Source organism: Dermochelys coriacea, chromosome 1 (assembly GCF_009764565.3).
Source record: "Dermochelys coriacea isolate rDerCor1 chromosome 1, rDerCor1.pri.v4, whole genome shotgun sequence".
NCBI lineage: Eukaryota > Metazoa > Chordata > Testudines > Dermochelyidae > Dermochelys > Dermochelys coriacea.
In genome coordinates this window covers 275,108,880-275,173,062 of record NC_050068.2, presented here as the reverse complement: position 1 = coordinate 275,173,062, position 64,183 = coordinate 275,108,880, and the positions used below count along the sequence as shown (strand labels likewise).

The following is a 64,183-nucleotide window of genomic DNA, read 5'->3' as shown; positions in this document are numbered from 1 at the left end:
AGTACAGAGAAGCCAATAAGCTTAAACTGAATTAGTGCTCATTAACATATAGTACATCTTATTTATTAAGGTTCACCCCCAGGATGTTTACAGAAGAAAGGTTCTACAGATTAAAGAAAGATATGAACAGAATAGGTCATCATTATTTTAAAAATTATTACTTCTATTTCCAAGTTGATTGAATTAAAGTTAATATTTGTCCACTTTGAAGAAACAAAATCCGATGAAGTGAGCTGTAGCTCGCGAAAGCTTCTGCTCAAATAAATTTGTTAGTCTCGAAGGTGCCTCAAGTCCTCCTTTTCTTTTCTTTTTTTAAATGGAAAATGTATGTTTCTTTATGAGACCACATAGAGCTATGTTTGTGGTCAACAAAAATATTTTGAGCGATGTTGCCTAGCAACCTTCATGAGAGGAAAATTATATTCCTGAAACACAGTTTATAGCATATAAGCTTTAGGCCAGCTATAAAATGAATTGAGGTACAGTGTTGCTTCTGCAAAAGAAGCCTAACACTAACAAACACTTTTCTACCTATTTAATTAATGCTGTGAGTTTGAATTGGATTTCGTATAAGACAGAAGCATACCTAGATCTGAAAAAAGAATAAGTAATTTGGCAGAAATACTCCCATGTAAACAGCCATGTCATTACACACAAGAAAGTTTAGGCTGCAGTCATTAGTCATGCCCTAGTGGTAGAGCATGCATCCGTAGCCAGCAGTCAGAGCCCAAGATCAGAGCTGGAGTCAGAGGCCACACCCCAGAGACACAGGTGGCAGAGCCAACCTATCCATAGGATGGACCGAGGCAACCACCCTGGGCCCCATGCTTTTGGGGGCCCCACGCTTCAGTACGCGGGATCCAGCGTAGCCTGGGAGGCTAGAGGGGGGCCTGGCGCCAGCAGAAGCAAGCGACCCAGACCCAGACCCAGCCTGCCCTGCTCTGCTCCAGCTCCCGGCATCACTTGGGGGAGGGGGCAGAAGCCAGAAAGAGGAGGGGCGGGGGCTTAGGCGGAAGGGGTGGAGTGGGGGGCAGGGCTTGGGCTGGTGGGAGGGGGTTGTCCTGGGCCCCGCACTCCCCCTAGGGATGGCCCTGACAGGTGGAGACAGGAATCAGAGCCAAGGGTCAGAAGCAGGTTACCTGGAGTGAGACAAGACATGGGCAAGGCTGGGGCTGAGATAGGAGCAGAGCTGGGAACAAGCAGCCGCAGAAGACAAATGCTTTGTGCAGCCACTGACCTGCTGCTGCTTCTGGACTTAAGAGCCAGTCTGCTGAACCCTCCAACCAATTAGGGAGCTTATTAAAGGCCAGCCTGCTCATTAGGTTGCCTGGAGACTGACTCTGCTGGAGGCCCTGATTCCAGACTATTTTTACTGATGAGTTGCTACTCATCCCTCTCATTGTACAGTTAGTTTGAGATAACTGTTGCTGTCTCATAATAAAAGATCTCTCTACCAAACTCTGTGTAACAGTGGGTAAAGAAAACAGGTGTATGTAGCTTGGTAATTTAAGGCTGTTTGCTATGTCCTGTACCTTTAAAAATGGACTTTCAAGCCAGCTTGCAAGGGCACTCACTGAATTACTTCATGATGGCTGCTGTTACGAAGTGAATCACATTCACTGTATTAGCTCATGGAGACTTCAGATGTATATAGTTTCCTTTAATCTAAAATATAAAATAATTTGGACTGAAAGTGAATGTGAATTTATTCATGTTTGTGGTAATACATAAAAACAAAGAATAGATACTTTCATGTGTGAAAGAGTACAGATGTTGACTGCATCGGAAAATGTGGTCAGTTTATAGAAACATTGAAGTGAGCTCTCAGTGTCCATGTGAAGCTCATGAAAAGCGTAGCAGCAAGATTTTTTTCTATTAACTTTTTATCATTTTTTTAAAAATATATATACAGAAAAACAAGCATAACAAACTATACATAAACTTCTCATAAAACATAACATTTTTAAAGCATATTAATCATTTGCAACCTAACCTTAGCTTTACTTGAAAAATTATATATGAATGAATGGTTAAAATATAAATCAATTATAACCTTGGCTTTACTTGAAACATTATATATGAATGAATGGTTAAAATATAAAACAATTATTTGTATTATACAATTTACAAAGAAACATAATTTGTTTATAAAATCCAACTAGTGAAAGAATATTAAGTTAAGCTAAAGAATAGAAGCAAAATTCAAAGGAGGGTGATAGAGATTTATTCAGCTTCCAATTAGCATTTAATAGGTTTAAAATGATATATTTAGTTTATAACATGATTTTATTTGATAGGAAAAAAATACTTCAGCAATTAAGTTCTTCCCAAAACATATGGGGGCAGAAGCGTTCCCAGAACATATGGGTTAAGTTAGGACCTGCTGAATCATAGAGCCAACATTTGTGTGACTTAACAGAACCTCTTGGAGAGGGGGGGTCCAATGCATTCTCCACGTGCTTTTCTGCTAGATTAATCTTAAATAGATGTTCAAGGAACAGTTCTGAGCACTGGCTAAAATTTGGTTAGCAGAGAATGATTGGCCTAGTTCCTCCTTTCATTTCTTTTTTAGGGAATCTATGTTTAATTCAAATTTGCTGGCCAAGTTTGCATATAATGTTGCAGTAAGTCTTGGCAAACTGGGTAATATTTGGAGAAATGAAAGTAGTTCAATGGGTTCGGGTGAAGGCATCGAGGCCAAACAGATGTGAGATGGCATCTTTGAGTTGGATATACTGCAGTTCCTTCTTAGTCCCTACATTGAACCTTTCTTTTCATATTGTAAAAGGGAGGAAGGTATCATTTTCAATAAATTGACTCATGGTCAAAATTCCTTTCCTAATGCAATGGCCAAATGATGGGGTTGCCTGCTATACAGAGTTTTGAGTTATCTCCGATAGAGGCCTTTGTATGTAGAAGCAAGTGATTTTTAAATTTAGTGGACATGGTATGCCAAGTACTTCTAGCTGCCACAATAGTTGGTAATTGTTCTTTAGGGAATTGATAATAATCCAAGTGCAGCTCATTGAAAATGGGAAAAGGACCAACCAATTCTGTTTCCAGCTGGAGCTAATTTGGGGCTCTACAGCATGAGAGAATGAGCCACTATGCTGCTTAGCTAAGAATTATTGCCTGATGGTAACATTTAAAGTTGGAAAATCTAAAAGCACCTCTTTTGATTAGGAGCAGTAATCTTAGTAACAAAATTCTGGGTTTCTTACCAGCACCCCACAAGAAGGACCTGAACATGTTGTTGATTTTGGTAAATTATATGTAGGCATATGGATAGGGAGGGAATTCAGAATAAAAAAGATCTTGGGGAGGGCGTTCATTTTAATTGCTTATTTTTCCCCCAAAGAGAGGTAATGCCTGCCATCTATTTAAATCATTTGCTAACTGCATGATTATTGGGGCTGGGTTAATCTTGATTATGTTTTCTGTTTCCTTAGAGAACAGGATGCCGCGAAGTCTGAGGTATGACAGTTGCCATCTCAATGTCCCTATAGGAGAGCCACTTGCAACCAAATCCAATGAGCTCTTTTTTGCTTCTGAATTATCCCAATTTATCTTGGAGCCAGAGAATTTGCCAAAATCATGTAGTGTTTGCACGGTATTTAGAATAGATTGATCTGAATTTTTAATAAATAGGAGGATGTCATCTGCATGTAGAAGGATTTTGTCTCCTAAGACCCTGTTTTGATCCCTTGAATACTTGGTGTTCCCTAATTAGTAATGTAAGTGTTTCTAATGCTAAATTGAACAAGAAGGGTGAGTGAGGGCCTCTGATTAGTTCCCCAAAACAGATCAAAGGGAGAGGGGTTATTGTGCTATTGTTGGTAAGCAAGACTTGGGGTTGGACAATAACAGCTTTATCCATGGAATAAAGGTCCCAACCCAACTTTATGCAGGGTAAGAAACAGATATTTCCAGTTCACTCTGTCAAAAATTTTCTCTTCACTGAATGAAATGAGTTCATGGAAATTTCTAGAATGTTGGTGGAATGCCATAACGTTAATCAACTGACATGTTATTTGAACCATGCTTTTTAATAAATCCCATTGCTTGGGGTGAACCATATCATTTATTACTTTTCAAGCCTCTTAACCAATATTTTTGAAAGTATTTTATATCAGTATTGATTAAAGAGCTGGGTCTATGGCTGTAACATTTTTGCATATACTTGCTCAGTTTAAGTAGTATAGTAATTAGGGGTTTGTTCATAGTAGCAGGTAATATAACTTTCTTTAGGGCATCTTCATAAATGTGTAACAGTTTAGGAGGCAGAATTTCTTTAAGACTTGATAAAATTCTATGAGTAGGCCATCAGGAGAGGAGGTCTGACCCGGACTTATTTCCTCCATGGTCTTGATTATTTCTTCTGATTGCAAGGGAGAAGACATCCTGATCTGCTACTTTTCTGAGATTTGTGGGAGTTTTAACAAAATTATTCCATTCTTCTGAGGCAGGTGATGAATAATTATTGAAAGAACCTGCTGGAATTTTAAGCATTGATCACTGATCTCTTTTTGATAAGTAGTAATCTGCCCTTGTTCTGATGCTATTCAGGACTTCTGAGCTCTCTCTTTTAGATGTGTATGCAAGAATTTTCTCTGTTCACTCCCATGATGCTCAGTATGTTTGAGTCTAAAAAGAACATAAACTTGAGGTGAAGTCAATAAATTTACTTCATACTGTAGACTGATTACTTTTTTAAAGATTTCTTTGGAAGGGGTACTTTGCACACTTTAAATCCATAGTTTTAATTTGTACCAGAATTAGCCTGGCTAATCCTCTTTCTATCCATGGGTAAGAATTGACCCTGCTCCTAATAAAAACTTTTAGCGTATCCTGTAGGATGGGTTGGGATCTCTTTGGTGTCATTTGTTTTGAAGAAAAAACAAATTTCTTCTGTGACATAGTTTTGAAAATGTTTATCTTTCAAAGGAGAGGAGTTTAGTCTCCATATTTTACAAGTCCAATTTGTCTGAGGAGGGGGAAAATATATTATCACTGGTACATGATCAGAGATCATAATAGTGCTAAATAATTAAATCAAGTCTGAGTCCACCAGATTTGAAGAAATCTATTCATGAATGTGGGGAGGGAAAAAAAAGTAAAATCCTTCATTGTAGGGTTCTGCAACTGCCATAGATCTTTTAACCCTAATTCTTCCATATAATCTTTTATAATATTTCTAGCATGTGATTTTGTACACGTGGGGCCACACTAACTTGTCTAAAAAGGGTCCAACTCCTTATTAAAATCTCCTGTTATGATGATTGATTCTTGTGGTATATTACTTAATTTGGAAAAAAAAATTAAAAAACATGGATCATCTTTTCTGGGTCCATATATAATAATCAGAGTATACACAGAGTCAGAGATCTTAGTTTTCACCAGAAAAATCTACCTTCCTCATCTTTATTTACATCTAGAATTTGTAAATTGAGTTTTTTGTGAAACAATATTGCTATACCTTTGGCTGCAGAGAAGAGTTGTTTTCCCCCATCAACCCTCCTCCTACATTTCTTTGCCTTCAAGTCATTAAAACAGGTTTCTGGTAGGAAGATAATATCTGTTTTCAGTTATTTTAGTGTTAGTTTCAGTGGTTCAGTGGGTGATCATTCTTTTTTGTCGTGTCAGTCACCCCACTGATGTTCCAAGAAACACAATTTATGGAATGTTTAGGTCAAATAGAGGCCTGAATAGCATCATTGCTTGGGCTATTGTTAGATCCAGATCTGTGAGTGGTATGTCTGAGTCCTCCCACTCACTGCTTCTGGGGCATAAAAGGAGAGGGGAGAGGTTAAGGCAGACCAGGAAAGGTAAAAGATAGGTATGATGTGGGAAACAAATGAAAAAAAATGAGAAAAAGAAATGAAGTGGTCAAAACTGACCAAGATCACATAAAAATACATAACTCGTATCCAAATGGAAATAAGACCTAAGTGCCAGAAGTTTACAAGGGGATGACATCGTTACTCATCTCCCCCACCCCGCAATACACCCATTTGGGGTATAACTGGATTCATTCTAACTATTCACAACAATAACAAAGGGGGAAAAATGACTAGCGTCTAAAGTTACGAACAAGTCTATAAAAAGAAAAGGAGTACCGGTGGCACCTTAGAGACTAACAAATTTATTAGAGCATAAGCTTTCGTGAGCTACAGCTCACTTCATCGGATGCATTTGGTGGAAAAAACAGAGGAGAGATTTATATACACACACACAGAGAACATGAAACAATGGGTTTATCATACACACTGTAAGGAGAGTGATCACTTAAGATAAGCCATCACCAGCAGCGGGGGGGGGGGAAGGAGGAAAACCTTTCATGGTGACAAGCAAGGTAGGCTAATTCCAGCAGTTAACAAGAATATCAGAGGAACAATGGGGGGTGGGGTGGGAGGGAGAAATACCATGGGGAAATAGTTTTACTTTGTGTAATGACTCATCCATTCCCAGTCTCTATTCAAGCCTAAATTAATTGTATCCAGTTTGCAAATTAACTAGTAGCCTCTTGTTCATACTCCGACCAAACTAGACAAGCCATTTACAAAACACACTTTGCTTCTCTACAAAAGAAAAAGGACACTAAGCTATCTAAACTACTATATGCCACAAGGGGCCACAACAATGGTTCCCGTAACCCACCCAGCAATATTGTTAATCTATCCAACTATACTCTTAGCCCAGCAGAAAAATCTGTCCTATCTCGGGGCCTCTCCTTTTGCCCCTCCACCCCCACGAACATGATACAGTTCTGTGGTGACCTAGAATCCTATTTTCGACGTCTCAGACTCAAGGAATATTTCCAACACACCTCTGACCAACATATTAACCCACAGAGACCTTCCTGCCAACACTACAAAAAGAAGGATTCTGGGTGGACTCCTCCTGAAGGTCGAAACAGCAGCCTGGATTTCTACATAGACTGCTTCCGCCGACGTGCACGAGCTGAAATTGTGGAAAAGCAGCATCGCTTACCCCATAACCTCAGCCATGCAGAACACAGTGCCATCCACAGCCTCAGAAACAACTCTGACATCATAATCAAAAAGGCTGACAAAGGAGGTGCTGTCGTCATCATGAATAGGTCGGAGTATGAACAAGAGGGTACTAGGCAGCTCTCCAACACCACTTTCTACAAGCCATTACCCTCTGATCCCACTGAGAGTTACCAAAAGAAACTACAGCATTTGCTCAAGAAACTCCCTGAAAAAGCACAAGAACAAATCCGCACAGACACACCCCTGGAGCCCCGACCTGGGGTATTCTATCTGCTACCCAAGATCCATAAACCTGGAAATCCTGGACGCCCCATCATCTCAGGCATTGGCACCCTGACAGCAGGATTGTCTGGCTATGTAGACTCCCTCCTCAGGCCCTTCGTTACCAGCACTCCCAGCTATCTTCGAGACACCACTGACTTCCTGAGGAAACTACAGTCCATTGGTGATCTTCCTAAAAACACCATCCTAGCCACTATGGATGTAGAAGCCCTCTACACCAACATTCCACACAAAGATGGACTACGAGCCGTCAGGAATAGTATCCCCGATACTGTCACGGCTAACCTGGTGGCTGAACTTTGTGACTTTGTCCTGACCCATAACTATTTCACATTTGGTGACAATGTATACCTTCAAATCAGCGGCACTGCGATGGGTACCCGCATGGCCTCACAGTATGCCAACATTTTTATGGCTGACTTAGAACAACGCTTCCTCAGCTCTCGTCCCCTAATGCCCCTACTCTACTTGCGCTACATTGATGACATCTTCATCATCTGGACCCATGGAAAAGAAGCTCTTGAGGAATTCCACCATGATTTCAACAATTTCCATCCCACCATCAACCTCAGCCTGGACCAGTCCACACAAGAGATCCACTTCCTGGACACTACGGTGCTAATAAGCGATGGTCACATAACCACCACCCTATATCGGAAACCTACTGACCGCTATTGCTACCTACATGCCTCTAGCTTTCATCCAGATCATACCACTCGATCCATTGTCTACAGCCAAGCGCTACGATATAACCGCATTTGCTCCAACCCCTCAGACAGAGACAAACACCTACAAGATCTCTATCATGCATTCCTACAACTACAATACCCACCTGCTGAAGTGAAGAAACAGATTGACAGAGCCAGAAGAGTACCCAAAAGTCACCTACTACAGGACAGGCCCAACAAAGAAAACAACAGAACGCCACTAGCCATCACCTTCAGCCCCCAACTAAAACCTCTCCAACGCATCATCAAGGATCTACAACCTATCCTGAAGGACGAGCCATCACTCTCACAGATCTTGGGAGACAGACCAGTCCTTGCTTACAGACAGCCCCCCAATCTGAAGCAAATACTCATCAGCAACCACACACCACACAACAGAACCACTAACCCAGGAACCTATCCTTGCAACAAAGCCCGTTGCCAACTCTGTCCACATATCTATTCAGGGGATACCATCATAGGGCCTAATCACATCAGCCACACTATCAGAGGCTCGTTCACCTGCGCATTTACCAATGTGATATATGCCATCATGTGCCAGCGATGCTCCTCTGCCATGTACATTGGCCAAACTGGACAGTCTCTACGTAAAAGAATGAATGGACATAAATCAGACGTCAAGAATTATAACATTCAAAAACCAGTTGGAGAACACTTCAATCTCTCTGGTCACTCGATCACAGATCTTAGAGTGGCTATACTTCAACAAAAAAGCTTCAAAAACAGACTCCAACGAGAGACTGCTGAATTGGAATTAATTTGCAAACTGGATACAATTAACTTAGGCTTGAATAGAGACTGGGAATGGATGAGTCATTACACAAAGTAAAACTATTTCCCCATGGTATTTCTCCCTCCCACCCCACCCCCCATTGTTCCTCTGATATTCTTGTTAACTGCTGGAATTAGCCTACCTTGCTTGTCACCATGAAAGGTTTTCCTCCTTTTCCCCCCCCCTGCTGCTGGTGATGGCTTATCTTAAGTGATCACTCTCCTTACAGTGTGTATGATAAACCCATTGTTTCATGTTCTCTGTGTGTGTGTATATAAATCTCTCCTCTGTTTTTTCCACCAAATGCATCTGATGAAGTGAGCTGTAGCTCACGAAAGCTTATGCTCTAATAAATTTGTTAGTCTCTAAGGTGCCACCGGTACTCCTTTTCTTTTTGCGAATACAGACTAACACGGCTGCTACTCTGAAACCTGTGAACAAGTCTATAGTGTATCTACAAGAAAGTTACATACATTGTTTAAATAACCTATTCTAACATAACTGGACCATTTGCACATAAGGGTTCATTGTCAGAACAGTTCTGCCTAATCTTTGCACTCTAGAATAGGGGTTCTGAAACTGGGGGTTGTGACCCCTCAGGGGGTTGCGAGGTTATTACATGGCGGGGTTGCGAGCTGTCAGCTTCCATCCCCAAACTCCGCTTCGCCTCCAGCATTTATAATAGTGTTAAATATAAAAAAAAGTTTTTAAATTTAAGGGGGTTGCACTCAGAGGCTTGCTGTGTGAAAGGGGTCACCAGTACAAAAGTTTGAGACCCACTGCCCTAGAACCTCGTCCATACTTGATGATAATGTGAATGCCATTGCCCAATGGTTACATCAGCAATATAAATTAGCATAATATTTATTTTAACTCATTTAATAAAAATAAAAACTAAAGAAAAGCATTTGAACTAATATTATTGAAAAAACAATTGAACACCTCAGACCGACACATTCTCAGTAATTTGGTGGATCATAACCATCAATTATTCTTGGTAAGGATTTTAGGAGACCGGATTTCTTTACAGTTGGGGAATTGAAAAAAATTAATCATTAAACTGAAATCTTCATTACACTGTTTAGATCTGGTATTTCTTATTACATTACATTAGGACATTACAGTACATGAGGACAAATGGATTGAATATTTCCAGATTTATTATAACCCCAGAATCTAGGAAATTAGATGGGGATGAAACAAAGTAAAATCATTAAGGGTAGAATGGGAAGATTAAAAATAAAATAATAATAATAATTAATAATAAAGTGGAGAGGGAAAGGGCTGGAAAAGGTACCAGGATGGAGAGTGCCTTGGACAGAAAACAAAATCACACTCCTCTGTTGGGCCTTGCTGATGCACAGGTGTAAAGAGTCCCCATGTCTGGAGAAGCAATTTGCTTGGAGTCAGCATTTCAGAAGTGGGTGTGCTCCCACTGCACTGGAATCATGTGGGGAAGAAAGTGGATAGATGCAGGCAAAGCAGGACTGGCCATATTGTAACACTCCAACCTGCTAGCATCAACAACCAGAGCTGTTTCCTGAGCCCAGATGGCGAATCAGGAGGTTCAACATTCGATCAGATTCTTCTCCCTGGACACTTACTCCCCAGCCATTTCCCTGTGCTGGTGAAACAAGAGAAGTTCAAGGAAATAAAACGGAGAGAAAGGATTTTCCCTGTACAGTTTGTTGCTCAACTGATAACTGAATTCCAGCAATGCAGTGACTGAGCTGGTAAATTTGTTTTAATTCATCCTGTCTGTATCTTCTGCAGGGTCCTTTGCTGGAGTAAGATCAGATACCTTTCAGCTTCTTCTGCTGTCATAAAACTAAGCACTTTGCTCACCTTTTTAAATTTAAAGGTAGCATGAAAGGAAATGAGGTTGTCCAAACTCAAACCATTGGCTAGGGCTCTTGATCGATTGAAATTAGCCCTCTTCTCTGCCACGTCCTTGGTGTTATCCAGGAAAATTATACACCTGTGTCCATTCCATGTTAGATTTTTAAATTCTTGAGCTTTATGGAGAATGAGTTCCTACTATTTTATTTTCAAAATCTTACATTTGCCTGGGGTTTTGGATTTGGAGGAGGTTGATGCAAGGGAGCAGTGGGCTCTCTCAATATGTAAATTCTGATCAGGGAAAAGAGAAAAAAACGCTGGCAGTCTGGTGGATAAAAATTCCTCAGGTATCCCTTTTTTCAGCCAGTCTGGGCACCCTACAATTCTCAGATTGTTTCTCCTTGATCTTCCCTCAAGAGCATTAGATTTGTCCTGCAGTGTTTTCATAGTCCTTTCCTGTTGCTCTGCAGTTATATTCACAATAATCACTGTGTCTTCTAGCAAGGAGATTCTGTTCTCAGCTTCATCAAGTCTTGAAGCTGAGCCTAGAAAAGTAGCTTGATGTGTACTAGTAATGTTTTTTACCTCAGTTATATCTTCAAATATTCTTCTCAAGATAGTCTGATCACTTGAGATTTGTTTTAGCCAGTCCATAATAGCATCTAGTCTCAGAGGGGCAGCCTCTCCCTTGTCAGCTATCAATGGCTTTTGCTTTTCAGGATTTTGTAGAAAGTCTGGAGATGAAGCAGCATCCATAATGGTATTTAAATTGAAAGAAAGGAGTTATAGAATAATACTTGATGGAAATTAGATGGAAAAAAGCAATTTAATTGTGAACAATTGTGGATTTTAGGAGGTGGGGAAGGGAGCTGTAAAGCTATGCATCCTTAGTGGCTCCCGGAAGTCAGAGCAACAAGTATTTAATGAGTCTTTTCAGCCTCTCATCTTATCTGATTCAGAAGGATAAAAGAATTTTTTCTGCAGTAGAGGTCACATTAATTGGGGTTTTTAATTAATACAGAAAATATCTGGCTTATCTTTAACCTCTAACCAGGGGTCTATATAGGTTGGGGTTCTTAAAACAACTCTTTTCTCAAAACTTCATGTGGTTTCCTGGCATGTGATGGGAATAGAAATACAGATCTCATTTTTAAGGTCCCAGATCAGTGATTGACACTATTTGTTGGATATTAATAAAACAAGTTTTAATTCTTCAAGACTTTCCTAGATGGTTCTTATGGAGAGGTGCCTCACCTTCATAGAATCACAGAATATCAGGGTTGAAGGGGACCTCAAGAGGTCATCTAGTCCAACCCCCTGCTCAAAGCAGGACCAATCCCAGCTAAATCATCCCAGCCAGGGCTTTGTCAAGCCTGACCTTAAAAAGTTCTAAGGAAGGAGATTCCACCACCTCCCTAGGTAACGCATTCCAGTGTTTCAACACCCTCCTAGTGAAAAAGTTTTTCCTAATATCCAACCTAAACCTCCCCCACTGAAACTTGAGACCATTACTCCTCGTTCTGTCATCTGGTACCACTGAGAACAGTTTAGATCCATCCTCTTTGGAACTCCCTTTCAGGTAGTAGAAAGCAGCTATCAAATCCCCCCTCATTCTTCTCTTCTGCAGACTAAACAATCCCAGTTCCCTCAGCCTCTCCTCATAAGTCATGTCTTCCAGTCCCCTAATCATTTTTGTTGCCCTCCGCTGGATGCTTTCCAATTTTTCCACATCCTTCTTGTAGTGTGGGGCCCAAAACTGGACACAGTACTCCAGATGAAGCCTCACCAATGTCGAATGAGTCGGAGGTGAACGATCATGTCCCTCGATCTGCTGGCAATGCCCCTACTTATATATCCCAAAATGCCATTGGCCTTCTTGGCAACAACGGCACACTGTTAACTCATATCCAGCTTCTTGTCCACTGTAACCCGTAAGGTCCTTTTCTACAGAACTGCTGTCTAGCCATTCGGTCCCTAGTCTGTAGCAGTGCATGGGATTCTTCCGTCCTAAGTGCAGGACTCTGCACTTGTCCTTGTTGAACCTTATCAGATTTCTTTTGGCCCAATCCTCTAATTTGTCTAGGGCCCTCTGTATCCTATCCCATCTGCCAGTGTATCTACCTCTCCTCCCAGTTTAGTGTCATCTGCAAACTTGCTGAGAGTGCAATCCACACCATCCTCCCGATCATTAATGAAGATATTGAAGAAAACCGGCCCGAGAATCGACACTGGGTCACACCACTTGATACCGGCTGCCAACTAGACATGGAGCCATTGATCACTACCCATTGAGCCCGACAATCTAGCCAGCTTTCTATCCACCTTATAGTCCATTCATCCAGCCCATACTTCTTTAACTTACTGGCAAGAATACTGTGGGAGACCATGTCAAAAGCTTTGCTAAAGTCAAGGAACAACATGTCCACTGCTTTCCCCTCATCCATAGAGCCAGTTATCTCATCATAGAAGGCAATTAGATTAGTCAGGCATGACTTGCCCTTGGTGAATCCATGCTGATTGTTCCTGATCACTTTCCTCTCCTCTAAGGGCTTCAGAATTGATTCCTTGAGGACCTGCTCCATGATTTTTCCAGGGACTGAGGTGAGGCTGACTGGCCTGTAGTTCCCAGGATCCTCCTTCTTCCCTTTTTTAAAGATGGGCACTACATTAGCCTTTTTCCAGTTGTCCAGGACCTCCCCCGATTACCATGAGTTTTCAAAGATAATGGCCAATGGCTCTGCAATCACATCCACCAACTCCTTTAGCACTCTCGGATGCAGCGCATCCGGCCCCATGGACTTGTGCATGTCCAGCTTTTCTAAATAGTCCCAAACCACTTCTTTCTTCACAGAGGACTGGTCACCTTCTCCCCATGCTGTGCTGCCCAGTGCAGTAGTCTGGGAGCTGACCTTGTTCGTGAAGACAGAGGCAAAAAAAGCACTGAATACATTAACTTTTTCCACATCTGTCACTAGGTTGCCTCCTTCATTCAGTAAGGGGCCCACACTTTCTTCTTGTTGCTAACATACCTGAAGAAACCCTTCTTGTTACTCTTAACTTCTCTTGCTAGCTGCAACTCCAGCTGTGATTTGGCCTTCCTGATTTCACTCCTGCATGCCCGAGCAATATTTTTATACTCTTCCCTGGTCATTTGTCCAATCTTCCACTTCTTTTTTGTGTTTAACATCAGCAAGGTTTTCACTGTTAAGCCAAGCTGGCCACCTGCCATATTTACTATTCTTTCTACACATTGGGATGGTTTGTCCCTGTAACCTCAATAAGGATTCTTTAAAATACAGCCAGCTTTCCTGGACTCCTTTCCCCCTCATGTTATTCTCCCAGGGGATCCTGCTCATCAGATCCCTGAGGTTGTCAAAGTCTACTTTTCTGAAGTCCAGGGTCCGTATTCTGCTCCTCTCCTTTCTTCCCTGTGTCAGGATCCTGAACTCGACCATCTCATAATCCCTGCTTCCCAGGTTCCCATCCACTTTTGCCTCCCCTACTAATTCTTCCCGGTTTGTGAGCAGCAGGTCAAGAAAATCTCTGCCCCTAGTTGGTTCCTCCAGCACTTGCACCGGCAAATTGTCCCCTACACTTTCCAAAAACTTCCTGGATTGTCTGTGCACTGCTGTATTGCTCTCCCAGCAGATATCAGGGTGATTGAAGTCTCCCATGAGAACCAGGGCCTGCGATCTAGTAACTTCTGTTAGTTGCCGGAAGAAAGCCTCGTCCACCTCATCCCCCTGATCCAGTGGTCTATAGCAGACATCTACCATGACATCACCCTTGTTGCTCAATGATACCCTCAAAGAGTAAGATTACCACAAATAATTACTATAACTTTTATGGCATGAAGGAGTGTCTGATAGCAGAAGTAAAGTTGTTGAGAATGTAACCCTTCTGCCAAGGTGAGCTGGCAGCAACCGGGGCCGGGTTCAATATCTAGGGGTTCCTTTTCAACAATACAACACAGAACTGGCTCGAATCCCCACCCAGTAATCTGGAAAAATTACATACCACCCTGGGGTGCCTCTAATACTTCCCTACTCACAAGCACAGAGTCTGAGTGTAGAAAATAAACTTTTAATGAAAGGAGGGAAATCATCTGAAATTAATTAGGGGAAATGCTGCAAGCAGGAATCATAATCATAAAACTGTGAGGAGGACACCCACCCTAGAGTGCATGGGGCAGTGTCTTCTGCCTCTTGGTCTTGAGGTCTACAACCAAAAGTTTCTTTACTGCACCCCCCACCCTGCTCCCTCACCATACCCCACTCATAGTGGTTGTCCTTGGTCAGTGAGGACCCAGGGTTCAGAGATGCATCTGTGTGAGTTCACCTCCCACCCAGGGAAGAAGGCACCTCGTTTGTTCCACTCTCTGAGCACTTGTTCCACCAGCTGCTGTTCCTCTCCACTGGACATCCTGCCAGCAGCTGTTTCGCTCTGCTGGCTACCGTGCCAGCTGCCATCATGTGCCATTCGTCTGTCACCTTCTGCGGCCACCTGCCTCTCTGCTGTGACCCGTGCAGGTCAGTCTTTTGAAGTTCCACCCAGATCTTAGTGATTGTCATCTCTTAGTGGAGGAATCTGAAGCAGGCTGGGCATAAACGCTGTCCCACCAAAAGTGATTTCAGCTCTAGTGAGCACTTAACAAAAGACTCCTAATGGAGCCTACTTAGCTCTATCTTTGAACAGAGGGGAGAGCCAGGTTAAACCAGACCAGGGACCTTAAGGCAGAGTCCACATCTCCTGGCAGGGACACTTGTCCCCACCCCCATTACTTTCACAGGGGTCTGGCATTCGAGCCCCTGACTTAGCGAGTTCTTTCAGCACGGGTTAAGCACAGTTCTGCTGCCCTTTACTCATATCATATAGCTAACAACATTGATAACCTTTCACTACCCCTGCATTCAGAACTTCAGTGATTTGTAACCCAACACCAGCCAAAGTTGATCACTTTGAGCAACACAGTGTCTGTCTGGTGGACTGTGGTCTGTCTAGGCAGAGTAGGTATGTTCATGTAAATACAGTTTGTTCCTGAAGTCTCTTGCCCTCCACAGCTAGCTGTCAGGGGAGAGTTCATTCAGACCCTGCTTACAAGAGCAAGTTCTTGAAATGAAATGGCTAGGCTAGCCCACTTTTGTGGAACTGCAAAAAGATTCAGTTCCTCAAGTACTGAATGAAAGTGGATAACAGAGATCTGGGCAATTTGGCAAGCTTACTTTATGCTAGGTACTTGTCCAATTGCCAAAGTAAATACGAGAAAGACATCTTTCTGTTCTATTCTTGATACATGTCAAAAATATTGCAATTTGTCCTTCCTTTGAAGAACTCCTGTGTCACTGATAAGTCTCTTAGATATAAGTCTAAAGGAAAGCAATACAAACCACTAAAGTTTTAATGTCTTAAAATTAGTGATGTATAATTAAATGGGAATTGGTATCCTGACAGCTTGCTATTGCAGAGTGGGGATAAGAAAAGATGAACTCATTCCTATGGAATGCAGGCAATCTTAAATTGTAAGGCAGATTCTACTATTTTCTTATACTTTTAACTCAATTAAATTAACTGAAAACTAATTTTAAATTAACATTTAATTTAAATTAACTTTTATTTTAAATATTAATAGATTTTATTTTACAACAACTTTGAATGTTTTTGCTTTCCCATGCATAAGAATGAGTTCTGCTTTAACACAGTCCTACTCAGCATCATTATTAGTCTGCAGCTCTTCAGTAAAATGAGAGTGTATGCTGCCAGGCCATTAAGGTCTGGAAATAACAAATTAATCACTGGTAATTCCAAAAAACATTTTAATGTTAATTTTTATTATGTAACATACCATTTGTGCTTGAGTGAGAACTAAAGTACTTGAGTCTCATTTAGAAAATATTTAAATACGTAACTTATTACATTTCTATAGATGATCCTTCCCCCATAGGGATGGATGAAGTTGGAGCATCTATGATGCTACCATTACTTCTGTTGGCTGCTTGAAATATCCTTCATGATAAGGCATAGTTGTCTCATCTCTAGACTCTTGCATAATTGGACAAGTGGCTATAGTCTTCCCTTGATAAGCATTTTAAGGACAAGTGCTTTTATTCTAGTCCAGTGGTGGGCAACCTGCGGCCCGCACGTTCATGGTAATCCACTGGCGGGCTGCGAGACAGTTTGTTTACATTGACCGTCCACAGGTATGGCCGCCCACGGTCGCGATTTGCCATTCCTGGCCAATGGGAGCTGCGGGAAGCGGCGGCCAACACATCCCTGCAGCCTACACCCTGGTCTATGTCTCTAGGTCAGTGGTTCCCAAACTTGTTCTCCCACTTGTGCAGGGAAAGCCCCTGGAGGGCTGGGACGGTTTGTTTACCTGCCATGTCCGCAGGTTTGGCCAATCGCGGCTCCCAGTGGCCGTGGTTTGCTGCTCCAGGCCAATGGCAGCTGCTGGAAGCAGCGAGGGACAAGCACATAGTAGTTTTGAGGAAAGCTATTTTTCTCTCCCATGCCATACTGCCACAGCTGCTATCAACAAACTGGACCCCTCTCAGAGATTGGAATAGAATCCCATCCCTTCATCTGATATAACTCAAATATGTGGAGCTAAATATGTACTCAGACTTTTAGGGAGGGATGGGAACGATGAGGCCTGTTTGTGGAGCTGGAGGTATTGTTTGGGGATGATTTTATTGTGGTTAGTTATTTTGGGATTTACCAGTGAGAAGAAACTGTAGCCTTTATTTCTGGTATGATTATATATTTATTTTTTAGCAAAGGCACCAGAAAAGAGTCTTTAAACTTTTGTACTTACTCATAAATGTAAATAAGCAATCAGTTGTCGGAGTATTATGTTAGAAGTGCTATATTTAAAAATATTTATATCTTGGTCAAAAATATTGTAGCTGTGTTTGAATTCTGACCCTTTAGTGCTATCCATTGCTGTCTATTGGTATCCACAACTTTGTCACATACACAGACAAGGATTATAAATGATGAATATTTTAAATATTTTAATGAATATCTCTAATTGTAAATATAATTAGTTTGTTTATTGGTGAGAAGCAGTTAGCATTTATTAACTGATCTATCTAATCTGAATTGCTTTCCTGTTCCATTTTTTCCTCTCTGACACAGCTCCTGGAGCAATTTTAAAATGCAGAAAAGAATTTTTTTATTAAAAACAAAAACAAACAAAACAAAACACAACTCAGTCCCAACCTATGGAGCCTCCCACACCAACTGTCACCAGTGCTACTGAGTGTAAAAAGCATGATGCTTCCTCGTTCCTCTGTGGCAGATGTTGCTGTATCAAGTGCACTGAGGGCCTGCCAGCTGGCAAGAATATGATTTGATGAAAGAATAAAAGAGAGGTTTCAGAGCTGAGCTGCCTTGACTAAGGAAAGAGAGGAATTGAGGGTGTATTCTGAGCACCACTGAATATAGAATCCTTGCAGCTGCAAAGCCTGTGGAGAAGACCTGGACTGAACTCTGTGGCCAAATTTTTCCAAAGTTACCAGGAATTTTGGGTGCCTGAGGTTTTGGGTGTCCAAACTCAGGTGCCTCAAAGAGGCCCAATTTTCAGGACATTGAAAACCCATTGAGAATCATGTCCCTTCAATGTGTCTGATGTTGGGCATCCAAAACCTGAGGTGCAAAGAGTCATTAGTCACTTCAGAAAATCTTGGCCTATCTTATTTGTCTTATTGTTCACTTGTTTGCTAAAAAAGTCAAACTCCAGGAAGGGGTAAATTTTGATCCTACAGAGTGTGTGTGGTGTGCGTCCCAAATCAGGTAAGAGAGTCATTTGTTCACTAGCGTTTGAATGGATGAAAGTTTTTTTCACTGTATATAAAATTCAACAACAGTCTTTTAAATTAAAAAAAAATACAACCCACACTAATCTAGAAGAGCCCAGAGATCAGGTCTGGTTTAGGTAGAGCAAGGAGTGAATGGGCAATGCTCAGGTCATTCAAACTGGTTTTACTTGACTTAAAATGGAAACAGTATCCTTATGTTTAATGGAGAGGACAGTAATATGTGTAAGAGGTAACTGAATTTAAGTATACTATTTCCTTTTAAAAAGACTGTAAAAGAGGGAAGGATGAAAAAAATGGGCCACCCTACCCACCCCAAAGCAAAATTAGAAGAAAAACATTAACAGCAACTCCCTTTCTGCCCTTACAGATAAGGCATACAAAGAGAACCCTCTCCATCTTCCCACGAACAAGGTAAGTTTCAGAAGCCTTCCTATCATTAGGAAAGAGTGGTTCACATTGACTGTAAATAACTCTTCCCCCCTTGGCAGTTCTACTTCTTCAATAATGCTGCCAGAAGATATAGGCCTCAAGGTATCTACAGTGCAGAATCCATTAAATGTTTCATTGTGAATTATTTATTTTGGCAGGTGCTTGATCTTAAGTTTTAAAAGTAAAACTGAAACCAGGCTTCAATAGGGTTCAGACATTCATCTTCTTACCTTTGACAAAGTAATACAGATTGGGCTATCCTCCATCTCTTTCTCAGCTACTACATCAAGGCATTAACTTGTACACTCTTGATGGACATATCTATTTAATAATCAAGACCAGATCTCTAAATTTCACAATATCCATTAAAATGGAGCAGCTGCAGATACCACCCCGATGTTTCAGCTCTCAATTAGTTATATCATCTACTTCTGTTCTTTCTTTTGCAATAGTACAGCTCCCACTGAAATTCAGACGTGAGGCTTGATTTCAATTAAGGTTTCAGTCCATGCAAGAGTGAAAGAGCTTATTGTAGTGAAAATACTGTGCTCACAGTACATTTATTACCTGACATTTCAAATCAAGAACAGGAGGAAAACCATGCAAAGATAGCAGGGGAAATGGGAAAGAGGGAAACTGGAAAGAAAGAGAAAAGTGGAGAAAAATTGGTCAGATAGAAAGGAATAAGGAACAAGGTGGTGTAGAGGGAGAAATGGAGGAAAGAAAAAAAGTGGAGAAGATAGAGTAAGATGCACAAAGGAGAACTGAGGAAACAAGTGTGAAATATAAAAACAAAGATTAAAGCAAATGCAGAATATTAAAAAAACACTATGGGAAAGTGCATGGATAATAGACAAAAATATAGGTATATATCCCCAGCAAACCAGTCTGCCTAAAGGCCAGTGCCTTTACTCTACTTTCTCTGAGAGGCTAAGAACAGCGTATTGCCAGCAGTTACAAGTTACCACACAGCTCTGTCTCAGCAAGCACTTCATTCTCAAGGAAAAAGCATTACAAAGAAAACATAAGAAAGTCTTGTGAGGTCTGGTAGTCCAAAGTCTTTCTAATTCTTGCACAAGGGTTGGGGCCCTTGGACAGAAGATCCTGTCCATTTGCTGGATCAGAAAGAAGATGCTGAGTCAGTTTAAGTGCAGCCTTGTTAAGCCAAAAGCCCTTTCTTTGTTTTCCTAGTCTTTGGAAATCCAGTTTGATCCAGTATATGTGAAACTCCCCAGGAGTTGGCAGTGTTTACAAAGTGAGTGATTCATCTTAACCACCGTTTTAAGTCCTGAGGGAGCTGTGGTAACCTTCCTCCATGGAGTAGAACACAATCTTACATACAATCCTGGTCCGCAGTGTTACATAAACTTAATATACTATGTTTCCCCACAGATACTGCATACAGTTCAATATCTGCAAAAAGAAAAGGAGTACTTGTGGCACCTTAGAGACTAACAAATTTATTAGAGCATAAGCTTTCGTGAGCTACAGCTCACTTCATCGGATGCATTTGGTGGAAAAAACAGAGGAGAGATTTATATACACACACAGAGAACATGATAGCATCTTAGATTTCCTAATTTGTGGAAGTTTCAGATTCCTCTAGAAGCAATCTGTATTTAGTACTTGCACAGGACTTTCTGAGATTTGCTTACCTCCTATTTCTTTTAAGAAATTTTGGATTGGGGGATCAATTATAAAAGTTTCAAGGAGATATATAAGAAAAACAGTTGCAGCTGTCAGCTTATGGGATAAATTGAACATATTGAAAATTAAACAACTTTGGGATTATTTGTTTATTTCCTGTTTATAGCTCCAATTTGGATATTTTTGGAGCTTTCCTCTGGAAGTTGCATACTATTACTGAGACCCTTTTTTTTGGATCAATTTAACTCTATGTTCCAGGACTGTTAGACTGCAGGAAGTATTGTCCTTTAAAGCAACATTAAACTTCTCATGTATGATATCATATCCCTCACTTGCAGACACTTCCACTGGGTATATGGGGTAACAACTCCCATTTCATCTAATACCTCAGTTAGGGTTGTCTGATGTCCAGTTTTCGACCAGAACGCCCAGTCCAAAAGGGACCCTGGTGGCTCCAGTCAGCACTGCTGACCGGGCTGTTAAAAGTCCGGTCGGAGGTGCAGCGGGACTAAGGCAGGCTCCTAGGCACAGGAGCGATCAGGAAAGTTCTGTGTGATACCAACTCACCCAGCATGGCACTGCATTTCCCATTGGCTGGGAACCGCAGATATGGGAGCTGCAGGGGCAGCGCCTGCAGGTGCGGGCACCACACACCACGCAGAGCCACCTAGCCATGCCTCCGCCTAGGTTCTAGACGTACCATCCACTTCCGGGAACAGTGTGGAGCCAGGGAAAGCAGGGAGCCTGCCTTAGCCCCACTGCGCCACTGAACAGGAGCCACCTGAGGTAAGCGTCACCCAGCCGGAGCCCACACTCCAACCCTCCTGCCCCAGCTCTAAGCACCCTCCCGCACCCTAACTCCATCCCAGAACACTGCACCATGAACCCTCTGCCCCAGGTCAGAACTCCCTCCCAGAGCCCACATCCCTCCCACACCCCAACCCCTTACCCCAGTCCTGAGCCCCCTCCTGCATGCAGACTCCCTCCCGGAGCCCACAACCCAAACCCCCTCCCGCATTCCAACTCCTTCCCCAGACCTGAGCCCCCCTCCTGCACTCCAAACCCCTTGGCCCCAGCCCGCAGCCCACTCTTGCGCTCCAAACCCCTCATCCTCAGCGCCACCCCAGAGCCCGCATCCCCAGCCAGAGCCCTCACCACTTCCCACACCTCAACCCCCTGCCTCAACCTGAAGCCCCCTTCCGCACCATGAACCCCTCATTTCTGGCCCCACACTGGAGACTGCACCCAGCTGGAGCCCTGACCCTCTCCTGCACCCCAACCCTCTGTCCTAGCCTAATGAAAGTGAATGAGGGTGGTAGAAAGTGAGCCATGGAGGAACAGGGCCTGAAGTGAGTGCGGGCAGGGCCTCAGAGAAGGGGCATGGCAGCGGGGAGGGGGAGGCAAGAGTGTTGGGTTCTGTGCAATTAGAAGGTTGGCAACCTGAATCTCAATGATTAAAAAAATAAATCTATAGGACAAGGGAAGGTCATTTAATTTACAGAGAAAGAAGCTGGCAATCGCCTGTAAATAATGTCTACAGAAAGCAGAAAATCAGTAATACCAGTGAATACAGTTGTCATTCTCAAAAGATGGGCTAGATCCTTAGCAGGGGTAAACTGGCATAGATTCATTATATGCAGTGTTGTTTAGCCATGTAGGTCCCAGGATAGTAGAGAGACAAGGTGCGTAAGGTAATATCTTTTATTGGACCAACTTCTGTTGGTGAGAGAGACAAACTTTTGAGCTTAAATGGAGTTATGTGACTTACCGCAGCTGAAGATAGGCTGCATGACTACAGGCCGTATTATAAAATCTACATATGGCAATATTCACCACTCTTATTTATGTTTCTGACTCAAGGGTAAAACTCTGGCCTCTCAAATGCTATTGTTTGGTAACTTGACTAATTGTGATCAAAGTGTCTGGTGAATGGGCTGAGTAGAATCATAGATTATATCATTAGGAAGGAATGCCTAATAGACCATTTCATTCACATCAAAAGGTAGGGGCTTACCCCCACGAAAAGTGAGCCGCTTACATGGTTATGGACCTAATGTCAGGAAGTTTGCAGGGTTTTGTTGGCCAGCAGCTGTCAAAGTTCATTTGGAATGAATCAACCCTTAAAAAGAAAAAAAATGATGCAAAGGTGTCAAGGCTGAATCCTCACTCTGTCACTCCGAGTGCAGAAGGTGGGGGCCCACAAGGATTCTAAAATTTAATGCTTGCCACTCCAGGCTTGTATTAAACTCACAAGGTTACAGCTTTTCTCTGACCTTGGCTTGGTAAACACTGCCACCACCCAAATGCAAAAAAACCCCCTTGGAAGGAGGAAGGAGCCCTTGGGAATTCCTCTCTGTGGGGTGCCCTCAAGCCCTTTCACCTCCCTCTGGGAAGAGCTAAGAAAGAAAACAAATGAAATTAGCTGTTGGCACCAGCTAATCAAACAGCATATGCACAAACCTCTTAGGACACCAAAAATTCAATCCTGTTCTTAAAAAAGGTAAATTTTATTTAAAACAAAAAGGAAGAAAATACATGTGGAATTTAGGCTTTTGCTAGATTTTAAAAGAGCAATTCCAAAAATTAAGCACCCAAAATAGATTTCTTGGGGGTTAGCTTAAAGGTTACAAGCAAACAAAAGCACCTTGGGTTAGCACAGAGGAGTCCACAAGCCTTAAAAAATAAACAGAAATAAACCTAATCCCATCTTCCTAAGCATTCCTAATTTACTTATATATTTTTGGGTTGTTAAAAGTAGTTCTAGATATAATCTGATGTTTTCATATCGGTTCAAACTTTACACAGCATTCCTGCTTATAGCATTGCTGCTCTGCATCTCCTTCTCCGGAGAACAAAAGACAAAGGGAAAGTTTCTTTCCCAATTTTAAAAAGTTCTACCTTCCCATTGGCTCTTTTGGTCAGGTGCCCACTTCCTTTTCTTTATCTGGGGGACTTTTAACACTTTACAGGTAAAGCAAGCAGAGAACAGCTACCAAGAGGGATTTTACTGCTAACTGGCTGTCTGGATGTCCATCAAAAGGAGCTACCCCCCCCACATTTCATGTATCACATGGGTCCTTACCCCCTACGTAAAGTGAGCAGCTTACATGGTTATGGATCTAATCTCAGGAAGTTTGCAGGGTTTTGTTGGCCAGCAGCTGTCAAAGTGCATTTTGGATGAATCAATCCTTAAAAAGAAAATAAAATGATGCAAAGGAAGCAAAAATGATGGTAGAAAGTAGAAAGGGCAAATCTTGAACCCCACATACATTTTAAAGGTAAGAGAATATCTGAAACTTGTTACAATATTTGAAGCATTAAGTAACAACTAATACTGAAAAATGATATTTAACTTATTTTAAAAAAATTAATGAGGGAGACTGGATCAGATGTTGGTCCCAAATTCGACCAGCCAGTTACACTAGTCATGCCATGAGTTACAGCAGACTTCTGCTGGTGCAAATTAATTCACAATTTAGCCCATTAACTTTATTAAAAAATTCTAACAATCAATGAGGCAAATAATTTACTCTAACATTTACTCTAATGAGTCTATTATCTTACAAAACAAGTCATCCAATATAATGCTTGTTCTCATTTTTCAAATTATAATTAAATATGTTTTGCCTTTATTCCAATATAATTCTTAGCTACCTGATCAAATCCACTATCCTAAACTTCAAACAAAAATGTTGAAATTTTAACAACAATGCTTTAATTCCTCTCCACCCCCGCACCCTTGCCTCCCAATTATAAATCCTGGATAAGGGCTGGATAGATGTTCTTAAAATGAAAAGAAATTAAAATTCAATTCATTAAAATACAACAGCAGGACATCAATTGAACATCAAGAGAATTTTTCCATACAAATGAAATTATGCTGAACTTATCAGACATACTGTAGAGTTGATCATTAAGAGTTCTATTCATCTAAAATTCACAGCTCCGTGGGTGTCAGTTCAGGAGACTTCACAGTTTAGCACATAAAAGAGTGGAATTAAATTTAAAATTTTTAAAAATAGTGTCCATGATCATAGAGGGTCAGTTTTCGGCCTTCATGTAAAATGCAGAGAGCCCAACGGAGGAATTACTAAAGTATCTCCTTTGTTCAGGGCTCTAACTTGAGCAGTGCATTAAAAAACTCTTTTTGGTGATGCAGCTTCTTTGAGTTTACACAGCTGAAGGTTTCTGGGATGCATCCACATTGCATAGGTGCAAAATAATATCTCCCAGGTGCATGGTAGTGGACCGTCAAATTTGGAGCTTTTCTGTCCCTTTGTGCCTCTCTCATGGGACTGTTCTATATAATATCTGTAATATGACTACTGGCAGGCTTTATCTATGTGGCATGGAGACAGCAAGAACCCTGTAAGTAATGAAACAGTAACAATAATTCTTTGCATTAACAACGTGTAGTAATAAGTAAATATTTTGAAGAGTATTACACATGTATTTTTGAATTCACTGGTAAGTTTCTGAATTGATTAAAATATGTTCTGTCTTCCTTATTAAGCAGTTTAAAAGTTTCCTTTCATTTCACTGAATACCCACATTTCTGTTTTGCCTCAGCACAAAAAGCTGTTTTTGCTGGGAAAAATGAAAATACACTACCCATTGCAAAATGTATATAAAATATATACTTTACAGGAGCAAGGATGCTTTTGTTTAAAAAAATAATTTATTTTCTGTAAAAGACCTGGGAATTAATGGAACAAAGACAAACAGTAAAAGTATGTCCATTATGATCCAAAATAACTCTCTCTCTTTGATGGGCTTCCTATTTCCAAACTCAGTTCAAAACTGCTCTTCTCTAAAATTGTATATCCTATTTACTACCATCACAGCAAATCACTACTACTACCCCCTTCTCTACTCCCCTTCTATATTCTGACTGCTTTTCTGTCTCCTTCCCATGATTCCTTACAGTTAGAGAGTCACACTTTCAAGTAATTGTTTCACTCAAATCTTGCCTATTGCCTTTAAAAAAACAAAAGCCTAACACACACTTTAACATTTCTATTTGGCTTGTCATTGACCCCAGAATCACTGTGTGTGATATTATGTGCTAAGGATACTATATAATAAAAGACTAATTTTTTTTGTATTTTGTTCCGCTCATTGTTATTACTTCCAATTCAGATTTTAATTTCAATTGCTTCACTCTGCTTCCCCTTTATATTTTTGTTTGTTTGGCTTTCACTTTCAATGTTTCTATTCTGTTCTCATTAACACTGCCTGTTCCATTCAATCTTCCTGTATGGTGCATTTTCTCTTTGTACCACTCTATTATACTGCTCATCAATATTACTCTAATCTCATCACTGCAGGCACTCCCATTTGATATGATCTATGATTTACGAGAAGAGATGTACAATAGTGTGTCATTCATATACTGCAGAAGTGAGGACAACTTGATGTCCTAGAAGTCGTGTGTGTGTGAAATAGATGAAGAGAAAGACAAAGGGCAATGTGTAGGAGCACCTTCTAACTGAGGGAGTAATGGTAAGATTCACAGGCCATGTCTACACTAGAAACTGTGGTTGATGCAGGTTATATAGGCAGACAGTCACTGAAGTTTGTATATTGTTCAGGTGCATGCATAGTTTGCTGCTTGCATCTGTGCTGTGTATACTCACCAGGAGTGCTTATATAGATGCAAAGTGAAGTGAACCATGGGTAGGTATCCCAATGCATCAAGCACCAGTGCAATGCCTTTTGGAAAATTTTCACAATGTATTGTGAGATAGAAATGACTTGCCATGGATGTCTGAGAGCTAAGGGTCTGGTTCCCAGCATTCAATTTTCCCCGTCCCATCCATATTCAATATTATTTGTGCCTTTAAAAAAAATCCTACAAACCTGCGGGGCACTATTCTTATGAACATTTCAACTACAGGATGCACAATTTTCCAGAGCAGCAGGCAGTACTGCAATGACAGGGGACATGACAATTTCTTGGAGGATAATTTGCTGAAGGACATAGCAAAAACCAAATCAGTTGTTGGGGCATTCACAGAGCAGCTGTAGATAGTAGAGAACTGCTTCTGGTTCTTAGAAATTAGCATTATGCAGATTTGGGGTGGCAAGGAAAGCCTCCTAAACTTTCAGATGTGAAAGACCACATTCCTGAATCTGTGCACTGAGCTTACCTCAGCCCTCCAGTCCATGGACAGCAGAATGAGAGCAGCATTGACCGTGGAGAAATGAATGGTGATCATACTCTGGAAGCCTGCAATGACGGATTGCTACTGGTCAGTGGGAAATAATTTTGGCGTTGGAAAATCCACAGAGGGGGCTGTTGTCATACAAACATGTAAGGCCATTCATAGAATCATAGAATATCAGGTTTGGAAGGGACCTCAGGAGGTCATCTAGTCCAACCCCCTGCTCAAAGCAGGACCAATTCCTAACTAAATCATCCCAGCCAGGGCTTTGTCAAGCTTGACTTTAAAAACCTCTAAGGAAGGAGATTCCACCACCTCCCTAGGTAACGCATTCCAGTGCTTCCCCACCTTCCTAGTGAAAAAGTTTTTCCTAATATCCAACCTAAACCTCCCACAGCAACTTGAGACCATTACTCCTGGTTCTAACATCTGGTACCACTAAGAACAGTCTATTTCCATCTTCTTTGGAACCCCCTTTCAGATAGTTGAAAACAGCTATCAAATCCCCCCTCATTCTTCTCTTCCGCAGACTAAACAATCCCAGTTCCCTCAGCCTCGCCTCATAAGTCATATCTTCCAGTCCCCTAATCATTTTTGTTGCCCTCCGCTGCATGTTTTCCAATTTTTCCACATCCTTCTTGTAGTGTGGGGCCCAAAACTGGACACAGTACTCCAGATGAGGCCTCACCAATGTCGAATAGAGGGGAAAAATCACGTCCCTCAATCTGCTGGCAATGCCACTACTTATACAGCCCAAAGTGCCATTAAACTTCTCGGCAACGAGGGCACACTGTTGACTCATATCCAGCTTCTTGTGCACTATAACCCCTAGGTCCTTTTCTGCAGAACTGCTGCCTAGCCATTCAGTCCCTAGTCTGTAGTGGTGCATAGGATTCTTCTGTCCTAAGTGCAGGACTCTGCACTTGTCCTTGTTGAACCTTATCAGATTTCTTTTGGCCTAATCCTCTAATTTGTCTAGAGCCCTCTGTATCCTATCACTACTCTCCAGTATATCTACCATTCCTCCCAGTTTAGTGTCATCTGCAAACTTGCTGAGGGTGCAGTCCAGGCCATCCTCCAGATCATTAATGAAAATATTAAACAAAACCGGTCCCAGGACCAACCTTTGGGGCACTCCGCTTGATACCGGCTGCCAACTAGACATGGAGCCATTGATCACTACCCATGGAGCCCGACGATCTAGTCAGCTCTCTATCCACCTTATAGTCCATTCATCCAGCCCATACTTCTTTAACTTGCTGGCAAGAATACTATGGGAGACAGTATCAAAAGCTTGTCTCCTGATACACAGGACTGTGATTATTGACAATGTGAAGGACATATGGATGGATTTGCAGCAATGAGGTTTCCCGAACTGCTGTGAGGTGACTGATGGCATGGGATGCTACACTCATACCAATGTGAGCTGGCATGGGAAGGTACATGATACTGTCATATTTAAGAATATAGGACTCTTCAGAAAGCTGTAAGCAGGGCCATTCTTTTCTGACCAGTGGATTACCATTGATGATACTGAAATGCCAATAATGATTTTGGGGGAACCCAGCCTACCACTTGCTCATGAAGCCATACACTGTCCACCATGGCAGTACCAAGAAAAGATTCAACTATTAGTTCAGCAGGTGCAGAATGACTATTGAATCTGCTTTTGGTAGATTGAATGGAGGCTGGCAGTGTTTACTCACTAGTTTGGATCTCAGTAAGAACAATATCCCATCAGTTATAGAAACATAGAAATGTAGGACTGAAAGGGACATCAATAGGTCATCTAAACCAGTCCCCTGTTCTGAGACATCCCTGAAAGTCTGTTTGTCTAACATGTTCTTAAATACCTCCAGTGATGGAGATTCCACAATCTCCCTAGGTAATTTGTTCCACTGTTTAACTACCCTTACAGTTAGGAAGTTTTTCCTAATGTCTAACCTAAATCTCTCTGGCTGCAATTTAAGCTCATTATTTCTTGTCCTGTCCTCGGTGGTTAAGGAGAATAATTTATCACCCTTGTCTTTATGAAAAACTTACATTTACTTGAAGGCTGTTATGTCCCCCCTCAGCCTTCTCTTATCTAGACTGAACAAAATCAGTTTTTTTCAATCTTTCCTTGCAGGTCATGTTTTCTTCATTTTTGATAATTTTTGTTGCTTTCCTCTGGTCTTTCTCCAATTTGTCCACATCTTTCCTGAATTGAGGTGCTCAGAACTGGACACAGTTCTCCAGTAGAGGCCTGACCAGTGCTGAGCAGAATGGAAGAATTACGTCTCATGTCTTGCTTACAACACTTCTGCTAATATAGCTGCCAGTTGTGTCCTGCATAATACCTGAGACAATAGGGAAAAAACTGCTGCCAGGTGGAGGACAGAGGAGGCGTGGTTGTCTGCTGACTTTGAACAGCCAGATACAAAGGCTATTACAAGTGCCCAACATGGAACTATTCAGCTGAGGGAAGCTTTTAATGAGCATTTTAAATAATTCTCCAGAGTAGTGTTCTATGCTGGAGTGTTCTCTGCATCTGGAGCTTTGGCTGCAAAGAATTGTATACTGCTTGCTATACATTTATAGATATGTTTTCCTGGAGCTATGAATTCTTTGATGCTTGTTGTGCGTTTACAAGTATTGTTTGCTTTGACTATCACTATGAATTCTGCAATATTTATTGTGAACTAATAAAGATATTTGATTTTCCAAAAATAGAACTTCGAGTGGAAAAACAATACAGATATCTCACTCCTGCGGACAACAATGATGCCAGACAAACTCATCACAGGAATAGCAAAGGAGGAAGAGGAAGAAATAAGGCAGCTATCCCTAGAAACCTTTGGGAGAGGACTGCAGAATATCTCCATCAAAGTTTCATCACAATGTTTCAGGAGGATAAAACAGACATCCCTGTGCATATAAACATGTGCACATGTCCACCTGCCTAACCAAACAGGGGAATGAAAAGCAGCTGACAACTCTACCTCTGTTTGTTGTATCTCTACCTCATCTCATATGAGTAGAACAACAAAAAATCAATACTCTTGTCTTGTTAATTTGGGGATGGGTCGGGTGCCAGCTTTAAATCTGAGTACTGTAAGGACAAAAGCATGCACACAGTTATCTGAATTCCCTTCCTTTTCATCAGGCTCATCAGTGTTCACCTGGTGGGACTGGTTAGATTGTGGCAGAGTCTCAAACAGGTTTTGGCTCACAGCATGGCTGGAGTCCTCCACCGTGTCTCTCCCCACTCTTCTTCTCCTCTTCACTGTTCAAAGCACGGGTCTCTGTCTCAGGCTCCTCTGAAGTACCCACAGTGGCCTGCGGGGTCCTGGTAGGGTCTCCACCAAGTATGGCGAGCAGTTCCTTGTAGAAGCAGCAGATCTATGGTATAGCACCAGATCTATTGTTGGACTCTCTGGCCTTGTGGTATGCCTGGCAAAGTTCATTCACTTTCACACAGCACTGCTGCTGAACAATGTCATACCCCTTTGCCCGCATCCCCTATGTAATTTCCTCATAGATGTCCATGTGTCTATGGCTGGTCCACAGCTATGCTTGCACACCCTCTTATACCCACAGGCCCAGGAGATCCACAATTCCTCTGTACTCCATGCAAGAGCACATCTAGTGCGTGGAGCCAGCATGGTTGGTTGGGCAATTGCACCCAACAAGGATGAGCTGCTAGGTGTTTGTATCAAGGTGGGCAATCCGGAAAAGGTATGTGAAAAAACACTTGGGGGATTTTAAAAGGGAGGGTGGCTTCCAGTCTCTGTGACCCCTGGGCTGTGGTGTTTAAAATAGTGACCTGTTGTAGGGAATGGGGCATTGTGAAACAGTTGCTGGAGGACTGTTAGGGTTGACACAGTTCATGCATCATCTACACTTGCACTGCATCAACCTCAGTTGGTTGACCATGGCTCTACTCCATTCTGGGAGGTGTTGCTGTAGCAGAGTTCTTATGCTGGCTGGAGACAAATTTGAGCATAGAAACATGCACATATAGATTGATGCAAGGCTACTTATATCAACCTAACTTTGTAGTGTAGACCAGGCCTTAGTCACTCCCTGAAGTCTCAGTCTAATTAGAAAGTTAGAATTCAAATTACACTATTTTCCTATTTTAAGGTACTGAATGTCTACATAGAGACATTTGGGAAAATTAAACCAAAATTAACTAAAGGTTAATTGAAAGTGCATTAAGAAGTATACTGGCCTCAGTTCACTTTAGATTAATGCCCTTTGTAGGGGTTTGATGTATGATATGAATCCACTCAAAATGTGAAAGTGTTAAAGAATCTGAATGCAGGTCTAAATTTTCCAGGTGGGCTTTTTCTGTAAAATGGACTAAATTAAAACCCTTAATTTTAACCATGAATTATTATTACCCATTTGTTTTGGGGTAGCACCCATAGACCTTGATTGGAATAGGGCCCCATTGTGCTATGTGTTATACAAATACAATCAGAACCTGAACTTTGACGTATTCATAATCTGGATCTGAATTTTGTGTCTTTGAGATCATCTCTAGATAGAAGATAATACCTTCCCTAGGAAGCTAGACTGTTCTATAGAAATTAAGCAAAAATCTACTGAATTTAATAGATAAGGGCATCATTTCTATAGATTTTCGTCTAAAATCCTAGAGAATTATACAACAAGGCATCTGAACTGTGTAAGGACTAGCACATTGTGCCTTATATTTCCAATTAACACTTTCCACCCTGTTGTTACTCTGTACCAAAAGGCAAACTAAAATATTTTTCTCAACAACTGAGGATTTAATATAGTTCAAAAGCAATATGACAATAAATGATTGACTTTGAAATATTTATTTTATTTTAGAAAATATTTAGAATTTTAAAATGTTGCTCTGGCCTCTCTGCCCTCTCCCACAAGGTTTATCTATCATTACATTAAAAATCCTATAGAATATAGAAGTGGAAAAATAATAGTGCCACATTTTAATAAGCACACAGTACTTCTCCTCTCTTCAGACATTACTGCAGTACAGCAGACTACAAACCTCATTTTAAATAATGTATGTGGATTTGCTTCAATTTTCAGAAAAATCCAATGCAAAAAAGTTTGGCATTAACCTTTAGTTTACAAATGAAAAATAATTTTTTTTCTTCTAAAAATTCTAAAGTTATGTGAAAAGTGCTGTTCTGATGCAGTGCATGCTTAACTCAAGAGAAGTACTTCTAGTTTTCTCTAGGTAACCTTCATCGAAGCATTCTCTTCTCTAACTAAATCATCATCATAAATGTGACCAAAACCAAACCAAACAATACTCTTTGCAGTCAATGATAAAGATTTATATCTGCCTTTTCAATTTCTGTTGCTGCCCCAAAGCCATACAGAATGAATTCAGAGGAACTTTATGCATTCTATCACTCGGAGTGAAGGATGTGACCTCGTACAAAAGTAGGTAATTTGGGCTTAATGAAGTGGTGTAAACATTTATCAACGTGGCAGTCTTTCATTGTGCAGAGTTGAGTGGGATTTTTTTTAAATAGAAGCCATCACAACCAAATTGAATTAACTCCTAATTTGTGCTTTTCAGTAAAATTGGTGATACACAGGAGTAATTAAAAATACAGGTTCCTCATCATTATAGTGAACAATCCAACTTTTGTAACATTGAATGAGATAGAGCTCCTATTCACATATTAAAATAAGTGGCCTATTAAGGTTTGCATCCTGCATTTCTTGTGCATCCAAAGTCATTTGGAGTTATGTGTATGGAGAAACACAAGGTCAAACTCTAAAGTGTCACATTTCTAGTTCAGAGATAAAAAGTCACGAGTAAGAGACAGGTTTCAGAGTAGCAGCTGTGTTAGTCTGTATTCGCAAAAAGAAAAGGAGTACTTGTGGCACCTTAGAGACTAACAAATTTATTAGAGCATAAGCTTTCGTGAGCTACAGCTCACTTCATTGGATGCATTTGGTGGAAAATACAGAAGGGAGATTGATATACACACATAGAGAACATGAAACAATGGGTTTCATAATACACACTGTAAGGAGAGTGATCATTTAAGATAAGCCATCACCAGCAGCACGGGGGGAAAGGAGGAAAACCTTTCATGGTGACAAGCAGGTAGGCTATTTCCAGCAGTTAACAAGAATATCTGAGGAACAGTGGGGGGTGGGGTGGGAGGGAGAAATACCATGGGGAAATAGTTTTACTTTGTGTAATGACTCATCCATTCCCAGTCTCTATTCAAGCCTAAATTAATTGTATCCAGTTTGCAAATTAATTCCAATTCAGCAGTCTCTCGTTGGAGTCTGTTTTTGAAGCTTTTTTGTTGAAGGATAGCCACTCTTAGGTCTGTAATCGAGTGACGAGAGAGATTGAAGTGTTCTCCAACTGGTTTTTGAATGTTATAATTCTTGACGTCTGATTTGTGTCCATTCATTCTTTTACGTAGAGACTGTCCACTTTGACCAATGTACATGGCAGAGGGGCATTGCTGGCACATGATGGCATATATCACATTGGTAGATGCACAGGTGAACGAGCCTCTGATAGTGTGGCTGATGTGATTAGGCCCTATGATGGTATCCCCTGAATAGATATGTGGACAGAGTTGGCAACGAGCTTTGTTGCAAGGATAGGTTCCTGGGCTAGTGGTTCTGTTGTGTGGTGTGTGGTTGCTGGTGAGTATTTGCTTCAGATTGGGGGGCTGTCTGTAAGCAAGGACTGGCCTGTCTCCCAAGATCTGTGAGAGTGATGGGTCGTCCTTCAGGATAGGTTGTAGATCCTTGATGATGCGTTGGAGAGGTTTTAGTTGGGGGCTGAAGGTGATGGCTAGTGGCGTTCTGTTATTTTCTTTGTTGGGCCTGTCCTGTAGTAGGTGACTTCTGGGTACTCTTCTGGCTCTGTCAATCTGTTTCTTCACTTCAGCAGGTGGGTATTGTAGTTGTAGGAATGCATGATAGAGATCTTGTAGGTGTTTGTCTCTGTCTGAGGAGTTGGAGCAAATGCGGTTACATCGTAGAGCTTGGCTGTAGACAATGGATCATGTGGTATGATCTGGATGAAAGCTAGAGGCATGTAGGTAGGAATAGCGGTCAGTAGGTTTCCGATATAGGGTGGTGTTTATGTGACCATTGCTTATTAGCACCATAGTGTCCAGGAAGTGGATCTCTTGTGTGGACTGGTCCAGGCTGAGGTTGATGGTGGGATGGAAATTGTTGAAATCCTGGTAGAATTCCTCAAGGGCTTCTTTTCCATGGGTCCAGATGATGAAGATATCATCAATGTAGCGCAAGTAGAGTAGGGGCATTAGGAGACGAGAGCTGAGGAAGCGTTGTTCTAAGTCAGCCATAAAAATGTTGGCATACTGTGGGGCCATGTGGGTACCCATCGCAGTACCGCTGATTTGAAGGTATACATTGTCCCCAAATGTGAAATAGTTATGGGTGAGGACAAAGTCACAAAGTTCAGCCACCAGGTTAGCCGTGACTGTATCGGGGATACTGTTCCTGACGGCTTGTAGTCCATCTTTGTGTGGAATGTTGGTGTAGAGGCTTCTACATCCATAGTGCCAAGGATGGTGTTTTTAGGAAGATCACCAATGGATTGTAGTTTCCTTAGGAAGTCAGTGGTCTCTCGAAGATAGCTGGGAACGTAGGGCCTGAGGAGGGAGTCCACATAGCCAGACAAACCTACTGTCAGGGTGCCAATGCCTGAGATGATGGGGCATCCAGGATTTCCAGGTTTATGGATCTTGGGTAGCAGATAGAATACCCCAGGTCAGGGTTCTAGGGGTGTGTCTGTGCGGATTTGTTCTTGTGCTTTTTCAGGGAGTTTCTTGAGCAAATGCTGTAGTTTCTTTTGGTAACTCTCAGTGGGATCAGAGGGTAATGGCTTGTAGAAAGTGGTGTTGGAGAGCTGCCTAGTTGCCTCTTGTTCATATTCCAAACTATTCATGATAACAACAGAACCTTCTTTGTCAGCCCTTTTGATTATGATGTCAGAGTTGTTTCTGAGGCTGTGGATGGCATCGTGTTCTGCATGGCTGAGGTTATGGGGCAAGCGATGCTGCTTTTCCACAATTTCAGCTCGTGCACGTCGGTGGAAGCACTCTATGTAGAAGTCCAGGCTGCTGTTTCGACCTTCAGGAGGAGTCCACCCAGAATCCTTCTTTTTGTAGTGTTGGTAGGAAGGTCTCTGTGGGTTAATATGTTGGTCAGAGGTGTGTTGGAAATATTCCTTGAGTCAGAGACGTCAAAAATAGGATTCTAGGTCACCACAGAACTGTATCTTGTTCGTGGGGGTGGAGGGGCAAAAGGAGAGGCTCCGAGATAGGACAGATTCTTCTGCTGGGCTAAGAGTATAGTTGGATAGATTAACAATATTGCTGGGTGGGTTACGGGAACCACTGTTGTGGCCCCTGGTGGCATGTAGTAGTTTAGATAGCTTAGTGTCCTTTTTCTTTTGTAGAGAAGCAAAGTGTGTGTTGTAAATGGCTTGTCTAGTTTTTGTAAAGTCCAGCCACGAGGAAGTTTGTGTGGAAGGTTGGTTCTTTATGAGAGTATCCAGTTTTGAGAGCTCATTCTTAATCTTTCCCTGTTTGCTGTAGAGGATGTTGATCAGGTGGTTCCGCAGTTTCTTTGAGAGTGTGTGGCACAACCTGTCAGTATAGTCTGTATGGTATGTAGATTGTAATGGATTGTAATGGAACAACGCTTCCTCAGCTCTCGTCTCCTAATGCCCCTACTCTACTTGCTCTACATTGATGACATCTTCATCATCTGGACCCATGGAAAAGAAGCCCTTGAGGAATTCCACCATGATTTCAACAATTTCCATCCCACCATCAACCTCAGCCTGGACCAGTCCACACAAGAGATCCACTTCCTGGACACTACGGTGCTAATAAGCGATGGTCACATAAACACCACCCTATATCGGAAACCTACTGACCGTTATTGCTACCTACATGCCTCTAGCTTTCATCCAGATCATACCACACGATCCATTGTCTACAGCCAAGCTCTACGATAATACCGCATTTGCTCCAACCCCTCAGACAGAGACAAACACCGACAAGATCTCTATCATGCATTCCTACAACTACAATACCCACCTGCTGAAGTGAAGAAACAGATTGACAGAGCCAGAAGAGTAACCAGAAGTCACCTACAACAGGACAGGCCGAACAAAGAAAATAACAAAACGCCACTAGCCATCACCTTCAGCCCCCAACTAAAACCTCTCCAACGCATCATCAAGGATCTACAACCTATCCTGAAGGACGACCCATCACTCTCACAGATCTTGGGAGACAGGCCAGTCCTTGCTTACAGACAGCCCCCCAATCTGAAGCAAATACTCACCAGCAACCACACACCACACAACAGAACCTCTAACCCAGGAACCTATCCTTGCAACAAAGCCCGTTGCCAACTCTGTCCACATATCTATTCAGGGGACAGCATCATAGGGCCTAATCACATCAGCCACACTATCAGAGGTTCGTTCACCTGCGCATCTACCAATGTGATATATGCCATCATGTGCCAGCAATGCCCCTCTGCCATGTACATTGGTCAAAGTGGACAGTCTCTACGTAAAAGAATGAATGGACACAAATCAGACGTCAAGAATTATAACATTCAAAAACCAGTTGGAGAACACTTCAATCTCTCTGGTCACTCGATTACAGACCTAAGAGTGGCTATCCTTCAACAAAAAAGCTTCAAAAACAGATTCCAGCGAGAGCCTGCTGAATTGGAATTAATTTACAAACTGGATACAATTAACTTAGGCTTGAATAGAGACTGGGAATGGATGAGTCATTACACAAAGTAAAACTATTTCCCCATGGTATTTCTCCCTCCAACCCACCCCCCACTGTTCCTCAGATATTCTTGTTAACTGCTGGAAATAGCCTACCTTACTTGTCACCATGAAAGGTTTTCCTCCTTTCCCCCCGTGCTGCTGGTGATGGCTTATCTTAAGTGATCACTCTCCTTACAGTGTGTATGATGAAACTCATTGTTTCATGTTCTCTGTGTGTGTATATCAATCTCCCCTCTGTATTTTCCACCAAATGCATCCAATGAAGTGAGCTGTAGCTCACGAAATCTTATGCTCTAATAAATTTATTAGTCTCTAAGGTGCCACAAGTACTCCTTTTCTTTTTTAGTAAGAGACAAGAGATGAGCACAGAAAACCTAGAACTGCATTTGAATGCTCTATAAACGCAATCCAGCAACACACATATGTTTAACTTTAAGTATATGAGAAGGCTCATTGATGTCAACAGGGCTAGTTACATGCTTAAAGTTAAACACATGCTTAAGTGCTTTGCTGAACTGAGGCCTGAATGAAGTAATTGCTAAACTTCCACTCTTCTCCCATCCCCTGAAAGAAACAAGCTAGAGAGTCAAAACACTTTACTGATAGTGGACATCAGCTCAGTGTTATTTACCTAGTTTGTAGATCTTTTTATTGTGAAAAAATTCTGTGTTCTTGGGGCCCAAAACTGTAATGGGGACCAATGATCCTGAAAATCTTTATGAACATGATTAAATTTAGATTTGTGAGTAGTCTCATTGTCTTTAGTTGGAGTGTCCACACACAGGAAGTTAAGCATTTGCCTAAGTGTTTACAGGATCAGAGTCTTAGTAATGAGAATTTTAAAGCACATAAGAGTCTACAACATCAGTAGTTTGTTATATACTACTTTAGTCTTTTCAGTATTCTGCATTTGTTTGGCTCTGTGTTGCACTATTTCCTTACAGATTGTTAAGGCTTTAATCATGAAAAATGTTGCTAGCAAATCAAATTTCAAAAAAACTAAGAAAATCAAAAGTAATTCCATTTATTATCTTTTAAGGATTATAGAACACTTCTTTTATTTGTGGACACAAATTATTAAGATAATAGAAAATGTTATAAAACTGTTATCATGGCAATGATTTTCATACCAATTGAAAATGGTACAAATTCTGCACAATCTTTTCTGCATTTCCAAATGACATAATTTGGCATCATGCATCCAAACTGACAGTCACTATCGAAAGACCTAAGCCTGGACTGCACGATTTGTTCCAGGTCAGTTTTCAGATGTAATGCCAGACTTCTACACTCTCTGGTAAAAAAAAATGCCCGAGGCAATACTGTAAGGTGGGTTGGTGGTGGGGAAGGGCAGGGTGAGTTATACTTTTAAACATTAAAATGTTTCTCTTCTCTATTATCCCAAGTCACACCAAGTAAGGGAATATCACAGTATAGATCTCTTTCATGACCATAAATGTTCCTATACCACATTTTCGTTAACTTGATGTTAAGGCTGCTGAAGTAATTAATATAAACATATTCATGATAATTAAAAAAGACTATAAAGTTTAGGAAAGAAAGTTAAGGGAATTTACATAGGGAGTGAATTATCCTGAGAGATAATGGGTGAAATCCTGGCCTCATTGAAGTAAATCGCAAAACTCCCATTAACGTTACCTGAGCCAGGATGGGCCAGATGCTCAGGTTGCGTGAATCAGCATAACTCCACTGGCCTCAATGGATCTATGATAATTTACACCAGCTGAGGAATTGGTTCCATATATAAATGACATTGGTGCTTGACAATGCACTTACACATTTCAATTTTGGCTCAGAAGACATATTTATTAAATTATCAGCTTGAACTTATCAACCTATGTATCATTACAGACTTCACATTATCCATCATAAATGCTATATATTTTAGTATCATATTTGCTGAAGGATTAATCTCATCAACACTGATGGCAGTTAGTAGCTAAAGTTACCAGTTCAGTGTTATTCACTGCAGTAACACTATATATATATATATATATATATATATAGTGACAGGACAAGGCCAGATGGCTAAAGAAAAGTAGTCTTATTGGGATCCGGGAAGTGGGCGGGCGAAGCCCGTCCACCGCTAAAGGATCCCCCCCAGTCTAAAAGGGGGATCCACAGGACCTAGATAACCAAAAAATTCTGGGGGACAACTAATGAAATAACAGCGACAGGAGTGTGGTCAAACGGTCATACGAAGGGAACCGGATGGGGACACTGAGCAGAGAACCCCGGACAGCGCCCACTGCTCCTCAAAGGTGTCAAGGGAGTCAGAGGACACCGCCCAGAGGAACTCTGCCCGGATACGTGAACGGACCGAGGATCAGAAATAGGCCCCACAGTCACAGGAGACTCCATCGGCCAACCGCCTCACTCTGGTTTTATAGATGGCCATTTTTGCTAGGGCCAGGAGGAGGTTGACTAGGAGATCCCGTGACTTCGTGGGGCTACGGATAGGAAGTGCATAGATAAGAAGGTGAGCGGAAAAGTGCAACCAAAAGCATAATAAAATATTGGTGAGGAGCCGGAATAGGGGCTGCAGCCTGGCACACTCCAGGTATATATGTGCCAGGGTTTCCCTCAGGCCGCAAAAGGGGCAGGTGTCTGGGATTGAGGTGAACCGCGCCAAGTACACACCTGTGCTCACGGCTCCATGAAGGAGCCGCCAATTGACATCCCCGGCGGGCCTTGGGACTAAGGTGGAATATAGGCTGGCCCACCAGGGCTCCTCACCCTCCAAAGGTGGCAGGAGGTCCCGCCATTCTGTATCGGGGCGGGACACGAGGTTGAGAAGCGTGAAGCGTGTGGAGCACGAGTGTGTATAGATGTTTTCTTGGCGCGGTTTCAAAGCAGACCGGCTGCATCTCGTGCAGCCGGCTCCCAGGGAAGGGGGGGAAGGGCTCGGTTGGGTCCACGGGGCAGGGGTCCAAATAAAAGATCCGGCGGGCCTGGGGTAGCGGGTGGGTGGGGCATGCCCTCGTGCAGGACCCGATCGAGATAAACCCGAGCAGCGGGCGGCAAAGCGGCCTTCACCTCCTGAAGTATGCGCCGGGGAGTACAACGTCTGGAAAGCCCCATGCGCTGAGCGAGCTTAAGGGGATCCAGCCAGTCTCCCCGGTCATAGTCCAGGAGGTCTCCGACTCTTGTGACCTCTGCCAGGACCAACCTCTGGCGCACAGAGCAGGACTCCGCTACCTGCACACGGAGCTGGGGGTTGTGTAGCAGGGGCTCCGTGAGCAGCTCTGCCCCCTCGTTGGCCGCCACAGACCTGGTCGTTGAAAAGAGTTTCCAGGTCTGGAGGAGGTCCTGGTAGAAGACCGGCAGCCCTGAGAGGTCTCGCGGAAGACCTCTCGGATGGAGATAAAGGAGCTGCCGGTCGTATCGGAGCGCTCGGAAGTGGCGCAGGAAGGCATGCGCCAGTATGCTCCATGCCGGACTACCTGCACCACAAAGGAGACTCTGCAGGGTCTGGAGATGGAAGACATGGACCTGAGTAAGCAGACATTTTAGGCCCTGCCCTACCTCCTCCAGAGGTAGATGGAGAACCCCTGCAGGGACCCAGTGCAGTCCTGACCAAAAGAACACCAGAATCAATGTTCAGAGGTTGGCCAGGAAACCCGGGGCCGAGACCAGTGTGTTGACCCGGTACCAGGATATGGACAGGACTAGTTGATTAAGCACCAGTGCTCTCCCTCGAAGGGAGAGGCACCGGAGTAGTCCTGTCCATTTCCGGAGACGCTCTATCACCCCGCCCTCTAAATTCTGCCAGTTCTCTGGCGGAGAGGGATGTGTGGCAGAAAGGTAAATGCCCAGATAGAGCAGCGGACCCGTACTTCACCGGATGGCCTGAAGTGCGGGTGGGAGGGAGCTCACCTGCCACCAGTCCCCTACCACCAATCCAGAGCTCTTGACCCAGTTGACCCGCACGGAGGAGGCTGCTGAATGGATGGCCTGGCAAGCCTCCACCAAGTCGTATGGGTCCTGGACCACGAGGAGCACGTCATCAGCGTACGCCGACAGGACCAGACGCAGCTCCAGCTCCTGCAGCACCAACCCTGTCAACCTCCTTTGGAGGAGACAGAGGAAGGGCTCGATTGCCAGAGCGTACAGCTGGCCTGAGAGGGGGCACCCCTGCCGTACTCCTCGCCCGAAGCTGACCGTTCGGTCAGGGTCCAGTTGAGCCTGACCAAGCACTCTGCGGAGGCGTACAGCGCCCGGAGAAAACCCACAAACTGGGGTCCGAAGCCAAACGCTTGCAGAGTCCTCAGGAGATACCCGGGATCCAACCTGTCCTCCTTATCTAAGGACAGGAGAATGAATGACAGACCATCCCTACACACGAGTTCCAAAAGGTCCCGGACCAGATATAGGTTGTCGAAGATGCTGCGGCCTGGGACGGTGTAGGTCTGGTCTGGGTGGACCACGTCCGCCAGCACGGACCCTAGCTGCAACGAGATTGCTTTTGCATGACTTTGTAGTCTGTGCTAAGGAGCGAGACGGGACGCCAATTTCGTAAATCGCGGAGGTCCCCCTTCTTTGGCAATAAGGCGAGCACGGCTCACCTGCACGAAAGAGGGAGGACCCCGCTCTGCAAAGATCGGCCCAGACGGTGACTAGGTCTGGGCCCAGGACATCCAAGAACACGCGGTAGAACTCTACGGTCAGCCTGTCCATGCCCGGAGATTTATTGGTGGGCATGCAACGGAGGGCTTCCAAGAACTCGGCCAGAGTGAGAGGCAGCTCTAGCCGGTCTCGGCCGCGAGCGCTGACCATCAGGAGCTCCTACCAGAGCACTCTGCAAGCGTTAGGATCGGTCAGATCCGGGGAGAAAAGGCTTGCGTAGAAGGCTCTCGCCCTCCAACACATCTCCACCGGATCCGTGAGGGGGGTGCCATCTTCTGCCAGTAGGCAGACGATATGTTTCTTAGCCCTCTCTTTTTCTTCAGGGCGTAGAAGAAGCGGGAGCCGCGATCCATCTCCCGAAGGAGATGGATGCGGGATCGAACAAAGGCACCCCGGGCCCGATGGTCCTTGAGAGTCCGGAGCTCCTCCCGCTTCTCCCGGCACGCTCCGCAGAGGGGCGGATCCTCGGGGCTGGCGGCCAGACGCCTTTCCAGCTCTAAGACCTCCCGTTCCAACTGCTCCATCGCCGCATCCCTCCGTCGGCTGGCACCCCTAGTGTAGTCACGGCAGAAGAGCCGGGCGCGCACCTTCCCTAGGTCCCACCACCGTCGCGCCGAGGAAAAGGCACACCGCTGCCCTCGCCAGGCCAGCCAGAACTCCCGGAAGGACACCACGAAGCCCGCATCCTGCAGCAAGCTGTTGTTAAAATGCCAATAGGCCGGCCCCGGCCTCTCCGCGCAGAGGGAGGCTGTCACGGTGGCTATGTGATGGTCAGAAAATGGGGCCGGCCGGATGCTGGAGGAGTGGGCTCATGAAAGATGAAAGCGTGATAAATAAATGCGGTCCAACCGGGAGTGGCGCGACCGATGGGCCTCCACCCGGACAAAGGTGAACGTGGAAGTGTCATCCGGGTGGTTGTCGCGCCAGACGTCCACCAGGGAGTGGTGTTCGAGTATCTCCTGGAGAACGGCAGCAGCGGCCGGGCTCTGCTTGGTCCCTGAGCGGTCCCGCTCCTCAAGGGTGATGTTAAAGTCCCCTCCCAGGACCAGGCACTCCTGAGGATCCAAGGTGCCAAGGAAGGCGGACGACTGCTGATAGAATTGCAGCTGCTCCGGGCTCACTGCCGGGGCATAGATGTTGATGAGGTTGAATATGAGCCCCTCCATGCGGACCTGGAGGTGCAGCAGGCGGCCCGGCACAGCCTTGGCGACCCCCAGCACCTCGGGCCGTAGGTCGGGGGAGAACAGGGTCGCCACTCCAGCCGTACGAACTGTGAGATGGCTAAAGTAGACCCTGTCCCCCCAATCCAGCCACCAGCTGTCTTCGACGGTCGGATTCGTATGGGTCTCCTGCAGGAAAATCACAGAGTACCTCCCCTCCCGAAGGAAGGAGAGCACCTAGGACTGCGGAGACCCATCCTACAGCCGCAGGTGTTCAATGTTGCGATGGTAAAAGGAGCCATGAGGAGGGCTGGGGGGGATCCTCGCTGGCAGGGATGCTCGCGGCTCCCGATGGGCCACACAGCAGTCCTTGACCCACCCCATAGGTGAGTAAGGAGTCACGGAAGAGGCGGACCCGCTGGTAGGCTGCGGCGCCCTGCCTCCCGGTCCTTTTACCGTCCCCCATGAGGGCCCTTGCGGCCCGGAGGATTTGATTAAAGTCCCCTCATCGCTGGAGAGCAAGCTGTACTTTGTTGCGGGAGCGACGGACGTCTTCTAAAAACTCCCTCAACCCCTCTCGCAGCGCATGGGGGGCTGGGGTTACGGTCTCCTGGTTATTCCCCGACGGGGCTCTTGGTACTGCCCCGTGGCCCACCGAGACGGGCAGACAGGGTGCGGACCCCCGACAGGGCTCCTGATGGCTTGGCCTGAACGGTGGGGCGATAGGTGACGGCGGAGGGAGGATAGCAGCCCCTGGTGGGTCGGGATGGGTAAACACAAAGGCCCTGGGAGTCATCTGTTGGAAAAAGGAAGGAGACAGCCCCAGGGGCGGCAATAACATCTTGGGAGGTGGACAGGATGGGGCAGGGGCAGGGTTAGAGGTGAGAGTCTGGGTGGGGAGAGGGCTCTCAGGATGCCGGGCGCAAGCTCTCTGGTGGATTTGGCAGCCACGGCATCCGGAGATGGACTCTCTTCTGTAGGGCGCTCTCCCGGGAAGGAGGTCGAATGCTCCTCACCAACGAGGGGTGCCCCTGGTGGCTTAGGTCCCGGCAGCGTGGCACTGGCCATCGCTTCAACAGGCTCCGCGGCTCTCAGTGGGGTGCCCTCTGCACCCGGGTTGATAGAGGAGTCCAGGGCCTCCTCGGAGTTGGAGCAGAAGCAACGGTTAGGGGGAAGGAACATGGGAAAAGGGGGGCTGGAGTGAAGTCGCCCAGATCGAGGCCCGCTGGCATAGCATCATCCTCCCTCTGGGTGACTGGGGTCAGACCCAGGGCCTCGATCTCCTCATATATAGATGGGAAATCATTTTCCGCCATCCCGGGATTCTCCCCGCCAGCACCTGACGCGACGGTCGCCTCGGGGCACACTGGGGTTTCAGATGTCGCCTCGCGGGCCTCGGAGGGGAGAGACTCCCTTGGAGGGGAGATACTGCCTTCCAGTGCTGCCAAGTCTTCCCCAGTCAGCACCGGTGGATGGAACACACCCGTGGGTAGAGTGGAAGGCTCGGCATCGGTACCCCCTTCCTGGTCTTCCGGGGGCCTTCACATAAGATGGAAGGAGTGGAGCTCGTCCCGCTTTCCCTGGACTAGGGCCCAGCCCTCCATGGCATCATACAGGGGCTGGCTAGAAGGGGTTGTGTCTTATTCGGATCCGGGAAGTGGGCGGGCGAAGACCGTCCACCGCTAAAGGATCCCCGCCAGCCTAAAAGGAGGATCCACAGGACCTAGATACCCAAAAAATTCCGGGGGACAACTAATAAAATAACAGGGACAGGAGTGTAGTCAAAGGGTCAAACGAAGGGAACCGGACGGGGACACTGAGCAGAGAACCCCTGAAAGCGCCCACTGCTCCTCAAAGGCGTCAAGGGAGTCAGAGGACACCTCCCAGAGGAACTCTGCCCGGATACGTGAACGGACCGAGGATCGGAAATAGGCCCCACAGTCACAGGAGACTCCATCGGCCAAGCTCCTCACTTTGGTTTTGTAGATGGCCATTTTCGCTAGGGCCAGGAGGAGGTTGACCAGGAGATCCCGTGACTTTGTGGGGCCATGGATAGGGAGTGCAAAAATGAGAAGGTGAGGGGAGAAGTACAACCAAAAACATAATAAAATATTGCTGAGGAGCCGGAATAGGGGCTGCAGCCTGGCACACTCCAGGTATACATGTGCCAGGGATCCTTCATGCCGCAAAAGGGGCAGGTGTCTGGGATTAAAGTGAACCGTGCCAAGTATACGCCCGTGCTCACGGCTCCGTGAAGGAGCCGCCAAGTGACATCCCCGGCGGGCCTTGGGACTAAGGTGGAATATAGACTGGCCCACCGGGGCTCCTCACCCTCCAAAGGTGGCAGGAGGTCCCGCCATTTTGTATCAGGGCGGGACATGAGGGTGCGGGCGTGAAGGGTGTGGAGAACGAGCGTGTAGAGATGTTTTCTTGGCGCGGTTTGAAAGCAGACTGGCTGCATCTCGTGCAGACGGCTTCTAGTGAAGGGGTGAAGGGGTTGGTTGGGTCCACTGGGCAGGGGTCCAATTAAAAGGTCCGGTGGGCCTGGGGTAACGGGTGGGCGGGGCGTGCCCTCATGCAGGACCCAGTCGAGATGAATCCGAGCAGCGGGCAGCAAAGCAGCCTTTACCTCCTGAAGTATGTGCCGGGAAGTACAAGGTCTGGAAAGCCCCATGCGCTGAGCGAGCTTAAGGGGATCGAGCCAGTCTCCCCGGTCATAGTCCAGGAGGTCTCCAACTCTTGTGACCTCCGCCAGGACCAACCTCTGACGCACCGAGCGGGACTCCGCCACCTGCACACGGAGCTGGAGGTTGTGTTGCAGGGGCTCCGCGAGGAGATCTTCCCCCTCGGTGGCCGCCACAGACCTGGTCGTTGAAAAGAGTTTCCAGGTCCGGAGGAGGTCCTGGTAGAAGACCGGCAGCCTGGAGAGGTCTCGCGGAAGACCTCTCGGATGGAGATAAAGGAGCTGCCGGTCGTATCGGAGCCCTCGGAAGCGGCGCAGGAAGACGTGCGCCAGTATGCTCCATGCCGGACTACCTGCACCGTAAAGGAGCCTCTGCAGGGTCTGGAGGCGGAAGACATGGACCTGAGTAAGCAGACATTTTAGGCCCTGCCCTACCTCCTCCAGAGGTAGATGAAGAACCCCTGCAGGGACCCAGTGAAGTCCTGACCAAAAGAACTCCAGAATCGATGTCCGGCGGTAGGCAGGAAACCCGGGGCCGAGACCAGGGTGTTGAGCCGGTACCAGAGCATGGACAGGACTCGTTGATTAAGCACCAGCGCTCTCTCTCGAAGAGAGAGGCACCGGAGTAGTCCTGTCCATTTCCGGAGACGCTCTATCACCCCGCCCTCTAAATTCTGCCAGTTCTCTGGCGGAGAGGGATGCGTGGCAGAAAGGTAAACGCCCAGATAGAGCAGCGGACCCGTGCTCCACCGGATGGCCTGAAGTGCGGGTGGGAGGGAGCTCGCCTGCCACCAGTCCCCTACTACCAAGCCAGAGCTCTTGACCCAGTTGACCCGCGCGGAGGAGGCTGCCTGGCAAGCCTCCACCCGCGCCAAGTCCCCCGGGTCCTGGACCACGAGGACCACGTCATCAGCATATGCTGACAGGACCAGACGCAGCTCCGGCTCCCGCAGCACCAACCCTGTCAACCTCCTTCGGAGGAGACAGAGGAAGGGCTCGATCCGCAGAGCGTACAGCTGGCCCGAGAGGGGGCACCCCTGCCGTACTCCTCGACCGAAGCTAACCAGTTCGGTCAGGGTCCAGTTGAGCCTGACCAGACACTCTGCGGAAGCGTACAGCACCCGGAGAAAATTCACAAACCTGGGTCCAAAGCCAAACGCCTGCAGAGTGCTCAGGAAATACCCGTGATCCACCCTGTCAAACGCCTTCTCCTGATCTAAGGAAAGGAGGGCGAACGACAGACCATCCCTACACCCAAGTTCCAATAGGTCCCGAACCAGATATAGGTTGTCGAAGATGCTGCGGCCCGGGACGGTGTAGGTCTGGTCTGGATGGACCACGTCTGCCAGCACGGACCCCAGCCGCAGGGAGATGGCTTTTGCCACGACTTTGTAGTCCATGCTGAGGAGCGAGACGGGACGCCAATTTCGTAAATCGCGGCGGTCCCCCTTCTTCGGCAATAAGGCACGCACGGCTTGCCTGCACGAAAGAGGGAGGACCCCGCTCTGCAAAGACACGGCCCAGACGGTGACTAGGTCTGGACCCAGGACGTCCCAGAACACGCAGTAGAACTCCACAGTCAGCCCGTCTATGCCCGGAGGTTTATTGGTGGGCATGCAACGGAGGGCTTCCGAGAACTCGGCCAGAGTGAGAGGCAGCTCTAGCCGGTCTCAGTCGCCAGCGCTGACTGTCGGGAGCTCCTCCCAAATCACTCTGCAAGCGTTAGGATCGGTCGGATCCGGGGAGAAAAGGCTTGCGTTGAAGGCTCTCGCCCTCCCGCACATCTCCACCGGATCCGTGAGGGGGGTGCCATCTTCTGCCAGTAGGCAGATGATATGTTTCTTAACCCCCCTCTTTTTTTCCAGGGCATAGAAGAAGCGGGAGCCGCGATCCATCTCCCAAAGGAGACAGATGCGGGATCGAACAAAGGCACCGCGGGCCCGATGGTCCTCAAGGGGCCGGAGCTCCTCCCGCTTCTCCCGGCTCCGCAGAGGGGTGGATCCTCGGGGCTGGTGGCCAGACGCCTCTCCAGCTCTAAGACCTCCCGTTTCAACTGCTCTATCGCCGCCTCCCTCCGTCGGCTGGCGCCCCGGGTGTAGTCATGGCAGAAGAGCCGGGTGCGCACCTTCCCTAGGTCCCACCACCGTCGTGCCAAAGGAAAGGCATGCCGCTGCCCTCGCCAGGCCAGCCAGAACTCCCAGAAGGATGCCACGAAGCCCGCATCCTCCAGCAAGCTGTTGTTAAAATGCCAATAGGCCGGCCCCAGCCTCTCCGCGCAGAGGGAGGCTGTCACAGTGGCTATATGATGGTCAGAAAATGGGGCCGGCCGGATGCTGGAGGAGTGGGCTCATGAAAGATGAAAGCGTGATAAATAAATGCGGTCCAACTGGGAGTGGCGCGACCGATGGGCCTCCACCCGGACAAAGGTGAACGTGGAAGTGTCATTCGGGTGGTGGTCGCGCCAGATGTCCACCGGGAGTGGTGTTTGAGTATCTCCTGGAGGACGGCGACGGCAGTCGGGCTCTGCTCGGTCTCCGAGCGGTCCCGCTCCTCAAGGGTGATGTTAAAGTCCCCTCCCAGGACCAGGCACTCCTGAGGATCCAAGGTGCTGTGGAAGGCGGACGCCTGCTGATAGAATTCAGCCGCTCCGGGCTTGCTGCCGGGGCATAGATGTTGACGAGGTTGACAACGATACCCTCCATGCGGATCCGGAGGTGCAGCAGGCGACCCGGCACAGCCTCGGTGACCCCCAGCACCTCGGGCCGTAGGTCGGGGGAGAACAGGGTCACCACTCCAGCCGTACGAACTGTGAGATGGCTAAAGTAGACCCTGTCCCCCCAATCCAGCCGGCAGCTGTCTTCGGCGGTCAGATCCGTATGGGTCTCCTGCAGGAAAATCACAGAGTACCTCCCCTCCCGAAGGAAGGAGAGCACCTGGGACCTGCAGAGACCCATCCTACAGCCACGGGTGTTCAATGTTGCGATGGTAAAAGGTGCCATGAGGAGGGCTGGGGGGGATCCTCGCCGGCAGGGATGTTCGCGGCTCCCGGCGGACCTCGCAGCAGTCCTTGACCCACCCCATCGGTGAGTAAGGAGTCACGGAAGATGCGGACCCGCTGGTAGGCCGCGGCGCCCTGCCTCCCGGTCCTTTTACCCTCCCGCATGAGGGCCCTTGCGGCCCGGAGGATTTGATTAAAGTCCCCCCATCGCTGGAGGACAAGCTGTACTTTGTTGTGGGAGCCACGGACATCTTCTAGAAACTCCCGCAACTCCTCTCGCAGTGCATGGGGGGCTGGGGTTATTGTCTGGTTACTCCCCGACGGGGCCCTTGGTACAGCCCCGTGGCCCACTGAGACGGGCAGACAGGGTGCCGACCCCCGACGGGGCTCTTCATGGGTTGACCTGAATGCTGGGGCGATAGGGGGAGGCGGAGGGAGGATAGCAGCCCCTGGTAGGTCGGGACAGGGAAACACAAAGGCCGCTCCCTGGGAGTCATCTGTTGGAAAGGGTAAGGAGACAGTCCCAGGGGTGGCAATAACATCTCGGGAGGTGGACGGGATAAGGGCAGGGGCAGGGGTAGAGGTGAGAGTCTGGGTGGGGAAAGGGCTCTCAATAATGCCGGGCGCAAGCTCTCTGGTGGATTTGGCAGCCACGGCATCAGGAGGTGGACTCTCTTCTGTAGGGCCCTCTCCCGGGAAGGAGGTCGAATGCTCCTCACCAGTGAGGGGTGCCCCTGGTGGCTCAGGTTCCAGCTGCATGGCACTGGCCGTCGCTTCAACTGGCTCAGCGGCTCTCAGCGGGCTGCCCTCTGCAGCCAGGTTGATGGAGGAGTCCAGGGGCTCCTCAGAGGTGGGAGCAGAAGCAACGGTTAGGGGGAGGGAACATGGGGAAAGGGGGGCTGGAGTGAAGTTGCCCAGATCGAGGCCCGCTAGCATAGGATCGTCCTCCCCCTGGGTGACAGGGGTCAGAATCAGGGCCTCGATCTCCTCATATATAGACGGGAAATTGTTTTCCGCAACCCCAGGATTCTCCCCGCCAGCACCTGACGCGACGGTTGCTTTGGGGCACACTGGGGTTTCAGATGGTGCCTCGGGGGTCTTGGAGGGGAGGGACTCCCGTGGAGGGGAGATACTGCTTTCCAGTGCTGCCACGTCTTCCCCAGCCGGCTCTGGTGGATGGAACATACCCGTGGATAAAGCAGAAGGCTCGGCATCAAAGCCCCCCTTCCTGGTCTTCCGGGGTGCCTCCACATCAGATGGAAGAAGCGGAGCTCGAGCCTTCCGCTTGCCCCGGTTCCCCTGGACTAGGGCCCAGCCCTCGATGGCATCATCCAGGGGCTGGCTAGCAGGGGTTGTGTCAGGGGGCAGAGGCGATGGCTCAGGGACTCGATGGGGTGATGGTTGGGCAGCACAAGGGACGGAAGATTCCCCTTGGGGCGGGCCGTCTCCCATGCCCGGCGGTGTCCCTGCCGCACCCTCCTCCACAGGCCCCGCCAGATTGCAAACAGCGGGAGCGGGCATAGTTGGAGAGGTGCCCCTTGGGCCCGAGCGGGAGCAATGGTGGACTGGGAAGGAGGAGGGGTGGTTTCAGGCGCCGGGCAGCCACGGGTGCCGGCGATGACGGGGCCGGTGCCCTGCCGGGGCTCGGGGGTCCCGGATGCCCCCAAGGGGCAGTCCCTCCAGACGTGCCCCATCGCCCGGCAGAGGTAGCACCGGGCCTCCCCCGTGGATAAATGCACCCGGTAATGGGCCCCCTGGTAGGGGACTAGGAAGGACCCCTCCAGCGCCTCTCCGTCACGCGCCGCCGGCGGCAGTTGAAGCTGCACTTGCCAGCGGAACGAGAGGACGTGACGGAGGGCGGGGTCTTTGCAGCCCAACGGGAGAGGGCTGATGACAGAGATGGGCTTCCCCATGGTAGAGAGGGTGGGTAACAGGGCGGCATTGGGGAGAAAGGGAGGGACAGAGGTCAGGACCAGGCGGAAGCCCAGGTCCTCTAGCGGCTCTAAAGGGACAAAGACGCCCCCTACTGCCAGGCCCTTCTCCACCGCCTCCTGGACGGCGGCCTCCGATGTTAAGAAGAAGACGACCTTGCCATACATTTTGGAGGCCGCCACAATGGCCGTGGGCCCCACCACCCTCGCCAACGCCCTCACATAGGTCTCCACGTGGGGCGAGGCGAGCACCAGGAGGCAACGGACGCCGTGCTTCCTGGTCATGGTGGGAAAGGGGCCCCGGGCCGCTATAGATGGTGGTGGAGGCGGTGGGCAGGAGAGATGACGTAGCGGCAGGTGGGGGAGCTGCTGCCACCTGAGCGTACGCTCTGGGGGCCGGGGGAGGGACACCCGCAGTGCTGGTGGAGGGAACAGCGGGTAGGGACGCCCCAGCCGGCGGTGGGGCCGGGGCATTGGGGGCAGCCCCTGCCATGGAGGGCCTGGTCTTCTTAGCAGGGCCCTTCCCTTTCTTCTTCCCCTGGCCCTTCCCACCGGCTGGGGGGGCTCCCCCCGAATCTGAGGGGGTGAGAGACGTGACAGCAGTGGATGTCACCCCGGTGCCCGGTGCCCCAGCGGGGGCGGTGGCAGATGGTTCGGCAGCGGAGGTACAAGCTTGGGGGGGTGACGGAGGGCCAGGCTGGGGAGGGGCAGCTCGGGCTGCTGGAGGGGTCCCACCCGTCTCATCCCCCGCCATCATGAGCAAGGAGGGAAGGGGGGACACCAGAAGGAAGAGGGGAGAGGGGAAGCAGGTCGACCACTCCTCCCCGCTAGGCTGCACGCAGGGGAGGAGGGCGCCTAAAGGGGTGGGCTGGACTGGGGGCAATCGGGTTAGGGGTCAGTCACCGACACAGGGTGGAATTCCGGCTCCTCTTGGTGCACTAGGGGAGGGGGGCATACAACAACATTGGGGGTGCAGTGAAAAGGGTTGAAACTAAAATGGGGAGTTGCACAAGCGCATGGGAGGGGGCGTGGGCACAGGGAGTGAGGGCTAAGCAGGCTGGAGTTAGGGCAGAGAAACCAAGGGGCTAGCTTCAGAGGCTGGGGCGGGGCAAACAAACATAGGCTGGAGGAGGAAATGGGCGAGGCAGGCAAACAAACTGAAGTTAGTAAGGGGGGCTGGCGCAAAAACGGGGGGCAAAGCTGCAAGGAGCTAATGGGTCATCATATATGCAACTATAAGCTTGGATATTTTAGGACAGAATCATTGGCAGATGTTTAACCATAAACTTGCTTTAACAAAAGTTGCATATATGATGAGCTAGATGGCATTAATATGTTAACCTATAAGATAAGGACACCTCAATTTTATGAAGGTGAGAAAGTTAGATTTGAAAATGGGAAGCTGGGAATCTGAATGAATATTCATGATAGTACCCTGGCCATATAATAAGCTGGGCCATGACGTAGAACAGCCATCATTGACCCTTGAGCTCTTTGTTATTATCTACCACCAAACTTTGGGCATTGGGGCTGTGGGCTCTAACTCCAGCAGGTATCACTATTCAGAAAAAGATAGGCAAACTGGGGAAGTACTTCAGCTATGCCTGAATAGTGAAAGGGTGACCAGCCTTTGTTCCATAGTTTTTGGGACAATGACTGAATGTTATAGCAGACTGGTTAAACATCTGCCAATGATTCTGTCCTAAAATATCCAAGCCCAGTATCAGTTCAGTATTCCTGTGGTTGCCTAATATTGTTATGTACTAACTCCTTCTCTTGTGCAAGCTATTCCCAGTTCCCCAAAATGTAGGGTAACTGTCATGCCATTTTATATATGCTAAGGGTCATAGGCCTATTCTACTTATGCTAACTTGCTTAGACAATGTCTTACAGGACAGAGACCTGTCAGTTCCTTGTTTCACTGCTAAGTAAAATAAAAAGCTAAGCCACTTCTATGGGCTACGTGGGAAGCCAAGAGATCTCAGCTTTATTCTCACCTCAGCCACTGGTCTGGTCTGTGACTTGCTACTGTAAAACAAACAATAATAAAAATGATCGCTTCCTTTTTGCTCTTTGATTCATCTTCTTTACACTTAAAAAGCCCATTTACTAAAGGAGTGTCCAAGAGATACATCAGAAGTGCTAAGCAAACCAATTCAAAAAAGTAAGCTGCCTCAACTAAATTTTTGCCAAAATTCAAACTGAACCCAAACTAAACCTGTTTTGTAATTCTGAAAGAGTTCAATAGAATCCATTATTTGCATGCCTCTGCACTGCAACATAAGACCACAAGTACAGAAATCACACAAGAAAGTATGATGTTACAGTATTTCCAGCCTAATTTTGCAACCCAAACCCTTTGAGTTGTCTCTGCATAAGCATCAGAATGTTGCATCCTTAGCTGAACCAAGCCAGATCTTCAAACTTTCAGAAGTTTGCTCATCATTGGTAAGCAAACTCCTCCCCACTGGGTTTCCCTTGCAAAGAAAGGCCTGGGTCCAAAGCAGAGGTTAGGGCACAAAATTTTCTCTACCTCAACAGCGATTCTATGAATACTACCAGCTGAAACTCCAGCAAAGAAAACATAGAATTTGTTTCTTCAGTTCAAATAAGCTCAATTTTATCTGCTAGATTACATTGCAACCTCTTTGGGGCAATGGCATGACTTTCTATGTATCTGTACAACATTGAGACAATGGGACTTGATCTTGATTCAGGCCTTTGGGTGCTATCATAATACAAATAAGTTACTTAATAATAACAATATCTACAATAATAAAGAAACATGACTTTCCTCCAGTGGGAAGCACCCAAAGCAGCCATCTCGGGAAGAGAGAGCAGATTAGCCAAGCTATCCAAAACCCAGAACAAAACCAGTGGCCTATATTTTGCAGATGCTCTGGTAGAAGCAAAGAACCTTTCCTGATTTTTGCTGCATCACAGATAAAATAAAAATCAAATAATTATTGTTCATTCAATGGGCATGTTAGGTTTTTGGAGGTTTTTCTGACAAAGACTCACCAGATTTTTGCATGTTGAAGGCTGAAAAGAATGTCTGACTGGACTGACACTTTGCTCGGTAGTTTACTCTTCTTGCAATACATCTTAGGCTATGTCTACACTGTGCTATAAGTCGACCTAAGTTATGCAACTCCAGCTACTTGAATAACATAGCTGGAGTCAACGTAGCTTAGGTCAACTTACTGCGGTGTCTACACCATGCTGGGTCAATGGGAGAGTCAGCGGGAGGGTCGACTCTCCCATCGATTTACCTTATTCTTCTCATTCCAGGTGGAGTACCAGGGTCTACCGGAAAGCGCTCTACCATTGATTTAGTGGGTCTTCACCCATCCTCGTCCCACTTCCCTTTCCTTACAGTCCTCCTTTTTTTTTTTCTGTCTTCAAATTGCCTGACTTTTTCTTCCTCCCCAAGCCTTTCCCTTTCCAAAAATATGCCTTCTGTCCCTCCTTTCAATTTTCTATTGACTTCTCCTCTCCAACAAATCCCTCATTCTTTCATTACTTTCCCTAATCACTGCTACTCCTAAACCCCTCATTCTTCCCTTCCTCTCTCCAGTGCTCTCATTTGCCTCTCTCCATCCCAGGTCTCCCCTCCTTGTCTCCAGTCTTTGCCTACAGGGCTGCTCTAAAATTGTACCATTGGTTAAGAGTTCCCAAAGAGGCATTGTCACAGATGGGGACTGCTGGAGCAAAGAAGTGCCCTGTCTCATCTCTCCATTTAAAACACCACCTACCCTGAGAACTAAGGTGATGTCAAGGTGACTGTGTACTCCATCTGGCAGGAATTTTCCAGCTCTCTTTGCATGACTGCAATAGTACAGAGGGCCCATATCTGAGTATCTGCTCTGTTGTGTGATTTTGACCATTCTCATGTGACTGTTCTCATAGTAAATAACATCTGGCTTCATGTCTCCTGCAATTTCTTATTTTCTTTCTTTTTCATGATGCACTACATTGTACTATTTCCCACATAGTGCTTTCAGGTGCCAGTATGGATAGATGCCATTTCTAAAAGACCAACCCTTAAAAGTGACAGAAAATGAATGATTGACATTGGATAGATCTAGTTTTCATGTCAAGGCTTTGGCATGTCGTTGCTTGTAAAATCTGCATTAATGCGATTCCTTTTCTGCATCCATCACCAAGTGCCAAACTGTTTCTTATATTTGCATATTTTACATTCGAGTTTGTTGCAAGATTCATCACTTTTAGGGATTGTTCTTAATTCATGAAGTGATGTTGTATTTCCTGGAACAGATGATAAATTAAGGGCCTACATGTTCAGCTTCCCTTAGGCAGTGAACAGGGGAGGGATGAAGATCTTTTGTTTCAGAAAGGATCTGGGGAGTTACAGAGAGGAGAAATCCAGCTATTTGATGAGCTCCCATGTTACTGAATAGCTCCGTGGTGCAACTCACATAGCAGACCCCCTGTCCAGAAAAGGAAGGTTAATGGACTAGAAGTGGGTCATCAACATCCTCTTGATACAGCAGTATTTCCATTTGGAAGCAATGTGATGGTCAGACTCACCCAGACAAAAGTTTAGTAAGTTATTACTGATCTGAATAACATTCACAAACACTGTCCACATTGTGACACTGTTGGAGAGATCATGGCTGCTCTCTCTATCAGAGAAGTCAATAACAGGTCAGTTACGGCACACATGGTAGGGGGGTGGTTGGGAGGCACATGAAGGTAAATACACTATGTTCACAAGTCCAAGACACCATATGACGAATTTGGGCAGATTTTGCCCAAAGATCCCTGGCCCACTCATGGATTGGAGACTTGTACTGAGAGAAATGATGATATCTTGAAAGATTTACAGAGGTAAACAACTGCAGGATTGGACACACCCTGGATGTGAAGGGCTGGATGGCAGTGGAATGGAAGGACCGCATCTCCCTGCCTTGTTCCCATGCCCTTGTGCCATGACAGAACCCAAAGGGGAGCGGAAGACACATTCAGGAGGGATTGAGGCCCGCTGCATATGACTTGGCCAGGACCCTCCCTAGAAAGACCAGGCTGGAAAGAACTGTGGAGTTGCTGTCTGATCACTAGGCTAGCTGGCTCTGAGACTGACCCCTATAGTTGAGGTGGTAGGATTGTACAGTGAAAAGAAGGCATCTGAAAGAGTAAGAGATTAAGGACAAAGATGAAAAAAGGAAGCAATGGGGGGGACAAAGGAGGTCAGGATGTAGTGCAGGTTAGAGTCATTGGGGCAGGGAAAAAAGCAGCGAGGAAACCTCAGTATCATCACAGACAAAAAGGTGGGAGAGTTGGTGGGGAGGATGAGAAGGAGGACATCACATTGGCACTTGATAATCTTTTATTTAAAACTGCCTGACAGATCTCCTGTGTGGAGACAGAGGACGGCATTAAGGAGACCGTGAAAGATGGCAAATAAATGGCTGGGATTGCAGATGTGGGAGTCCTGCTTAAAGATGAATTTCAGTGGTCCCTGTAATTGTTTATTATTAATTTTTAATATTGTAGTTTAATAAAAGCTGTATCCTAGAACATCAAATAGGAGGAACATGACAGATGATTTTAGGAATAGAGGCAAAGAAGTGAAGTCTAATGAAGCTGCATGTGCTGAAACAAACTATGGTGTTTGGTCCTGATAAAGGCTTCAAAAGTCAGAGTCCTAAAAGAAATACTTGGATGTTAGAAGAGCTTTTCAGAGATAAATTTGTAGTCTCTGGAGTGCTTACCCTCTGAATTTGGGAACTTTCTGATAGTAGGAAAAAAACTGGTATCTTAATGATGGATCAAACAGTGAAATTCTGAGGTTGAGGCTGGGAATGAAACTGTTTATTCTAGTTTCAGAGTAGCAGCCGTGTTAGTCTGTTTCCGCAAAAAGGAAAGGAGGACTTGTGGCACCTTAGAGACTAACAAATTTATTTGAGCATAAGCTTTTGTGAGCTACAGCTCACTTCATCAGATGCATGCAGTGGAAAATACATTTTACACAAAGTAAAACTATTTCCCCATATTTATTTCCCCCCCACTGTTCCTCACACATTCTTGTCAACTGCTGAAAATGGCCCACCTTGATTATTACTACAAAAGGTTTTTATTCTATCCTGCTCTTAATAGCTCACCTTACCTGATCACTCTCCTTACAGTGTGTATGGTAACACCTGTTTTTTCATGTTCTCTGTGTATATAAAATCTCCCCACTGTATTTTCCACTGCATGCATCCGATGAAGTGAGTTGTAGCTCACAAAAGCTTATGCTCAAATAAATTTGTTAGCCTCTAAGGTGCCACAAGTACTCTTTTTCTTTTTGTTTATTCTAGTGAGACTCCTATGGATGAAACCTCAAACCCACTGCATCGAACTTATTCATGCACACAAATCCCAGTAAAACCGAAGGCTGAAAGATACTATGTGGATTCTATGCTTTAAACATCCATGCTTTTAACTCAAACCAGGCTGCACAAAAATCTAGAAATGTATGGTAAGAGCATTCAAGGCCTAGCAAGATTCTGCAAGGGAACAGATACATACATTTAGCTCATTTATAAAAAACAAATGTAAATCCTGGCAAATACACAGTGTTCTTATTCCTATTTTGATATTTCAGTGTTCTATAATCAAGTTAGCCACCAACTCAGATAATTACCATGCCCTTAAAAGTTAGAAGTATTTTCAAGAAAATACACAGTTGATTAATTCATCAGCTTTACTGTGAGTCATATGTGTGAGCCAATTATAATTTTCAGTGATGTTAAAGATGCATAGATTGATTGAACAAACGTTTTCCTTTTATATACTGAAAAATGTGGGTGTATGAGTTTTAGATATGTAAATCATTTTATGCTGAAGTAAAAATAAATTATTCTTAGAGGAAGGAATGGCCAAAACAACTTTGGTATTTCCACTTCAGAGCCTTCCTCAGGTGAGCAATAGTACTCAGAGTTTTTGCTTTTCTGTTTAACAACTATTTTTCAACTCTGACCTAGGTAATCAAACATTGCTCCACGTTCTTATTTCATTTCCTTATCCTGCACATGTTTAAATTTAAGCACATGAATAATCCCATTGACTACTCAAGAGCAAGCACATGCATAAATCTTTGTAGGTTTGGTCCATTTGTGAATTAGATGCTTGACATCAATCTTTTTCCTTAGTTTTCCAGCAACAATCATATAAAATATTGTATAAGGTAAAATATAACAAGGGTTCATAAATAAGAATAACCTCATTACATGTTAACCCATTCTGCTCATGTATTACATAAACATGAATACATCCATAGTATGTCCCCAAAATCATTTTATTTATACTGAAATATGAAAATCCATTTCTATATTTTTGCATGAAAACAAATTCACACCATGGCCAAACCAATGAGTAACCACATTTTCCTTTAATTTTGCAAACTTTTTTTGTTTCTTTTTCTTCTTTTCCAGTTAAGATTTTTTGCTTTATTTTTACTACTTTATGTATGTAAACCATACTTCCTATCAACTGCTCCCCCCCCCGCTTTCGCTGCACAATTAAACAACATTTCACCTTTGCCACTTTTTGTTAAGTATCAATTTTTAGAAGGAAAATGAGTGACAATTAATTTTTCACATGCACATAGGTAAGATACTTTTGAAATAATAAAAAAGATAACAAAAATATCTAAACTGGTCTCTTCATAGACAACAAAATATTCCACTCCCCTGTCCCTCTGCACCAGCTAGCAAAGCTATCTCTACAAACAGAGATCCTAATCTTCAGTCTTTCAAAGGCATTCCTAAGTACATTGGCCCTGATTCTCCATTCCTATTCACTGTCGCCACTTTGACACCAGGTTTATTCCACAGGCTTCAATTGAATTACTTCTCATTTATATCAGTTTAAGTGAGGACAATGAACCTGATTCCCAGCTAGAGCAATCTGGGAATTTTTTGACAAAATGATGTGGTGGTTTTTTGTTTGTTTTTGTGTTAGAAACAAACTATTACAGAAATGCACCCATTTTGACAAGTTTCATTGGGCAGATTTCTCAGGTCCAGGACAGAAATTCTGGCTTTGAGCAGAGCAAAAAAGCCTGAAAAAGATTCTGACTAGTTTGAAGCAGGGACTTGAGCTGAAATCTCGAAACATCCCACATAAGTGCACTAACCACAGAGCTATTTTCTATTCCAAGGTGTCTTTTTTCACTCTCTTGCTCCCCCTCGCTGGTTTTTCAATAACATTTTTGAAAAATCTCAGTTTTATCCCGATGCAAAATGCTGAAACTTCATTTTTTCCCATGAAATAGAATTCTTATTTTCTAAGCCCACCCTGGTCTTGTACAGTAATGTACACCAGTGCAAAGTGAGTGTACAGTTGGTGTGAAACACTATGAGATCACACCCTAGTATGGCTTGCACGCACACTAGTTTATACATTCTTCCACCTCCTATTCAGCTAAATTATTTCCTGTTCTCTCCTAACATTTAAGATTCAGTTGCTGGGTATAGAGGGTTACTAGGCTTTCTGCTAGGGGCCTGGCTACCTCTGATTTGAAATTTCTTTATGTTCTGTTGTCTAGATTAGAATCCATTGTTCACTGCAATGCCACTGCATCCAGCATTTGAAATCTCTGACATTCATGTTCTGAAAAAGGACTCCAAACCCCCCTCCATAATCTTCATGCTATTCAGTATTCATTATTTATGATGCTGTAAATCCTACCACATAAATAATGCATCTTGTTACAGTGATGTCTGAGTCGGCTGATCTAAATAATAAAAGATAAATACATGGCACTAACACATGCAGGATGAGATATCATCATGTATGGATTGCAATGAGATAAAAGTATGTTGTCTGTGCATAAAGTTGTATGTGTGCACACAAACTATGCGTATTTTAATTTCATGTTCTAGCCATATTACAATAAGAGTATCCAGGTTTGATTGCAGAGAAGGTGAATTGTGATGTGTTCAATTTAGTGGAATATTTTAGATAAATTCTATTAATTTTACTTGTAGAACTCTAAAAGCAGGCAGAGTGTTGCTTGCCAACACAAATGCATGATTAAACTGTGATATATTTCATTGCAAGAAGGATAATATTTCACTCATGGTGATATTCAAGGACTAAGAAGCACAAAAGGTCAAGGATACAACACAGGTAATTACTGCACTTACAGGTAAGAGCTAATGAGGATTTGATTATACCTACTATACCTCATATACTCTTCACACTCAGCAAGCAGAACTATGCTGTACATCTAGAATGAAGTGTTACAGGATAATTTACATGATAAGGTCTTGCACTACTGGAGAAGTTATTAAAGAACCTCATAAACTTCTCTTCTGAAAGATAAATGAAGCAGTCCATCTTTGATAAAGAGTAGCAGGGACTGAAATATCTGGATGCATCCTGATCCCTGATCTCTGGACAAGCTGTTACTTATAATGTACAGATAATATTTCTTTCCACTTGCACTACAGTGCTAGTTGTTAAACAGAAGACATATTATATACTGACAATCCTTGAACAGCATATAAAAATTATACAAATCTTGGTAAAATGATACCATAAAGAAAGCTGCACATTTTACTGTACCAATCCTACAGATTCACAGAACATCTGATTTGATCTTTAGACTTTTAATCAAAGCAGTATGACATCCTTTAACCACACTGTTTTACATTTTAAATTATAGCCTTTCTTTAATTCTCCAAGAGAAAAAAGGTACTTGATTCCTGCATGATCTTAATTGCCTCTTTGGGAATTTGCAATGGGAGTCAGACTTTTCAAATAATTTATATAATGGTCTGTAATGTAAAATTTATTTTAGATCGATTCAAAAACATTAATGGATTTTTGAGAACAGTAGGTGGAAAAGGGGGAGGGAAGTGCTCAGTTAATACAGAAGTGGTTTAGTGTGTTTCAAATTTAGTCAAATCTTCTATACTATTTTAACATACATATAATCATATGCATTTGGCAGTCACTAAAAATATATATTCAAAATGCAAAATAAACATAGAATCGTAGAACTGGAGGGACCTCGAGAGGTCATCTAGTCCAGTCCCCTTTACTCAAGGCAGGACTAAGTATTATCTAGACCATCCCTGACAGGTGTTTGTCCAACCTGCTCTTAAAAATCCCCAGTGATGGAGATTCCACCACTTCCGTAGGCAATTTATTCCAGCGCTTAACCACTCTGACAGTTAGGAATTTTTTCCCATTGTCCAGTATAAACAGCCCTTGCTGCAATTTAAGCCCATTGCTTCTTGTCCTAGCCTCAGAGATTAAGAAGAACCATTTTTCTCCCTCCTCCTTGTAACAACCTTTTCTGTATTTGAAAACTGTTATCATGTTCCCACTCAGTCTTCTCTTCTCCAGACTAAACAAACCCTTCCTAGGCAGTCATTTCCCTTCTGTATGTGTGCAGCTGATTATTCCTTACTAAGTGGAGTACTATGCATTTCATCCTATTTACTTCAGACCATTTCTCCAGTTTGTCCAAATCATTTTGAATTTTAATCCTATCCTCCAAAGCACATGCAACCCCTCCCAGCTTGATATCGTCCGCAAACTTAAGTGTACCCTCCATGCCATTATCTAAGTCATTGATGAAGATATTGAACAAAACCGGACCCAGAACTGATCCCTGTGGGACCCCACTCGTTATGCCCTTCCAGCATGAGTGTGAATCACTGATAGCTACTCTCTGGGAACAATTTTCCAACCAGTTATGCACCCACTATATAGTAGCTCCATCTAGGTTGTATTTCCCTAGTTTGTTTATGTGAGACAGTATCAAAAGCCTTACTAAAGTCAAGATATACCACATCTACCGCTTCCCCATGAATCTACAAGGCTTGTTACCCTGTCAAATAAAGCTACCGGGTTGTTTTGACACTATTTGTTCTTGACAAATCCATGCTGACTGTTACTTATCACCTTATTATCTTCTAGGTGTTTGCAAATTGATTGCTTCATTATTTGCTCCATTATCTTTCCAGGTACAGAAGTTAAGCTGACTGGTCTGTAATTCCTCAGGTTGTCCCTATTTACCGTTTTATAGATGGGCACTATATTTGACCTTTTCCAGTCTTCTGGAATGTCTCCCATCTTCCATGACTTTTCAAAGATAATTGCTAATGGCTCAAATATCTCCTCAGTCAGCTCTTTGAGTATTCAAGGATATATTTCATCAGACCCTGGTGATTTGAAGACATATAACTTATCAAAGTAATTTTTGACTTGTTCTTTCCCTATTTTAGACTCTGATCGTACCTCATTTTCACTGACATTCACTATTTTAGACGTCCAATCACCACCAGCCTTCTTGGTGAAAACCGAAACAAAAAAGTCATTAAGCACTTCTGCCATTTCCACATTTTCTGTTATTGTCTTTCCCCCCCTCATTAAGCAACAGGTCTACTCTGTCCTTGGTCTTCCTCTTGTTTCTAATGTATTTGTAGATTGTTTCCTTTTATGTCTCTAGCTAGTTTGATCTTGTTTTGTGCCTTGGCTTTTCTAATTTTGTCCCTACATACTTGTGTTATTTGTTTACATATATACATACAACATGTGCAGTATATTTTATCTCTTTCTTTATAAAATAAATTACAATAAAAGCCCTTACTGAAATCTGGTCATTTAATGTAATTATCAAATTACTTGTAATAATTTTAATATATTTGCTTGGGTATTAATGGATTTAATCAGCTTTTTGACACCACTTCTGCTGGTTGCACTAGATTCTACTGCCACAGAATACTTCTAAGCATCCATTTGTCATAGAAAAAATGGTAGGGAGGTTTAAAGTGCTTTGTTCAAAAGGACTTATACTTCATGATCACAAGGCCACATAGCTGCCACTCTCTATATAAACTCATATATGGTGATGAAAGGAATCAATGAAGTGTCCATGGCACTGATGAGCCAGCAAACTCCAATATTACAAGCCACATATATTGGAATTACTGCAGCAAATCTAGCATATCTCCATCAAATTGCCAAATTTTGGCAGTCCCTTGTTATAAATAAGGGGAGTACAAGTGTACATATTACTCTGTACAGTTAATGCCATTTAGGATGGTGTGGTCACAGGGCGATTTTGTGTATTTGAAACAGTTATTTAGAAAGTGAAATATTACATATTTCTCTAACCCACTGAGGTGAAGAGGAATATAATTTGAATTCTGTTTATCCCAATCACGGTGCTCATGTTAATAAAATGGCTAGTGTTATTGCTTTTTAAAATATTTATACAATGGTTTTAATTAAGGCTTCTAACACAAGAAGCAAAACAATTCTAACAATCTAATAAGAGCTAATTATTATTAAATATTAAGTCCACCATTCATTTTTAGTCCTAAATTAATCTTTTGTGCTTAGCTACTACAGGCTAGAGTCTGAAAACATTAGGTCACTTTAGAAGTAATACTTAACATTTATACAGTCATTTTTATATTTACATCTAAAATAGCTTTACGAAGGTATAGAGAAAAAATCTGAGGAACACAGTGATTTGTCTCATTGCTTATATTTATCAACTTGGAGGAGTTTGAGATATTACATATTTACACTTTACATTTTAGCATGTCTATAGGCAATGTGTGCAATACATTTAGTGACATCATAATTTCTTTTATAGCCATTACACTAATATTAAATAAAAGGTCATGTTGCAAGAACTCCTCCTTTAAAACTTGTGGTACAATATGTCCCAATGATTGTACAGCACTTTTAATCTCAAAGAATGCTGATGAACTTGGCACTTCTTGGCCAAACTCTAAATTCTAACTTCAAATGTGAACATGAACCCACCTCTCAGGGCTGGCCCTAGACCAAATGGCGTCCCAGGCAAGGAGGATCTTCGGTGCCCTTCCCCCATATGTTCAACTTTTAAATACCATATTTTTTATTTCATTTGTAGCCCATTCCATGACTTTGATGCACGATTTGCATGCATGATTTATCCCTGTCATATAAGACAATAAATTTGCATGATAGGATCTGTATTTATTCATGCCATATATAAACAAATGAAAATAATTTCCTCTAAAATATATAGAAATGTTTTAATTTCAAGAATAACTGAAATGTGCTAAACTCAAGAAATTGAACTGAGCACCAACATTGAGTGGACCAGTATTAAATAGTGCTACAGTAGGTGACACTTTAGAATGTTAATTCTAATCCTTTTGTTCAAAAGGTTGCTTTCCTCGTCTTTGTCCTTGCAAACTAGAACATAGCGTCAGTGCGGTCCAAAGACTGGCCAATGGCATTGTCAAGCTATAAACTAGCAAGCAATGTCAGTGGCTTGTCAACCATTATTGATCAAAGATATGTTTTAATGAGCCTGAGTTTTGAAAAGCTGCGTTCACCACTCGCAACTGTGACCAGCAGCGTGAAGAGAAACCTCAAAGCTATCCACACATTAGGAAAAGTGTCCGTCAGCTCTGCATCATGAATGAATTGGAGAACTTGGAGTGGAGAGTGCTTCCTGTGTGGCAAAATGTGAAGGGTTGTCCAGTTTGACATAAAAGTCTTTATTTTTGACATCCGAATATTCCTCATGTGTCAACAGCCAGTGAAGGTCCGGGCAATTGTTCAAGAGTGTTTTCTTGTCTGCAAGCCGTTTGCCAAAGTCAGACAAAAAAACCCAGGTCTTTTTGTGGTGCTTAATTTGTCTGAACCTTTCATGGACACTCAAGCAGTGTCAGAGAGAGCAGAAAACGTCCCTCTTGAATTTTTCTTCCAAGCTTCCCATCACCTCATCTCTGCCCTCGTAACCAAACTGTTTCTTCTTCTGATGAATATGAGTTTCCTTGAACACAGGCTCAACTCCTAAGTTTTCTACCATTTCTTTGGCAGAAGCGATGGCATCTTCAGATCTGATGTCTCTGTAGGCCACAATGAAATCAAGGCGTAGCTTCTCATCAAAATAGTAGCAGTTGCGATGTACATTGAGTTTGTAATACCTTCCTTACAATTTTTATTTGGAACAGGATATCATGCCACACCACAATTTATACCAGAAATTTGGAGTCAGCGAACTGGTTTTATAGGCTTTGCGCCTCACGTTGGATTCCAGGTTTTGCTTTACTTGACTGTGCCAGTTCCATCAGGGCATCATAAACCGCAGTCACTTGGTACTTTCATTGTCCTCACACTGTCAATGCGGCTCTCCCAGCAAGTCTCACTCAGCAGCTTCATGGTCAGATTTATAACACTGTCCTTAAGGATCTTCCACCTGATAACTGATACTGGAAACAGGATGTACATCCT

General features: G+C 44.7%; 1 long non-coding RNA gene across 1 annotated transcript; it reads left to right on the top strand.

The window, feature by feature from the left end:
* The first annotated feature begins 3,847 nt into the window (after window positions 1-3,847).
* LOC122457806 lies at window positions 3,848-29,627 on the top strand. The gene is made up of 3 exons (XR_006277480.1): window positions 3,848-3,909; window positions 25,855-26,029; window positions 29,404-29,627. It is a non-coding gene; the product is annotated as an uncharacterized LOC122457806 (long non-coding RNA).
* Window positions 29,628-64,183: the final 34,556 nt, after the last annotated feature.